This window comes from Crassostrea angulata, chromosome 2 (genome assembly GCF_025612915.1).
Source record: "Crassostrea angulata isolate pt1a10 chromosome 2, ASM2561291v2, whole genome shotgun sequence".
NCBI lineage: Eukaryota > Metazoa > Mollusca > Bivalvia > Ostreida > Ostreidae > Magallana > Magallana angulata.
In genome coordinates this window covers 64666502-64738590 of record NC_069112.1, presented here as the reverse complement: position 1 = coordinate 64738590, position 72089 = coordinate 64666502, and the positions used below count along the sequence as shown (strand labels likewise).

General features: G+C 34.0%; 4 protein-coding genes and 1 pseudogene across 4 annotated transcripts; 3 read left to right on the top strand and 2 right to left on the bottom strand.

Moving 5' to 3' along the window:
* Positions 1-34161: 34161 nt before the first annotated feature.
* LOC128172674 (uncharacterized) lies at positions 34162-36048 on the top strand. The gene is made up of 7 exons (XM_052838447.1): positions 34162-34321; positions 34432-34668; positions 34768-34844; positions 34949-35053; positions 35144-35358; positions 35482-35646; positions 35759-36048. The coding sequence occupies exons 2-7, from the start codon at positions 34443-34445 to the stop codon at positions 36015-36017; spliced, it is 1047 nt and encodes a 348-aa protein (XP_052694407.1). The 5' UTR covers positions 34162-34321; positions 34432-34442; the 3' UTR covers positions 36018-36048.
* A 66-nt stretch (positions 36049-36114) lies between these two features.
* LOC128174701 (uncharacterized) lies at positions 36115-37700 on the bottom strand. Its single transcript, XM_052840190.1, has 5 exons — positions 37642-37700; positions 37208-37310; positions 36785-36916; positions 36447-36686; positions 36115-36339 (listed from the first exon to the last, which is right to left on the bottom strand). The coding sequence occupies exons 1-5, from the start codon at positions 37698-37700 to the stop codon at positions 36115-36117; spliced, it is 759 nt and encodes a 252-aa protein (XP_052696150.1).
* A 2074-nt stretch (positions 37701-39774) lies between these two features.
* Positions 39775-42603, top strand: LOC128172720 (uncharacterized; annotated as a pseudogene).
* A 14126-nt stretch (positions 42604-56729) lies between these two features.
* LOC128174700 (fucolectin-5-like) lies at positions 56730-59321 on the top strand. Its single transcript, XM_052840189.1, has 4 exons — positions 56730-56805; positions 57931-58164; positions 58420-58565; positions 59316-59321. The coding sequence occupies exons 1-4, from the start codon at positions 56730-56732 to the stop codon at positions 59319-59321; spliced, it is 462 nt and encodes a 153-aa protein (XP_052696149.1).
* Positions 58603-66708, bottom strand: LOC128172668 (GTPase IMAP family member 4-like). The gene is made up of 2 exons (XM_052838440.1): positions 66601-66708; positions 58603-61035 (listed from the first exon to the last, which is right to left on the bottom strand). Exons 1-2 carry the CDS (start codon positions 66617-66619, stop codon positions 59975-59977), a joined length of 1080 nt encoding a protein of 359 aa, XP_052694400.1. The 5' UTR covers positions 66620-66708; the 3' UTR covers positions 58603-59974.
* Positions 66709-72089: the final 5381 nt, after the last annotated feature.

Here is a 72089-nt window from a genome sequence, read left to right as displayed (position 1 = left end):
ACAGTTCAATATCAGTAAATATCAGAAATTATCAGTAAAAAATGGCACTTTCAGTACTTTTCAGAGCCAGTAGTGTTAATAGTCATGAATGATAGAGACCAACCAACCCTACTTTTTTTCAGCATGAAAGCGGAAACAAACCATTTTTTGTGTTAGGTCTTATTTGCTGATTTCTATTGTAAAAATACTTTGTAAAATAACCAAAGTGACCAAATTTTCTTCCATAAAAATCTTCAATATTTCACCTTAACACTATCAATGGGAATTCTAATTATTTCATCCAAATCAAATAAAAGTTTTATCATCAAGAAAGAACTAATAATCATATTAAGATAATATCATTAATTAATTCCATACTTTACAGACTGTAGAGGAAGATGCTCCAGTGCCATTTGAGGGAGAAATTACATCCGTATGCTTCGAAAGGTACAGTACAGCTCACGAGTATCCCGACAAAAACACCGACCACCGTGTTCAAAAGTCCACGCTCAGCGTGGAAGTGTCGGTGCCTTTGATCTATTGTTATCTATTACGGCCTCGAAACGAGAAAAAACACGGTGCGACACGCTGCAACGCAATGCAACACGGACAGTTACACGGTGTAACACGCGGTATTTACCTGTGAAAAAAGGAGGATTTAGGAATAAAACTTATAAAGAATAAAATATTCATTGATGTACGTAAGAGAATTAAAGAAAAAGAAATAGAAAATTGAATTTAAAATTTTTTTAAGGCACGCAATTTTTAGACCTATGCGATTGTTACGGTTGATTTTTGTTGATATTAAGAACAAAAAAAAAATCAGTATCGCCAACAAAAATGTTTGATCAATTAAAACACTAACACTTTCTTTTCCTTTTTAAAACTAAAATATAAGTTTAATAAGTTTTTGTTTCAGTCCGTTTTTAAACGCAGTAGAAATCGTAGTAGTTCCACAGTTTCAATTTTGTATAGAATCGTAACGGTGATCTTTTTAAACTTGTACTCTATTCAATGATAACAAATCTATTGGGTTGTTGAGAACAACTGTACTTTCTCTAAATAATATAATTATACAGCTTTATATTTAGTATCATTTCAAATTTTCTTTCTTTTATACATATGTGTGATGTACTTGTCCATGTAGTACCGCACGGTACATATTCATTGCACGTGAATAAGTATTAAATTGAGTAAATAAATAACCAATCTGTATATACATTTAAGTAATTGCAGAACTGATGAGTAAAATAAATCATAAGTAATTGTATTAGTGGTATTTACTAGTTACGATTCCAATTACTAAACGAGATTGCCTTTTACTTGCTATTCTGACTAATTGTATTACTTAATATTTATAGTTTTTCTTAATTCAAATTCTTATTTTAAAAATGTATAGTAAAACTTTTTAAGAGTGAATCCAATGGTATAAAATCCAGATTTGTGTTCATATATTGAAACTTGCACTAAATATGTGTACCTCATAGTCTCTAAATTGAGCTAATTCCAATCTTATACTTGTTTTTTTTTTTATTTCACAGCAACCTGGTCGAAATGCAGGACAACTTGTATTCTGTTTCCCGCCACCATCTGGAAACATTGTTTCCAGGCAACCAGTTCAGGGAGGGGGTTAAAGTGATTGGAAGAAGGAGACTGTCCTTCGTGGAAGAAATGTAAGCAGCCGCTGCAAAGTTAGAAAAAATAATCTTACCGAGACCAGGCTACGCTCAGGTCACAGAATTCATCCCATATACTTGCAATTTATCTGGTTCGCGTCGTTTTAAAGTCTGTAAAAAATAATCTTCAGGGGAATAACACATTTTTATAAATTACAAACCTTTTTGAACATGCATATGTAGTTAAGTCTACGAAATATTTTTTAAATAAGTCGTAACAAGGCATTTTGTTAACATTTGAATTTGCCAAATTGCATTCGGAATGTCTCGTATTTTATCATTAACATGATCACCCCCGTAAACACCAAATTTTCAAACATAATTTAACAGTTAATGTGGTAAAATGGGATTATAAAAGAGCAATATTGTAGATATTTGAGACTATTCATACGAAATTTTAAGCGAGATAGAGCGCAATATATTCTTTTTATTTGCTACGAAGCGAGTATATGGGACGGATTCTATCGTTAAACCGGGCTCGAAGGACATCATTTTGACGATGGAATATCTACTGAAAACTTACCGCTTAATGCATGAAGGTCCTTTAAATGCTTTCAAATATTTGCCTCTTCTTGTTATTTTTAGATCCCAAGTTTAAAACAAAATGTCCTTTCATTGCCACTTCTTGTTTCCAGATCCCAGGTTTCATGAAGACAACTGCAACTTCGACGCGCAATATGAAGACGCGCCACAGCCAATCCACGTGACCCCATCCGACCAACCAACGGCGGGGTCGGTGTAAAATATGTCCCTCATGTCCTATTTCGCCTTTACCTTATTTTGCGGCTATTTTTTTTTTTTAAAGATACCAAAAGGCATCTTTTTTTAGTCATTTGTATTTCTATGCTTCATAAAAAATGGCCAATTTTCCTTCCCCGGTGTAAATGAAACGTTAGTCCCGAGAAATCGACTATGTTTTCGATTTCCGGTTTTTGTTTTGCCAACCCTAGTTTCACATTAAATAAACATATTTCTTTTAAGTATATATACTTTATTTGAATATCAAACATTGTTCTATTATATAAACATAATAATTAAGTCATTCTCAGTCACTAATATAATTGTTTACACACTTCTTTGCGGGACATCGCAATTTAATTATTGAATCATTGAATTAGTTTTATTATTATCATGCGCGGATCTAGAAAATGTTTCCGGGGGGGGGGGGGGGGGTCCAAAGGATAATTGCGTTTTCCGGGAGGGGGGGGGGGGGTCCGAGGCATATTTGCTCTAATTTTACTATGTAAATTTAATAAATTTTCATTTTCCAGGGGGTCGTGACCACTCTGATCCGCGCACGATTGTTATTATTATTACATGTATTATTATTAGGCCTATTATTATTATTATTATAAATGGTTTGAATACTCAATGTTTTGTTATTGGGTTTTTTTACCCCCCCCCCCCCCTTGTTTATTTTTAAAGGACATCTTTGAAAGAAGTCCGTAATGTCACAATATCTTATTTTTATCCGGTTTTCGGGGCATACATCAGTAAATTTTCAATGTTAACTCATTTTATAAGTGCATTGTGTAATATCAGTTTGAGAAAAAGCCTCTGTAAAGCTTTAAATAGCAAATATTACATAGAAAATGAATGTATGTATATCGGTTTAAAGAAACTTAAAAGGCAGATCTGTCGTGTCAATAAGGTGTTTTACTTCCTATGCTATTTAAATTAAAAGTAATGCAGATAAACTGAAAAAAAATCACTTACAGCATTATAAGTAAATGTCTTTATTACATGCAACGTTGTACATGTACATAAAGCATAAAGAAAGTGGGCGCTTAAGATGTACATTCGGCAGGAATCCGGGCGCACAAGGAGAGTGAAAATTTCATCAATTAATTTTAAACATTTTTCGAATTATAACCGTTATTTGGTTTCTGTTGGATGTGGAATTAGTGGAAAAATATTTGTAATGCAAAAGGTTTTATCCTAATATGGGTCTAAATATAGCAACACGATGCAATTTATGCAAAATCCTACTTATTTACAACTGTGTTTAAATGATTTTGTTGTCTCTGGGTCTTCTCTCCACAAATTTGAAACGTGTAAAGATAACACATTTCAACATTGAAAAAGTCGCTTTTAAAAAAAAGATGGAGATATGACCCAGAGATGACTAATTATGTACTTTTTAAAATTATTTTTTGAAGGATAAAAAACAAAGTCCATTGATATGACAGTGTTGTTCGTAACAGGACTTTACATCCATTGTACTGGCCAGTGAAATGAGGAAACTTTGGTCACTTTTGTGAATGCGTCTTTATTTTATTTTGGAGGGTGACAATACATGCAAGATGTATGACGATAGATGAATCAAAAGACGTATGACGTATGACGAATGACGAATGACGATTTACTACAAAAAATAGAGAAAAAATATTGTAAATAAACTAATTCAAAAACACACACATACAAATTCATCCTAGCAAATATATGATGACAATGACCAAACGTATGACTATCTGATGTATCAGTATAACCTAATTCAATTAGTCACAATAAGATATGCATCTAGATATATAAATCTGAAATGCTTTAGCAAAGTTTGGCGACAGAAAAATGTAAACAAAGAGGCATAACTCTAGGCAACTAAATGAGATAATATACATGTTGCAAATGGAGTTACCTTCCGTAATATATCAATTATAAACCTAACATAATCCAGCGAAGTTGCACACATGCCTCATAATTACATATTAGTACCTTCATATAGCATGGCTCAGTGGTTTCGTACTGGATTATTAGTGAATACAAACATGCAGTGTTTTGAGTTCAAATCCAACTGGTGGTCTTTTTATTAAATAAAAGCTTTTTTGTTTTAAATGTTTGTTATTATAACATTATGTTGAATTATAATATACCGGTATATATTAATTTGTCGTTTTTGATTTCTAGATATTCTGTATGAACACTATTTTATTTTCTTATTACTAGTTTTTTAGGATATACATAATATAACTTCATTAAGATATGTTTGAATTAACATTTCCAATATAACTAGTTATCGGTTTACCTCTCATTGTTATTTTTGAAAGCTTGTGGGTTTTTTAATGACCGGAATAGCCATGTACTTCGACTCTCAACATAATATATTATGACATAGCCTTTCGAGGTTATAGACATTAAATCACAATTGATTCGTGTCGAGAATTCCTGCAAATTTACAATCTTGTGCGCTCACTTTCTTTTATCTGAAAAGTATGTACATGTGCCAACTTTGAAAATACCATGAAATAGATTTGACAATAGTTACACAGACAAATGGGGCATATTTCACGCAATTTTAAAAGGAGAAAAAAACTAAACCATCTCCAAGAAATAAAACTACTAGTAATTTGTCGAAAGTTTACTCAGAGCATTTCTGTAAAACTGCCATTTCCGATTTTTGCGTTGTGGTTTTCTCAATTTCTATTACAAAAAATAACATATATAATAAGGTTTTTTTTGGGTTTTTTTTTATTTCACACATTCTACAAACATACAATGCATAATTATGATGCTTCAAATGTAATAATTCAAAAGTTTCGGATTCCAGATGCTCCACTGAGTATCAACAATCTCATTTTCACCATTTCTATAAAGAATAAATTTATGTGTTTATATAATAAGTTTTTTCTATATCTCATTGAGCAATCTAGGAAGTAATCAAAAAATATTAAGGTGGAAAGACCTCTAATTGTTCTGTGAACAATTAGTCTACTAGTTATGCATTTAATTCTTATTTGTGTGCAAATTGTATTTGAAAAAAATGCAGGGACCATTTCTTTTGATGTGAGTACTCTCCTGGTTTGAAAAAGGGCATAAAGCTTGATAGTTGACCGAGTAACACGGCGAAGCAAGATATACGTCCACACAGGTGAGACCTCTGTAAAGATATACTTTGAACTGTTAAGTTGTATGTGGCTTATATAGTGGTGTAGGGAGAGCGCTACAGATAGAGCAATATGGCGGATAGTGCCTATTTAAGTGGGGTCATACCCCTAGCCTCAATATCATCTTTACCTTTTGTATGCAGCAAAGACATAAAATAAAGCTATTCTACAAACAAATTAGTTGCAAGTTACTCTACATAAAAAGGTGTATTTAATGCGACACACGGTAAAGAACTAAAGAAAGTTTAAATGCTTCTATAAAACAATACCTCTTTGGGACGGGTTTCGTGCTTTCCTCCTGGCGGCGAGGGGGTGTCTACATCTTAAATATTCACACCTCACCCCCACCCCCCCCCACCCCAGGAGGAGAAGGAGGAACAAATTCATGGTCGTAAATTATATTTGTTTCTTCTAGTTTAACTCAATTCTAGACAGCCTGCATTGAAATAGTATATCAATACAATTTTTGAAATATTGAGTGACTCAATTACTTACATGCACAAGACATTCAGCAACAGGAATTAGTATATCATGCACTAAAAAGAAAAAAAAATATGGAAGATATCATATTATATCAAAATGTAATGAATTGAAACAAACAATAGCATGCAAATCGAATTCTTGTTCTGGTAAAAAATTAAATCCAAGTTCATTTGTTTTCATGCCGTTTATGCCTCATATTGATTATTTTCTCTCAAAAATTATAGCATTGGTATCATTTAGTATTTCGTTTTAATTGTCTCTAATTACATTCATTGGAAAAACATTTGGAAGAGGTAAGTGATGTGGGTTTTTTTTAAATTTTTGGCAGTAGATAAAGCAAGTAGATGGAAATGCTTCTTGCTCTATCAGCAGGGACCAGTACATACTGATCGGTCCATAACAAAATTACTGTTGTTTGGAATTGCCGTCCGCCTCATCTAGATAACTCCCGCTGAAAAAATTTTATTGGCAAAATATAAAGAACAGTTTTTTTTATTGTTTTGTATCGTTGAACCAACAGGTTAATAAATAGTTCGTTCGTCAAATGTTTTTTTTTTTTATCGGGTTCAATCTCCTCATAATATTTATAAACACACTAAATCAATAAAACGTTTCCTTTGAAGTATTTATAATATTGCGATCCGAAGGTTCTCGCAAACGCGCCAAAATGTCAAACATGAAGGCTGGTGCCAGTGGTGGAAAACGTACGAGTCCTGAAGACTCATCAACCATTCCGGTGTGCGTATCCATACAGTTGAATGGTGAACTTAAAATAAGCAACAGAATTGCAGTTTTGATAGCGATGACACGTGGAAGCAAATACTGACAGAGGTTGCATTGGAGATGGAAAAGACGGACATGTCGAGATTGAAAACGGCCACGCGGGGGGAGATATCAGTCCAGTTGTCATCAAAACTACATGGGTCAGAGATTTTTTATCCTGATATAGAAGAAGAAATAAACGTGGTCCGTCAGTTCGATAAGTCCTTAAATACGTCACATATAAAATCAATTTATTTAATATTGCAATTTTTAGGAAATTGATGCAATAAAATTAATATTTGCTGCATGTGATTCAATGAAGTATTGTTTCTTTGTTCTAGGTGATGTTCTTCATGGAAAAGTGTTTGAAATGCACAGGGAGTTTGCATATTAATTATGCAGAAGCAGCCAAAGGCACAAGAAAAGATCTTTGCTGCTATTGTGCTTCAGCTGATGTTCAAAAGGACCAAAATCGTTTAAAGAAAATCCGCGTGGTTCTTCCAGTTTGTGTGAATTGTCTCAAAAAAAGGGCTAGAAGTTCCAAGAAGAAACCCTATGAAATAGACTGTTAAAACAAGATCTTAAAGCTGCTTGGTCCGATTTTTTTTGTAATTACAGTATCAAATTTTTTTTTCATACAAATCATTTATCTTAGAAAGTTATGGACTTTCTTCTATTTACACCAGCAGAATCAGTCTCCTTTCAAAGTTAGAAATATTCAAAGTAAATAAAATAATTTCTCTTTGGGCAAACGAAATAACAAACCAAAATGAATCACGGGAATGTTAAGAAAAGGAAACCGCTTGGTTTCGTCCCCCGAATGATTGGGGTTATTCAACCCGCATGCTATGCATCGATTGTAAAAAAGGCAAACTTTAGAAATATTAGCGAACAAAACGTACACATGTTTATTTGTAATTTGTCTGATCATTTCGACCTTTATTTAAAGCGGTGTCAAATTCGTTATACAGCCATACCCGTCTCGTCGTCAGGGGTGAAATTTAACATGAGGCGAAATAACGCGGTACCTGTTACATATGTAATGTCGTTTGTTTTGTTAGCAAATTTTGTACGTATTTGTCTTCATTGAAATTTGGCATAATTGACGGGTAAAGCTACTGCAATGTCTATTATTATACGTATACTAAGCATAGCCATCGTTTAAAAGCGTGCATAAAATTTGTTATAAGATCGGACCAAGCAGCTTTAAAGTTTGGCTATCAGTTTTGGTTCACTGAGTGTTATTTTTTATCACTCTTTTGTGTGTGTTTTTTCCTGTTCGACATGAACAAAGAAAAGTAATAAACATTTCACTGCTTTAATTCTTCAACAAATAGAAAATAAATTTCCTATTTTTACCTCCCTCCCTCCTGGGTCTGAAAACCCCCAGGCGGCAATTTCAAACAAAGGATGGCATCGTGCTATATATTAAATTCCTTTTTTACTTCTGCTTTATTAAAAACATAAGGATAGTTAGTTTTCATTTGGCTTCTCAGTCGTTTAATACGAAATTTTAGATACATCTTTTGCTTTAACTCACTCTGACAAGCTATCAAGGACTTCATTTTTGAGATTTTCAAATTCATTTACTTATAGTTTTTGTAGGCTTTTGCAACATATGAAACTTCATATTAACAGTGCCGCCAACCATTACGTTTACACTGAATAGGAAAGAATAGGACGCAGGATACAGGATAGCGAATTCATGATACAATATATAAAAACGTATCATCAAATCAAAAGTCAATACTGCTATTTATCTGATATCCCTAAACAAATTTATGTATTTAAAAAAAAATCAAGCATTGCAACTTTTAAATTTCACATAATACCTGGGGACCTCATTTAGCCCATTTAAACCGTACGATAAGTCTCGAGCATATCTGTTTGTGGATTCCTACCCAGTTGTTTTAGGCAACCATCGACTCCAGAGAGAGGTTCCCTGGACAAGACAGGACAAGAAGTACCAGGAAGTTGATCCTTTGCCCTGTAGTGACAGTCAGGAAGTCCAATTTCACCGATTTTGAGATGTCACCCACTGACATCTAGTTGGTTTTGCTACCAGTACTGCAAGTGACTATCCACTGTGTACTTTGTATTTGTTTCAAGTTCATTGTTAACACAAAGCCCGATGCAATCATTGGTATTAACCTTCATAAACTTAAAAAAACTCAGAATAACATTTTCTTTGCTATTCATAAAACAACTTTTAAGCCAAACCATGCATGGCTGACCTCCATCTTAAATAATCCATGTTATAAAGACGCTTACACTTAATTTTAAAAGCTTACTTTGTCAAACGTTTTGCGGATTTTAAATCCAAGATCGGACAAACTTGAAAATTCTGGGGAAAAAATTCCAAAGATACGATTTTTTCTTTTTACAAAATCGGAAAAAATTGGGTCGACGGATCCGTACAACTAAAACTTACTCTCGCCTCACTTTAGTATATGTATTTGGTTTATTATCACTGATTTTATTTACTTAATAAAAAATCAGAGTACACATATTTTGTTTATCCTGCAACGTCATTGTTACACAAAAATGCTTCAAAGAACTCAGAACGCTAACGCCCGTTTCCTGTCTACATTTTACATCCAAATATTTCGGAATTTCTGTCAGATATTCAAAAACTAAGTTTTCTATTAAAAAGTATAGTAAAATCCTAATCAATTTATATCAAAACAAAATTTGTAATAAAATTATTTATTTAAAAAAAAAAGTTTTGCTAACGCGGAGACTAAAAAACAATTCATTGAAATCGGTCTCTATGAGTGAGGAAAATTTTATTCAGCGGCCAATATGTGCATAAAAACTTATTAATAACATATTTACGATATGTATTAAAGTAAAACTTCAATTTAATTCATATCTGTGAATTAGTTTTCGAAAGTTTACAATTCTTTTTCTTTTTGGAATGTATTTCGGTCTGTAGACATATGTTCCCCCCCCCCCCCCCCCCCCCCCATGAAACAACAAACCCTTTGGTAAAAATATCCTAAATAACCAAAATTAAAACCCCTCAAAAGGAATTTTTGTTTCACCGGGGGGGGGGGGGGGGGGGGGGGGACATCTTCGCTAGCCAAGGGTTTTCGGTCCACTTTGCTCCCCATAAACCCTTGGCAGATTTTGTTACGAAAACTCGGTGACAAGCTCCGTTTTATGATTGGCTGCAGCTGCGAGTAGCTGATCCAATCGCAGTGATTGTAAATATAAACACATGTGTGATCTTTGGTAAAACATTCGGTGCTTTTAACAAGTTGAGACACAAGTTCTTGAGTACAGTGCCTCCCCAACGATGGTAAAACCAGATCGCTTTAATAATCTAAATATTTTACTTGGATTGACTATAGTTCTACAAACTTGTCAAGGCTCGCGTGATAGCATGGGAATTAAACATGGCAAATGTTGCCTATCCCGTTAGTATATACGTTCCTGCTTATGGTTATTGCTTTTAAAGGTTCAGTGAGCTCTGCTTTATTTAATTTCTTTGGTCCGCAATATTCACGACAACGATACCTGATTTTATGGCATGAAAGCTATCGGTGACTTTTTCACTCCCGGTACAGATCCTTACAAAACACTATGAATAAAACATTCCTGCTTTCCCTAGGTTATAAATTAATTCGTATTTAATAGCATCGTTAATTATGTCATGTTCCAATATTCGGTAGTCAACATGTTTTCAAGTTGTATTAATGCCGTAGTGTGTATATAACCTGCTGTTTAATTCGATTAAAATGTAAATATGCAAGGGGCGCAACTCAAGTTGCTCGCTAGATAGCGCCACCACATCACCGAGTTTTTCTTAATGACATCCGCCAAGGGTTTATGGGGAGCAAAGTGGACCGAAAACCCTTGGCTAGCGAGGATGGGGGGGATGTTTTTAAAATCATTTCCGTTTTCCGTTATTTTCTATTATAAAATGAGCTATTTTAACCCAAAACACAAAGTTATCTCGCTTTGTTTGACCAAATCATTTATATTTAATGAAAATATACATAAATGTTTACATTATTATAAAAAAATAACTTTAATTAGACAACTTTCAAAAAACGACTTTTAGTTACCGTTTTGTAGGCCGTTAGACAATGCTATCGTTCGCAGTCCTTTAGTTTGAAAAATCAGAACAGCCTAAGGACGGCAAAACACGCTGTGTCGAAGGTTACATGTACCTCCTGACATTTTTGATCAGTAAAACGTCAAGCTAGAATAACTTTCGTTAATGGCTTATGTCCAAGACGTTATATAGCAGCAAATTAAAATACTTAACACATGATGCAGTATATATTACTACATTTACACGTACAGATTTACGTTCCTGTTTAAAATCAAGATTGATAATGACATTAATTAACTGCAATCTTTTATAACTGTTTTTTTTTTTATTACAGAAGATGGAAAAAAGAAATCTTAAAGCCCAACACAGGATGAATGACCATCTTTAAGTTCTCCTTAAAGATAGCTTAAATGTGTTTAAAGGTAGCTTAAAGACGATCTTTAAGCCACCTTTAAGCTATATATGTTGCTTAAAGGTGGCTTAAAGAAAGCGTAAAGATGGCTTAAAGGCAGCTTAAAGACTATCTTTAAGCCACCTTTAAGGATAACTTATAGGTCCTTAATGTCCAAACTTTTTTATGCCACCTTTAAGCTACCTTTAAGCCACCTTTAAGCCATCAAAAAAATTTAATTCAATATTGTGCTTAATTTACCAACAAAATGTATTAACTTTATGAAAGGAAAGGTATTAAAAACGGTTTTTGTTCTAGAGAGAAAAAACAAAACAAAAGAAAGCCGCCCACGGTGAGAATTGAACCCGGTACCCTTTGTTTACTAGCATCACCACCCTTCCTCTGCGCCACGGTAACTTATATATTTAAAAGTGTTTTTATATCCTATATATATATATCAGTGGGTATTGAATCAATGTATTGAATGTGTTTACTTGAAAAGATTTTGACAAACCGTTCAGTTTGTAACAATCATTTTATCTAATTTATAAATTACATGCATGTACGTATTTAGAATGAAATACGGAACTTGTCTTCAGTGACCAAAAATATATTATACCTAAATGGAAACCGTTAGGCTCAGTAGTAGGCTTTCTTAGTTAATAAATTTAAACCGAGTAGAAATACGTTCATCTAATTTATAGCTATAAAAATGTTAGAAAGAAAATGAAATCATTTCTTTTATTAAATGCATTGAAACTATTAGGGTATTTGTTCAATTTCCTGTAATTTCCCGGTTTTCATGATCGCGGCGCCGTTCCAGTATGTTTAAATATTTAATTGTATACATCATTTTTAAACTATCAATTCTATAACAAACAATATTACCAACTACCGGTGACGTATTTACTGCATGTGGCAATTGCAAATGATGTATACATATACTTTTACATATAATTGTATGATGTACCAGGCCGGGTATGTGACATATTTACCCTTATACATATATTTAAATAATTAACCCCTATTTATGATCACCAGTACATTAATTAATTCACCTCAAGATTTTACTTTTACATACATGTATCGTTAATTTGTAGACGTAACATTTTTAAAACACAGAGCTAGGAAATAATACTTTGAAAATGAATTACAAATGTAAATTAACTTTTATTCACTAGACTTATCGTATACTCGTATATACTAAGATTCATCGCCTTTAGAAACCCTGACGTGCACCTGGGCACACGACACACCTGTTGTGTATATCTTGTATATTCTGTGTAAGTTCCAGGGGTTTTCTTAAGTTGGACAATCAACAGACTTTAATTAGATATACATAAACGTGCACCTGGGCACACGAGACAACTGTTGTGTATATCTTGTATATTCTGTGTTAGTTCCAGTAAAAGTAAGGTGTGATGAAACACTGGTATATGAAATTTTTTTAGTGAGCACAATGTAGCTAAAGCAAATTTAGTATATAACAACAATCTTGACTGATTTTTTTTACCATATACTTGTGGAATGAATATTTCGTATGTTTGAACTATACAAATATGCAGTTTTATATGAATCTACAGTGCAAGAAGAAATGCTGACAGAAACTGGATCAACAAAAGATGCAGAAATATCTGGGCATGGTGTTAGTGATGAGAGAACTGAAAACCCACATTGCAGTGAACACAGTGGAATTTTGTTGGGCGATTCAGGATACACTTGAAAGCGATTCTTAATGACGCCAAATTTAAATCCACATACAAACGCTCATCAACGATTTAACGCAACCCCATGTAGAACGATCGAGGGTGCTCATTGAGCAAAGTTTTGGCATCCTATAACGGAGGTTTTCCCCTCTTCAAGGAATTCTGAGGCAACATTGGCCCAAGTTTTGAATTTAAAGGAAAAACTGACAAGACATACTGGCAACTTTCCAAGGACGTGATATCCGAATTCACAAAGAATTTTACCGCGATGCTCTTGAATTGGCAAACGTTCTAAGACTTTTTCTCTGTATAGTAACAACAACGGACCACTCTCGAAATTTGAGGGATTAGATTTTCATTAAATAGAATTTGACAAAGGTGTTACTTCATTATTTATGTAAACAGAATAATGCCGAGTGATTTTCTTAGAAATCAAGAGAAATTATTTAAAATTTATTGTAAATATGTCCTCACTTCAAAAGAGGGGTGGAACCTTCATTTTTTCGGCAACTTTCATTTGGTATAAATTTGAATACATCATTGTTTAGGTATGTCATATGGTGTATATCTGTTTGAAACAAATGTCAACTTCCTGTCAAATGACAGATTTGGTTATTTTTGACGGAAGTTTGTGAACTAGTATTTGTCCCAGTTTTTTTCATAACAGATACTTAAAATTAACTCACAAATTTTGATTAGGCATGTTACATATAAAGTTGAATTCATCATTTTACAAATATAATGCCAAATTCCTGTTAAATGATAACTTCGTTTTTTGTATTGTTGTAACATTAGGGATATCTAGTGAGCATTACTTCCATACGTACATCTAACAAATTATATCAGTGTTTACAACAAAGAAAAACAAAGACGATTGTACAGGGGTTTTATTGGTTGTTTTTTTAATTACTTGTGTACTGAACTGTAGTTATTCTATCTTTAATGTGTTACAACCTTTAGCTACAGAACCATGAAACCATGAAAGACCGCATAGGTATATCTAAAGCTGGCAGGACTTGTCTGTGTTTTAAAAAGATAAACGTAATCCTACACAGGGACAGAGCCAGCGGCGACCAGTAGTTCATGAAAAAAAATATATACAATTTGGTAAACTGACATAGTTTGAATGAACTTTATGTTTGATTTACTGTTAACCTAATCTTTCAAAATCTTTGATGATAAGAAAGTTTCTTTCTTCACTAGTATATTTCCAATAATGTGTGTTACCCCTTTAGCTTTACACACACACGCTGTCACCATGTTATTGTTCTGATCTTCGTCTTTACTTATTTTGTTCTTCAAATTTCCTTAAAACCACTTCAGGGATGTGGACATTTCCGTTGATAAAAGTGAAAAATATCTGGGGTCATCTGGGACTTCATCTAATGGTATAAGACCAGTCAACTCTTCTTTACCTTCATCGACATCTGATTAAATTATAAAGAAATTCAATCAGTGGAAGACAAATGAGAAAGGAACTTTATACTGATTTTGAAATAGGTCATTCCGCGTAAATATGATTGTAAAATTATTATACAAATGTATGCGTGTTTACTATACACACGGATGATAAAATGTGCAAAACGCTGTCAACAAATATATAACGATTTCATTAACATGAATTACATGTATTTTTCTAAGGATTTTTTGTCATGACTCATGTACATTTAATTCTGCGTTTTAAACATAGAATTTTTACATAAACTTATCATTTAATACTACAGAGTGTGTATTTATTTTAATCCGATAAATACCTAAATACTTTCCCCTGACTTGAAATTTAAAGTTTTTCCTTTTATTTCCAACTGAAGAGGCAAAGCTACACCCGAAATATCTCTCACATTCGCGTGTAGGGGGTTTTCCGCCATTTTACGACCCTACTAATGAAAGAAATTCCCGTGCTACCAATCTTACCGTGTGAATGTGGTCGGCCTGCAAAAAGTTTACAAATGGTAACTAAATTTGCCCCCCATAAATTCCTTTAACAGTGAGGGTCTAACTCGAAGTCGATCATCTTCACATTAAAGGTGCGAGATCGTAATCTAAGAAGACACATTGCAGTAGTTTTCCCAATCAATTAAGCCAAATTTCATTGAAAAAAATTATGTACATTATTAACAAAACATACGAAATAAAAGGGTATGACGTTATTTCAACACATCTTAAAATTCACCCCTGACGTCGAGACCGGTATGGTTGTATTACGACTTTGACTTCGCTATAAATAAAGGTTGTAATGTTCAAGTAAATTAAAATTAACCTGTGTATGTTTTGTTAGCTAATATTTCTGAATTTGCTTTGTTTACAATCGATGCATACATGTGGGTTGAATAAACCCAGTCATTTGGGGGACGAAACCAAACGGTTCCCTTTTCTAAACATTCCCATGATGATTTTGATTTGTTTTTTGTTTGCCAAAAAAGAAATTATTTTATTTACTTCGAATATTTCTAACTTTTAAAGGAGATGGATTCTGCTGAAGTAATTAGGAGAAAAGCTATAACTTTCAAAGATAATTGGTTTGTATGGAAAAATTTTTGATGGTGTAATAACCAAAAAAATCGAACCAAGCAGCTTTAACTGTGTTAGCCCCTTGGGCTAGTAAATCATAACCAGAGTTGGCAAAATATGTTGGTAATATCCTAGTAGGAAAAGTGTATGTCACTGTTATCAGAAAGGCATACAATCTGCTCCTTTTGTGTCATGATAGCTGAAAAATTTCTTGCACATCTTTTTCCGGTGCTACATTTTTCTGAGTAGCTTCTATACAAACACTGCTGTAAGTTTCACACTTTGAAGTTTTACCAACAGTGTTGGCCATATGAGATAGTCACGCCTCACTGCACATGGCTTCCATTAAAAGTTCCCTGTGCAACTATTTCCAGTGACATTGTGACTCACTGTGGAATGATTCCTTTTGTGTTGAATTGGCATTTCTTTAACCTGTATTTAGTGGCCTTTAAAATATTTATTACAGAGAGAGAGAGAGAGAGAGAGAGAGAGAGAGAGAGAGCGAGAGATGCAGTACAGAGATATAATTAAACTTTCGCAGTTACTTTTCTCATAAATGCATTTTAAAGTGAATTGCTTAGTGGATTAAAAAATATTGAATTTCATCTTTTGCATTATTGTTTCTGCATTTTCCATTATTTTTAATCAAATTTACCATTATTACATAATTATATGCAAAGTTGCATTTTGTATATGGAAATTCAACAGGATAAAATCAATGCACACATAGATAGTTGCATTAATTTTATAGAGTCTGTTTACATTCACAATGTTATAGTTGGGATTCCTTACATAAACACCCAGACCAATTTTGTTACTAAAGTGTGTAGCACGGAGATAGCAATGAAGTTGAATATTTTTTAACTATACTGCAGAAAACATAAAGTAACTAGAAAACTGACCAGTCAGGAAGGGCCCCGCTATGACAATTAATATAGAGAAGTGAAAAAAACTTTGAATTCCATCCTCTTTATACATGTATTAACAATGATGAAAAATAAATGCCCGGCAGAAGATGTAAAGAACTGGAATATATAGGATCTCGTGATTTGTAGTTGGATATGATTTTCATCCAACAATTAAAGTGTTTTTTTCTTGAGCCTTAGTGAGGGGATAAAACATACAAGTTGGATAAAAATCATATTATACTACAAATCATGAGATTCTATTTATCCCATGTTTTATACACCGCAATCAATGTTTACACTGTTTATAAAACTCTACATTATTTTACTTCATTATGCCTAGGCAAATCCCATTGTAAAGTCACAACTGTGGGATATCCAAAAAATATCCAATGAGTCATATCCATGGGATAAAGTGGGTTAACATGGGATGAAATAAAATTTGTTAAAAAAACAAAGAATTGATACCAATGCAATGATACCTAGGCTTTGCCTCTATTCAATAAAATTATTATAAGTCATTGTGTACGGTATTTTAACCAAAATAAAATATGAATATTATATTTTAAATCCATATTTCAAAGAATGTACACAATACTACACATCATTCAAAATTGACCTTAACTTCAAAACAAAGTTCATTTGCAGACACAGGCAGTGCAGTAATTATTCTCAATGTGACAGATAAAGATAAAGCTTAGGATGTTCTTCCTGTGGAAGGTTAATTAATCCCAAAGGACAAATATTGCACAGCCTTCCATACATTCTCTGCAGTTATCTCTCTTTGCCCATTCATTCTCAGCAGTTATCTCTCTTTGCCCATTCTTCTTATGCATAGTTAGGAATCTACCCCACCATCCCAGCTCCAAACCAGAAGACATAGAGAAACAAACTTAGCATCAAAATATGTATTTCTGCCTACTGAACTACCATACCAAATTTGAACTTGATTGGGCAACCATAAAAAAAGTTATTAGAAAAAAACAGGAAATTTGTGGACGGAAGAGTGACAGACGGACGGACAGAAGGACGGACGGACAGAGTGATTACTATAGGGCACCCGCAAATCCTTGCGGGGCCCTAATAATAAATATTTTTTATATTAATAATTATATACTAGTATCATATAGGAGAAAACATTATGTACCTAAAATTTAGGTCTTTTATAAAATGAAATGTCGACATGTCCGACAATCGTCTAGCTAGTAACTTCGAATTTTGGGCTAGTAACTTTGTTACTCCCTTGCTATTGGCCAAATTTTGTAATTGCACACCCCTGTTATAATTTCAGAGTAGGCTGAACTTCTGTAACTTTTTACAATTATATACAATACATGCTATAGAGGAGAACTTCTTAGCATGTTTAATCTATTTGGCTAACAAAGCGGGATTTAAAAAAAAAAAAACAAACGAACATAAAAACAATTAATTTCACTTCCATAAGTTAACAATAATTGGAAATGGAGATACCTCTTTTACAACTTGATAACAGGAGGGGGGGGGCGGTGTCAGGTGTTAGGACTAGGCCAACATGATGGTCACCTTCAGGTTGCACACCACTATTAATTTTTACTATATATTCTTACCAGAATTACGCAACTTTAGTTACGGGTAGCAAGTTTAAAACAAACTTCTGGGAAAATCCCTCTTTACAACTTTTAAAACAACTGTTCCTAACCAATTTAGTAGCAAAAAACACACAGCCATCCACAAAGGCACAAGGGGTTTGTTTACATCAAAGTTACACATGTGCTTGAAAATCATGTCCTAGCCTGTTCACACCCGTGTCGAAACAACTGGCATCAATACTTGCCAACTGGCCCGATTTTTCAACCCTCCACCCGATTATTTTTTATGACCCGGCGGGTCAAGTTTTCACCCGATTTTTGTCAAACAAACCGAAAAACTCCCGATTTCCGGATTTGTTTCGGAAAAAATGTAGCGCATTGGACATCCAGTTATGAACTCAAGCTGAGCTTGGATTTACGTAAACAATGCCGATGGCTATTACAGCTAAGTAATTGTTAGGCTTAATTATTATCGTGAGTTGTTTTAACAAACCGAGGGTTTAAATTATTAAGTGCGATGGCTTCCAAAAGGAAGAGATCTTTATCGGGGCCAGCGGAATCAAAACCAAAAACGACTTTATTTTCCATACATAAAATAATCCGAAGCTTTTTAAAAAATAACATTTAGAAGAAGTGTGATCTTAGAAACTCATATACTTTTAGAGACAATAATAAATGATAAAAAAAAACTTGCACTCAGAAGCAAAATTTGACATACCTGCCTTAGTAAAGACTAGTGATGAAACGATTGTCGCCGATTATCGATTATCTATCGTTCTGAGGCCCACGATGCTACTAATCGATTTCAAAATACAAGTCGCCGACATCGCTAACAGAAAAAAAATTCCGGATTTTGGTTAGTTAAAGTTCAGATTTTATTTTCTGCAGGTCAAACCCGATCTATAAACAAGAAAAACAAAATGGCGGTAGTTGATTGCCTGTATGGAAACAGTAACAATTCTCTGACAAATAAAGGAGATCGATTTGTTTATCCATCCTCAGGAATTACAATGTCAAGTATCTTGGAGTTTACAATGTTTAACAGATTAAAAAGAAACTTTCCTAACAAAATTAAGTTAGATAGCATGTCACAGTGTAAAAATGGCAAGCGTCTGGAAAAATACTCTTGCATTTCAATATTCAAATACATGCACAGATTTTTATATTTATCAAGCTTAGTGTGATTTCAATTAAATCTCTACAGAAAACAGCAGAAGATTATAGGATATTGAATTAGTTCCCATAATGACTCTAGTTTTAGTAACCACTTATGTATAGAGAGAGTGTTTCAATAGTGATATGTAAAGTATTTTCAATAGGTTTTAAAGCATTTCTTTTTTGGAGACAATATAAACTAAATTCCATGACTTGAAATTCGGATGTAATTAACTTAAACTGTGATCAAAGGAAGTTTATAAATAATAATTTAAACTGCTGTATTTATTAATAAATAATCAGTAAGTCATGCACTTTTAACAATATAGATGAATACCGATTATAATCGATTATTAATCAATTATATGTGTCCGATTATTTCCAATGATCGATTATGATTTTTGGTCCGATTGCCCATCACTAGTAAAGACTCTTGTGCTGCCAAACAGTAATACTGATTCAGAAAGAGCTTTTAGCATTGTTAAAAATTCACACTTTTTTGCTTGGAACTTAATAATGAAAATTAAGTACCCTACTGTCTTGTAAATTTACCCGGTCTGTTGATTGCTTTGAGTACATACCAACATTGAGGGTATTAAACAATTCAAAATCAGCAACTGTTAGTTACAATGCTTCTTTGCAATAAAATATTTCACACATATTTTAACACATTTTTGTTGTATACACCTTTGAAATGCATAGTAAATATGTCGTGAATGTCGTTATGCGCTATGACCAGATTTTTTACTTTCCAAATCTGGTCATGACCAGGTTTTTACATGTTGGAGGTTGGCAAGTATGCTGGCATAAACAATTCAAGTGACCTCGAATTTTTACAAAAGTGGGAAAATCAGGCATTTTACACGTTGTTTTTTATCTCATAAAAAACTACAGTTCCTGTCGCTGGCGGAAAACCCCTAAAAACGAAGGGAAATTCGGGAATTATTTTGCCTCAGCCATGTTTTGACGTGAACCTTTGGAAAAATAGTGTTGTGAGACCATAAATGTATGTCGCTTAAAGGCTAAGGATGTTAAAAATGTGTGAATTACCTTTACTTTTTCAGGATAGAAATGTTTCTATGGGCTAAGATAAGAGGGGTGCCCAATCAAATGAGATGGCCTGTAAAAGCTCTATCTGAGGATAATGAGGATGATGTTAGAATTCAAGTGTATTGCTTGTCCGATGATGCTATGTGAGTATTCATAAATAATAGTTCTAGTAGAATCTATTCTAAGTAATTGACAATGATTATTGATTTAATAATGGTAAATGGATATTTTAGTTTGTAATAAATCCATTTCTATATTGCATTAACATACATATAGCTCTATTCTCCAATATGATTCTGTGTGTCTTCATTTGTAAAATGTGCAATATATTACATGTATTTTGACTTCATTTGGGCAAAACCAGCAGGCATTTCATGTTTGCTTTATTTGTAATGATGTCCACCTCTCTGAATATTTTTATATTCCGGTTTCTTAAGAGGAGGTTCTCCTATATAATGATATATAAAAAAATAATTATTTTTTTTATTTTGGCTAAATTAAGGTGATTATTGCAATTCATATGACTTGTCACTGTAGATTTTTTCTCAAGAGAGGTGATGTAGAACCATTTGAAAATATCCCGAAATGGGAAGAAAAGGCAAAAAGTATATAATAAATACAATTCAAGGGTTGAATTTTTATTATCATTTAAAGAGGAAGGAAAGTCAAACATATATTTTATTTATATTAATAAAGTAGTTTAAATTATCACATGTAGTAAAGCTGTTTTGAAAATAAACTAAATAGTTAAGCTTTAATGCATGTTTGAAGTTAGAGAAATCGTAATTAATGGAAGCTGACATGATGTAGAACTCTTTTGTATTAAAAACCAAAAAATTGATTATTTTGACGTCACACCACCTATTCTGGTTTGGTTTACATATACAATGTACAAAGTGCTCTGAATAAAATGCTTACTTGTGCCTTTCTGTTATTCAAGTAATGGACTGAAGAAAATTGATGATGTTTAGGTTCACACGTCAATCTAAAGAATACGTACAAGTATGCATAAATATATGCATTTTTATGAAATAAATGACAGCTGTCAATCTCCTATCATTCAAGGTTGAAACCAGCCTTGAGTAAATTTTTATTCCAAGTCAAATTCTTCGCTATAAGTATGTTATAATTGTAATTGGGCTGTTTAAATATTTTCTCTAAAGTCGGAATTACCATTCGAAATAACGACGGCAGACATTTTCTACAATACTTGGCATCTACGTGGAGATTTCCTCTGTCTCCAACACTTAACTTATTCAACGAACATGCTGTTTGAGGTTGGTTTGTAATTTAGTGGAAAGTCAAAGGTAAAAGAGTGGTATCAAGTCGATATTGTTTCAGAGTTTCCAGAACTTGTCATTTAGAGTGAATATCATGATTTACTAATACTGCTGCTATGTTGATAAAACAAACCTGAATAGATGGTGGGACGTCATAGATTAAAGTTCAATGGCAGCTCCCATAGTTGCGGGAAATTTAAATAGAGCGATCGATTTTCTTGATTTTTTTCTTTGTTCCGAGGGTTTTAATAAAAATAAATACAATTTACAATTATAGTAGATGATAATTAATTGATTTATTATACAACATATTTTGAGTTTCCTTCCCCTTTGACAACAAAATGCTGTCCAGAGTTTATGCTTGTAGTCAGAATTAAATGTAGGGGGTATATATTTTTGATTATGAGAAAATACACTGCACCTGTGCATGGACCTCATGTTTCCAACTTTCATGATATGATAAATACAAGTTTTGTTAATTTTTACAGAAATTGTGAAAACTATCTTGCCTATTACCTAAAAGATAAAAGCAAGTCAATTTTGGGGTTATTTTTTTGTAACAAGATTATTTCAAACTTGCATGAACTCTATCTCAGCTGTTTACATGCATGATAAAAAGTTCAACTATTAATAGTCAAGTTTGGTTTTACTAATTGCCACAAACTGTGTGGATCCAATTTATCTTGTGTATGTACAGTAATTTCTTCATGAGCCAAGCATACTAACTGAATCATTTTTGTTTCAATTGTTGAATTAGAACACAAAAAGACAATACAGCAAAACTTGAATATAACGAACACAGATATAGATCTATATCAAATATATACATCTATAACAAATTCATATTTTGACATGTCCCTGCAAAAGTTCTTATATAAACCTATAGAAAATTACTTAGTCTAGATAAAACGAACACAAATCTATCGAATATGCAGCTATAAGAAATTAATTTAAAGATGCCCGCTGGCAAAATTGTTATTTTTTATTCAGGATAGATTGTCTGCACATAAAAGCTGAATATACAAATTTTGAAGTTTGTCTAGGAAAGTTAGATATGAGAAAACCAGTGCAGTCCGAGTCTGAAATGATTAAAGCCAATACTAGTAAAGAATTCGGTTCTAAGTTTTGAATAAGGTGAACAATGTAATAAAAAATGAAATTCGTCTTCTATTGCTTCTACAGAACGTATAATACATAGCCTATCGTTTACTTCCCCCCCCCCCCCTAAATCGCCCTGTTTGTATTCTGATAGGAAGAACACCACACACACCTAAATTGTGCTAATATAGATCTGTGAGGTTTGTGTATGTCCATTGTAACATATTTTTCTAAATTAAAATCACTTTTAAAAGACCTGTAAGTACTGAGTTTTGAAACACTTTGTAGTTCCTTGTGCCAATCATTCACAAATTTTGGTTGAAGATTGATCTTGGCTAAGTTCAAGTTATTTACCTCCCGATTTATAAAACATGTTGACATATCGCTAGATTGGAGTAAAAGATTAACATGGTGTCCTACATGAAAACTAATTTCGTATCTCTGTCATCATTCATAGTAACAAGATGATTCCACAGTCGAAGCATGTTACTATGAATGACGATAGAATGAAGGAAACCAGCCACTATCTGAAAAGGCTTAGCTAAAATCGGAGTTAACCAGTGCACCCCCAGAAAGTATCGCAGCCCGTAGCTGTTCGGATTCGATGTAATGTTTTGTGTGCCCCCACACTCCACTGCAGTTGTCAAGAATTGGCACAACTCTGCATCTTTTAGTATGTGTAAAATCCTATCAACTTGTTTGAATGTACTTTTGAAATAAGGCACGTCTGCCAGATTTAACGAAATTTTCTGTATCATTTTTAAATGTAGCAAATTTGTCGAATAGAACACAGAGATATTTATAGGATGTTGTATAGTCAAGACAGTCCCATCCGATGCAAAACACATGATCACTTCTCTTTCGCTGATGCTTACGAAAATGTACTACTTTAGATTTGAGAGAGTTAATCCGTAGCCATCATTTCCTACACCAGCCAGACACAACAACGAGCATTGGATCCATGTCACCCTCGTTTTCGGCAATTAATGCAATATTGTCTGCATACAGAAGGACATTAAGTTTATTGGGGCCAATTTGAATCCCACTATTGAGATGTTTCAGTTACATGGCGAGGTCGTTAATAAGTGTAAGTGGGTTAAAGGGTTGGACTCATGAATACCCCAAATACACAGATCGAATTATAAAGACTGATTTTATAAATATTGTCATTAGGCTGACACAATTAAGAAACTTTTATCTGTAAAAGGTATAAATACAAAAATACATTAGTATTTACATGAATACAAATGAAATAACTTTTTTTTTAAATTCTAAAAAAATTGTTTGATTTTTTTCTTTGCCACTTGACATGTAGAAATTGAACAAAAACTTTTAGGGAAATTTCAAATCTTACACTAAAAAACTTGTATCACACACTGTGAATATATTTTTTTCCTTTTCATTATTGCACACATGTTCTTAGTTTAAAAATAATTTTTTTAACTTACTTTTTAAACAATCCTTTCAATCTACCCTACTGGTAGTTTTTTGCTCTGGGTACAGTACATAAAACAAGGAAAAACTTTCCCAATTTCTATCAAAATGTCACATTTTTCCCAATTAATTAGCCCCGGCCCCAGTACCAAAAATGGGTGTGAGAGGCCTGACAAATTACGGTTATTGAAGTTTTTCTACATGGTCCCTTGAAATTAGTGAGTCTTGCTGTATCGTTCTTACATTGATTTTATGTCAGAAGTTTATTTGATTCTGTATGTATTATGATTTAGATGTTATATTTTCAAACATTACTGTTCCACCAAAATCATAGTCTTAACTAGGTTTCAAATTCAGTAAGCTATTTCCATGTCATGTTTTACAGTTGTAAGAAAACTTAAGTATTTCATATATTGTCTAATGTACTTGTACTTATATGTAATTTTATGTTTTGAATACTCAGAAACTGACAAGACTTGCTAGACAAATTTTTACAAGATTGTGAATTAAAATTTTGATTCTGAGTCCTTCTTACATGCCCATGCAAAGCTGAGGCATGGTCAGATTTTGGTCAAAATTTATTTTTCTATTTTAATTGTTTTCAGTGCTTTTAAAGTAAGAAATGCATTTCTAATGATCAACCAAACTTTGGGTGTCAGTCGTCGTGTAATAAATGAGAGATTATGCAAATTTAAGCTTAGGTCATGTTTTTACTGTTACATTGCACCATTCTAAGCAAAATCATGCCATGAGCCTTGTTTATATAAAAAGAATTGTAAGCTATGTATCTTGCTTATAGTTATAACCCCACAACTGACACTCAAATTTGGTTGATCATCAGTTACTATTGTAACTAAAACTAAACCATTGCAAGCAATAAAAATAGAAAAATAAGATTTGGCCAAGATGGTGACCATGCCCTTTAAAGTAAAACCCTCCAAGATGAATAACACACATAGCCTTTTTTGTTATATGTACTATTCAACAAAATTATAAACTTCAGGTTGTCTGTCAAGAAAGAAAAACACATTACAGTGCTTTTTGGAGGACTTAAAGTGGGCTAAAGGTAATCATGTACTATTAAGACTTGCAAATTGGTTCTAAATATAAAACCTGAATGCATATTCATATGGCATAGAAAGTGAAAAAAGCACACGCAAGATGAAATTATACATATGGATCAGTTTTCAGATTTACAAAGTACATACATGCAATTAAGTATGGTTGTAACAAGCCTGACACAAACTATTGAATTTATTGTTTTGTTGATTTAGCATGAAATGATTTGCTCTTAATCCATTGATAGATAAATTGTATTAATGATCTCTGAACCTCAGCAATGTTCGATTATTCTAAATTAACCTGATTTCCTTTATCCGTACCATAAATTGACTTTTATAAAGACAGTGTTCTATTGTTAGTATTACCACCATTTACACAACTAGGGTGTCCAAGTAGCGTAGTTAACAATGCACTCACTTATCACCGCTGTGTCCTGAGTTCGATCCCCGTGATTGACAGTGGTTGTATGTAAAAGTGTATGGTGGTCGCCCGCTTGGACATGTGGGTTTTCTCCGAGTACTCCGGCTTCCTCCCACAACAATGACCCCCTCGCACTAACATCCGTGCCAACGAAAGATATTAATATAAGTTGTAGAACTTGTTTATCAATCGTTGTAAAATAAATCAAGTTCAGTTTTTGTTTGATTTTCCGATTTTAAATTGGGACTTAAGTCTGTCGATCCCAAAACATTTATGCAGCACATCTGGATGATTTATAAAAATAAACATATCTGGAAAGGATGCCATTGAAATAGATGAAACGGGAAATATCCTTCATTGGCATATCATTTTTTAATAGGAGAATTTCACAGGATCGAAAACAGATTTTTTTTACGGAGATTTATAATGGAAAATGTTGACATCTTTTCTTTATTTGCAAGCCACTCGGAAGACCTTGCACAATTTTTCAACGTTATCACCCGGGTCTGTTTAATTATTTTTAGCCGTGTATTAAAACCAGCTGATGAGGTAATGAGGACGTTTATAAGAAAGAATAATGAGAATTGTTAATGCTTCTGAAAGAGAATCGCTTGAACCCTGAGGTATATATAAATATCGAGTTATTAAGCAAAATTTGAATCGAGGATATTTTGGGACAGAATATTGTGGTCAATGCATGTACTGTTAATTTTGAGGAAATAATTATTCTTGAATAAAAAATCTAATATTGCTAATCTTTCAAACAAATTTAAAAATTGTTTCATGTATATAATTTTTAGCATAATTAACAAATCTATGAGGTAAATTTATAACATTAAATAAGATTTTTCGTTTTCCGTTCTGCTTTCCGTTCCGTTTTCCGTTCCGCGTTTTAGCAACACCCCATTATTATATGTACCAGAGGTGTTTTGGTCATCTTTTAATAATCATTACATTGATTGATTTTATCATGTCTACTAAACATTAGTGCTGATAATGTTAAGTATTATGAATGGCTGACAAGAAATGTTGATGTGGAAAGAACGGAAGTGGTAATTTTTTTATAATCATTACATTTGATAAATTTTTGTCATGTCTACCGAACATTGCCTTTTTTTTTTGGTGCTGATAATGTTAAGCATTATGAATGTTTTTTTTCTTGACAAGAAATGTTGATATGGAAAGAACATCAGTAATCATCTTTTTATATTCATTACATTGATATTTTTTGTGATGTCTACTCATGTAGAGTAAATGTCCCTACCTTTGTCTCCTATCCCGATCAACACGTTGTTGCATTTCTGGGCTTCCGATGCTTTTATAAGGGGGCCTGCAAACCAAAACTGGCAATGCTGTTTAAATGACTTCCACTGTGTAACTAGGTCGGGTTAGTTCCTGCTATTCCTTCCATTTTTGTCTTCAAAAAGTGGCGGCAGTATGATTACAATTTTTGAGATTGTATTTTTCTTCCGATGGCCTTATGATGGGCGAATTTTGTAGATTTATTCTAACACAATGTTAAATACAATGGAGACCGCCATGTTAGTTTCTAATTTATTGACATACACATAAAAGACAAAACCAAAGACGGATAACTTCTTGATTTCAAATAGAAGACAACTGAGTACGTAAAAGATGGCCTAATGGACATCATCACCATGCATTTAGTTGTTAACAAATATATATGGGAGTAGAGAAGATTTTCTAAGATTTAATACATTTTTACTATTTGGCCATATTAGCCCCACCCTAGAGCCTGAACCCCTGACCAAGGGGTCCTGAATTTCACAATTAAGGTATAGGGCCTCATGGACATCATAATCAGGCATTTAGTTTTTGACAAATATATATGGGTGTAGAGAAGAACATTTTCAATGACTTAATACGTTTTTACCATATGGCCATATTGGCCCCACCCTACAGCCTGAACCCCTGACCAAGGGGTCATGAATTTACGAATTAGGTTGAGGGCTGCATGGACATCATTATCATGCATTTAGTTTTTAACAAATATATATTGGAGTAGAGAAGATTTTTTTTAAGATTTAATACATTTTTACTTTATGGCCATATTGGCCCCACCCTAGAGCCTGAACCCCTGACCAAGGGGTCATGAATTTAACAACTTAGGTTGAGGACTTCATGGACATCATTATCATGCATTTAGTTTTTAACAAATATACTTGAAAGAAGAGAAGAAGATTTCAGATTAAATACATTTTTACTATTTGGCCCCACCCTAAAGCCTGAACCCCTGACCCAGTGGTCATGAATTTCACAATTTGGGCAGAGGGCTTCATGGACATCATAATCATACATTTAATTTTTAAATATATATGGTAGTAGAAAACAAGATTTTCTAATGTTTAATACTATATGGCCATATTGGCCCCACCCTAGAGCCAGAACCCCTGACCCAGGGGCCAAACATTTCAGAATATTGGTAGAGGGCTTCAATGACATCATAATGTTTCCTCACATGCGTGGGAGTAGAGAAGAAGATTTTGGAAAATGTGGTTTTTTTGCCTATCTGGCCTCGCCCATGGCACCCCAGCGGTAGTAGAGCCATGTATTTTACAATTTAGATTCTTCTAACCATAGAGATGCTTCACACCTAAAACGGTAACGATTGACCTGGTAGTTTTCAAGAAGTTAAAAATGTAAAACTGTTAACGCACGACGACGGACGAAGACCAACTGCAATAGGTCACCTGAGTGACTCAGGTGACCTAAAAAAGTTAACTTTATAAAAAAACACATGCGAATTCAATAACTCTTAATTTAGTTGCATGGTTTTTAAAGGGGCATGGTCACGATTTTGGTCAAAAATCATTTTTCCGATTTTAATATTTACAATGCTTCAGAAAGGCATTTTTAAAAGGCAACCGAACATTTAGTGTCATTTGTTGAGTTATAAGCGAGTTCCAGAGCTTGAAATTCTTCGCTATGTAAACAAAGCGTTTGCTTACATTTTGAACGTTGAAGCAAAAATTTCACTTTTTAACTTAAAACGAATATGTTAAAGGTTATGAACTGTTTATCTATGCAAAAGAAAAATAAAAAGATAGACAAATAAGCTGGAAAAAGATTTTTAATGGTATATTGAACCCATGTAAACAAAAACAGGGCACGAGCCTTGTTTACATGAAAAAGAATTGTGAGCCCTCTATCTTGTTTATAACTCGTCAAATCACTCTCAAATTTTATTTTATTTTTTAGAAATTCTGTACTAAAGCATTGTAAAGAATAGAAATCGAAAAGTAAAATTTGACCAAATTCGTGACCATGCCCCTTTAAAGCATTATATCAATCTAATTTCCCTCCTCTTTCAGGCAAAACGCATTTCCTTGTATCAACAATGAAGAAGGGGTTCAACCCAGTACATAATACAACCAAGGACTTATAAAGGACGCAGCAGATGCCATAAGAAATATTTATAACTTCAAATTGCTTTTGATGTATGTATAAAAATTTAGTCTATAATGTAAATATAGGTATAGATATACCAAAAAAAGAAGTGAAAATCAGAACGGAAGAGCCCGTCAACATACAGAAGTACATGTATATGCTGGAGAAAATGGTCATGGATTGACTAGAGGGTCCAAGTATAGCTCACAATCTGAGGCAGGAAACTGTTGAGGCACTTAACAAAGCTACTATGGGTCAGCTACTATGGGTCAGCATGCAAACAGTACATGGCATAATATAAGGAAAGGTAGAATCACATCATCAAATCTGTTCAGTGTAAAATTGAATATAATAGAAGTGACACAGTAGTTAAACCAGTACTTTGTAATATAATTGGATACACATCTGTCAACCCTAACTTTAAGCCTCTAAAACATGGCCGTGAGATGCTAGGTCTAAATATGTTTCTTTTACGAAAAAAAAAAAATCACAGAAATGTTATTGTATTAGAATGCAGTATTTTTATTGATCAGTACGGCCCTATTTAGCTGTTACTCCTGACTTGTTTGTTTCTTGTTCTTGTTTTGGAAATGGGGAAGCAGAATTTAAGAGTCCCATGATATAAAAATGCACCGATTGTACATATTTTTGTACTATTCAATTAACAGCATGATTGACTTCTCAAAATTGTAAACTCTCTTTGAATAACAATCATCCATATTTTCCTCAAGTACAAGGACAAATGGGAAATACTGGTCGTCCATGGTGTGGCTTGTTTGTGTATACTTGCAATGGAATATTTTGTGAGCGAATTACGTTTGACGAGAAGTACTACAAAGAGTTGTTGTTTGATCTTGATAAATTTTTTCAGAGATACATTGTTCCTGAAATTTGAACAAGAAAAGTGAAATATTGTTTAAGTGTTGAAAGAGAGGAGGAACCAATGAAAACTGATAGTGGTGAGAGTATGGTAGATGGAAGTGTTTATTTTTGTCCCATATGTAACAATGTTGTGCAAGAAACTGTCTATTCTTACAAAGCTCAGAGTATTCAATGTGACAACTGCAAATTATGGTTCCACTTTTCAAGTTGAAAATAACAAAAGCAAACTTAAAAAATGTTCAGAACTAGATTTGTCCTAAATGTTAATCTTGATTGTCAAACAGTATTGATTTGTGTTTTAAAATGTTTATCTGATAAATATTGATACAATACCTTGACATGTAAATATGTGTTTGACTTGTAAAACTTTATTACTTAATTATCTGATTATTAATCTTGTTGCTTGCTTATAGGCAGCAGTTATCATAACATGTTTCTGTGAGATGTTGATTCTTTTGTTCAATTCTCTAACGTATATATGTTATATATCTTTATGTGGGGTTAACTTATTCAGCATGTTCAAAATGATATTTTTAAGTCTAGACATAACTGTTACCAGGCTATAATGGGTTTAACTGTGTGTATAAAATAAATGGAAATGTATTGACTAGAAACCACAAACTGTATGTATGTTAGATTATGTTTGTAAGTTATTAACAATGAACAATATTAATAAACATTGCCATTGGGTTGTCACTTAACAAAATGTTCACTTTTTTGTGTAGGAAGGTTAAGGAGGATAAAGGTTGCAAACTCGAGCAATAGATCTAATGAGATCATCCAGATGATGCATGAGAGATATCGGGACATCTTATTTCAGAATTCTGAAAAATTTCATGCGCCTGCTTGTTCAATGTAAATTCTTTTGTTTGCAATTTGCTTGGTAAGAATTACATCTGACTTGGTCATTTGGTTGACACCATTTCTACCAGGTGGAATAAGCAACCTTGCTGTTTTATATGTCAGCTACTCTCTGATGGGGAAATCACGGTCTGCTAAGACAGTATCATATGGCTCAACAACATCTAAAAAGCCACTTTGATTGGTAATAACTTTGTCGCTAACTCTACCTCCCAACATTTAGAAATGGAGTTAATCATGCCAGATGGGTTAATGCTGACTAAGAATTTGCCTGTGTGGTTGTGTTTACAATCACTCCAAGTTTTGGCTGCCACATGCAGATCAGAAGGCCTTTCAAGAAAAATTTCGGAGCAATCATTTATATGCCTAACCTCATTAAATTTCGGATTATGAAAAGTCGGAGGTAAGTTTGACTGTACCACCTCTTTAGGAGGATTGAAAACAAGGGCACCAAGAGTTTGGGATAATACCTTAACCCAGGCGGTGAAGATATTACATTCATTTCATACATAGCTCGTGCAATTCAATGTTATGGTATAAGATTTGTATGCTATGCTATGAGAAATTGAAATGAAGGGCTTAATGCTATGGTATGGTAAGTTATGATATTTGAAAAAAACGCATCCATACCCAGAAGAGTTCCACACATATGAAAGTAAAATGATATGTAGCGAAAGCTAATCATTTATCCGCAATGTGAGCATTTATTCCTCTAAACAAAACATTAAAAACTGAGTTAAAATCATGTATGCTATGCTGTGACGAATGAGATTATATGCTATGCTATGAGATTTCAATGCTATGCTATGCTGTGGTGTATGTTGTAAAAGATATGCTTGAACTGACTGTAGAAGCTAAAGAGGAAGAAATTCCAAAACGATCTGCAAGATCCTCCAACAGCAAACTTAATCTTAGTTTCATCGTGGTCAAAATAAATTCTTCCTTCAGTGTCAACTTTACTGACAATTCTTTTATAGCTAAGGGGGTTGCACAAACTTTTTGACCCTTTCCAGTGCTTCATATTTCTAATTTTGTTTTGCAGGACTGTGAAAATATTATTAAAGGACTGAACTGAGTCTTCGCCCAACTTTTTATGCACTCGTTGCAAACAAAAATAAATAACAGAAAACACTCAATGACATTGTCAACTCATACCCGTCAACAAGATACATAATGTTGAAATAAATTGATAAAGAATAAGATAATTATTAATGCAGTGAGCAATACACGTATAATTCATTTAGATATTTCAGTTTTCCATATTATTTAATACTTAGCAGGAATTTACATTTGTTATCCTGTAGTAATTTGTTTTTGGGTTTTTTTTTCTATACAAGCAATATGTAAAAGTAAGGCCAAAAGGAATGTCAAATCATAAAGAACCTTGGGAATTAATTTTAAAAAAAACATCGGAAACTGTGATTTTGTGTTTAAACATATAAGCAGCTGATAAGCAGTTGTAATCAACTTGAATATAGATATCAAGGACAACATATCTAGACATACCGTTATAAAATGCATATTGATAATTTTTGGAACGATGTGTGGTTGATAAAATATGAAAAATTTCTACGATGTTTAATTATAATAAATACAGGTGCATGGTTTCGTTAAAAACGGGGAACTCTTTCGAAATATCTTCGTCTTGAATTTATGTTTCTGCAATAGCGTAAGCGACTTTTCCCGAATGACCTTTGACATACCATGTAGCCGCTTGTGTATCGTAAGTGTGGATTGGACTTTTGTTCAACTAAAAAAATTATGTTGTTATGATTGAGACTTTTAAATTTTAAAATTACATTTATATGTCTTGGTGTGAATGAAAATAGTACGTTTTATCACCTCTGGTTCTCATAATGTGCATACTAAGTACTGGTCTATGCCTAGTTACATTATATATATATATCAATGTTTAATAAAAAAAAAAAAAAAGGTTGAACAAATTAAAACTTTAAAGATATTTGGTGAGTAATGTCCCTGTATCATACCAGTTAGTACGAAAACGTTTCTTTGACTGCATGTTGTATCTTTTCTTCGTGTTTACATGTACCATTCAATAAATGAAATATATAACGGCAGATAAATATACATAGTTCAAGTCGGACTTGGTCTTCGGTGAATTTATTCACCTTTGTGCAAGCTGACAGTGCATGGCTCCTGTGGGTGTCCGGCGTAACGTCCTCTCTGACAAGATATATGAGGCGGAAAAGAAATTCCCTTGATAGACGATACAGCGCGATCACCTCCGTGTCGCTCAGAAAGTCTTAGGGGTTTGTCCTATCTCGAAATACCCGTTCTCTTATTAGTTTTCTCTGCTCGTCGTCTGCTATTAAAAACACGGCGGCCATTTGTATTTGTTTACGTGCACGTAAATCGTTTTAAGAGTGTCTCTGACTGCTCGTAGACTTAATAGCAACTTCCATTGTAAATTGCAACTCTTAGTGAAATGCACTCACGCGCTATGTTCACGTTTACGATCTATGATACGTTAGTGAAACGGTCGCCAGTCCGTCTGTCGTTTGTACATGTATGTCTGGCCACCAACAGTTGTTACAACGCAGTTTGAGAAATCAGGCACTTTGAAAAAAAAATCACAGTGCGTTAATGTTTGGACCAAGTCAACTTTTTCCAAAGTGCGTTGATATCGTGGATATATATTAATGCCCTTTAGTCAGGTGGTCACAGCTTTATTGATTTTGAATCTACATTATTTAAGGATGCTTGCATTATAATCTCACAAAAAGAAGCATTGTAGTTCTTGATAAGAATATTTTTAAACATTTTTCCTACGTATTTCTAGATAAAACTTTGTACCCCACCTGATACTTAAGTTTTTGTCGGAGGGTCACGATTTTTACAATTTAGAATCTTCACTATATAAACAAGCCTTTATGTAAATATTGGCATTTCAAGTAAGTGGGTATTGAGAAAATGATTTTTAAAGACACACACCCAATACTAACTGCTTCGCGATTTTCTCCTTTTAATTTTTTTTTCTATAGTGCCATTTTTTTTCAACTGGCAAGTGCGTTGCCACAATACTTACTGACGCAATAAAATCATTTATCAATGTTTCTTGCGGGATAAAGAGATTATCTTGATGCTATTTCTATATCGACCATAGCATCAAACCAAGTGGTTTGTGATATTTCATTTTCCTATTGAAGGGTCATATAGGTTATATTTTAAGACAGTATCCATGTATTTTATATATGTCGACATATGGTTTCATACTTTTGTTTACGAAGATGCCTTGCTCTTTTATCCTGCAATATCGTCCTCTTCTGTGGATCTTCTGTTTCCACAAGCTTTATTTTAATCAGCGTGCAAGTGTTGCACTTCGAATAACGGCATTTTTGAATTTAACTTTTAATTCAAACACCAATTGAATGTAGGAATACATGTATAACTGAATTATAAAGGATCATACTGGTGGAAGATTTAATGTTAAAGTGAAAGACCGGTTTGACTTTTGGTATGGAACTTAAACTGCATAGTGGATAAATGAATTTGCAAGGTAGCTTAAAAACGACGTTATTCTACCTTAGGTATGGCTATATGATTGGCTTCTGGAAACAACTTTCAAAAGCTTGCATTGTTTGCAAGTTTTTTGAAATTGCCTTTCCTTTCATCATCTTCATTTTGGAAAATTCAGCGAACTTATGTAGTGCCCAGCATTGTTGAAATATGGGAAAGTCATCAAAGTGAGGTTTTGGATGAATTTCGAGGAAAGGATCTTGTTCTTTTAGGTGATTAAAATTTTACAGTAGTTTAAATCAGAATTTATAGCTTTAACCTGTAAGTAAATTATATACATGTATTTTAAAATAATGTTAAATGTTCATAATATTTATCCTAGGGGATGGGCGTATGGACAGCCCTGGACATTGTGCACAGTACTGCACCTATACTTTTATGGAGCACGATACCCATAAAATACTGTGCATCATAACATTGGACAAACGGATGACTGGAGGAAAAAGCGCAGTGCTTGAGAAGGCATGTTTTCAGAAAGCGCTCCAGTTCCTCCTTCATCATAACATGAAAATTGTGGAAATTGTCACAGATGCTCATGTGCAAATAAAAGCTCTGATGAGTAAGTTTACATTAGTACTGAATTAAGTGAATACTATTCATATTCCAAAAATTGGGTCTGTTTTTTTTTTTAAAAGAAACAATGCATTCATTTTTTCAGGAAAGGACTATCCCCAAATCAAACACTCGTTTGATATATGGCATGGTTCAAAGAATCTTGGGAAAAAAATAATTCAGGTAGGATAAACTTTTGAATCGATATTGCAATATTATACTGACAATTCTTGTTTAGTAAGGAATTAGGATGAGTGAATTTGAAACATTTTCATTTTTTAACAAAGGCAGGACAGGAGAAAACGAAGAAACCATTGCTGTCCTGGGCTCGAGAGGTCGTCAACCACTTTTGGTTCTGCTCTGCTACAGCTAACACAGAGGAGGATTTTATTGTAAGTCATAAGATCATATTACAAAACGTTTTGCTTCCAAAATTCTAATAGATCTATTTAATCTCCTTTTGCTTTTCTTAACTTATCCAGGGTATGTGGTTTGGCGTTATTCATCATGTTGTCAACGAGCATGAATGGATCCTCCCTTACAGAGTAGGAGCTAGAAGTTCTTGCTTGCATGGGCCTCTCACGGAGGAGCGTGACAAGGGCTGGTTAGAGCCAGGATCACCTGCTCATGTTGCGTTAAGAGATATAGTTCGGGACAAAAGACTGGTGAAGAAAATTCCATATTACTTGAACTGCAGGTTTGTACTGGCTTCAAAATATACATGTTTGCATACATGTAATCATTTTATCTTTTGAAATGAATGTATACATCTTATTCACTTAATCATTACTTATGGTTAACTTCTTTTTCTTTTTAACAGGAGCACAGCTGCCTTAGAAAATTTCCAGAACTTGATCCTGAAATATACATCAAAGCAGCACTCGTACACTCCACCTGTATACCATGCTAGGAACCTTATTGCTGCTTTAGACCACAACTCAAACTGTGATAGAGATATTTCAAGAAAAAAGGATGGCTCTCAGAGGTAATCCGGTTTCCTTTGTTAAAATGATTTAATTTCAAATTAATCCAAGAGCAAAAATTAAAATTAATCCAAAGAGCAAAAAACTACAGAACATTTTTTTCAACTTGTTTAGACATCAACGATTTTTTAGCAAAAAGAGTGGGCGGTGGTCAACCTATGGGGTTAAGGAAAAGAAGAAGTATCCGTACTCCGAGAAGCTGATGAAGGCCTGTTTGGAGAACAGATTACTGGATGGAATAGGGATGAACCAGCCATCAGTGTTAAGTGTAGAGGATCCTAGAAGAGTGTCCTCTGTTCTTGCACCAGTTCCTCCACCACCTACAGCAGAACTAGTGGCTGAGAAAAAGTCTCGCTTCTCAGAGAGTCGTTAACTCACTATGTTGACATGAAATGAAAAGTAAAAAGAAGTGTTCAGATTTATTTGATTTGTTGTTTTTATTTGAAGCTAGTTGCTAATCAATGACCCCCTCAAGGCTCAGGAAACTTTTCCCTTATTTTCCAAACACAGCAGCTTGGAATCACCTTTCTATTGCCTGCACCAAGTCTACCATGAATCCACATAATATATTGCCTATAAGCTGTATGTCTTCGTGATCGATTAAAGTTTTCGTCTCTTGGCTCTGCAAGAACATCATTGTGGTATCGCATCGCCACCTCCAACACAAGCTCATCAAGGACAACAGTTTGAAAATCCTTAAAAGAAAAGAGTAATTTTATGAGAAATAAACTGCAAATTTTTAATGATTCTCATTTTGCTAAATAAAATCTAATAGCCATAGCTTAGAAGCAGAAATGCTTACAGGTAATCTTGAGATGCAACTTTGACTGGGTTTGTTGCAGCATACTTTTTCTCTCTCTGATGGCATTTCTCTACAATTAGAGCAAATGCACCAACTTGGGGCTGTAACTGTACTGTCATGGGGTTCTGGATTTTCACCATGGATTGTCTGGAGGATGTCTAACATAAATGAAGGTTGCTTGGAGCACACTAATCTTAAGGCATCCCTGAGACCATTGGTGTCTAGTGACGAAATGCAATTCTGAAATTGAATACATATTCATCTAAAAAAAATACAAAATTGAAATAAAAAAAAAATTAGTTCCATTATTTACTAATTTTGTTTATTGCTGCCAGTACCTCCATATGAGCGTCTCTTTCCTCTCTTGTTCTTGCTGCCAATTCCACACGGTTCGGTCCTTGGTCACCTCTTCCTCTTCTACCCCTCCCTCTCCCGGCGCCACGGCGACCTCTACTCCTAGCTGCGGGAGTCTGCTAAGAAAAAGAAACATATTTTCCATAGGGCTATGGAAATTGATTTCAAATTGAAATTGATAAAATTTTTGCATCATTATGTAAATTTTATAGTTCCACACATAGAGGGAGTGAGCTGTTAAATACAAACTTCCTAAATTTAGTAAAGCCACCAAAATTAGACCATACCATCATCCAACATCCTCCTCCCCCACCCCCCGAACAATTTTTTTTTGCAGCTGTATCCCTCTTAAACTGGACAACATTTACCCTTTTGTATTGAAACATTATTATAAAATATAATTACACTTGGTAGAATTCGTCTTCCACGACCCCTTCCTCTTCTTCTTGCAACATCTGGTAAATATTCTTCTGATTCATCTGATAAATTGCTCCTTGATCTATCTGAGTTCTGTAATAAGTGCAAAAAATAGAAGGAGAATATGAATGAAAATAGCTACATTTGTTTTTAATTTTTATTATTAGGGGTATTTTGATTATTGGTTAAACAACGAACTAGAGTTATATAGCCCGTTTGCAATAAAAACAAATTACCCCATGAGGGGCCTCAATGTATTCAAATGAAGCAACAATTCATATTCTGCACAAGAATCATCTGTAATTGTGCTCTATAGGCCTAGTGGCATAATTCATTAGATATTACTTTCTAGCACTTTTTTGAGGTATGTTTCATTCATGATATTAATTTTTTTGTAAAACAGAGAAAATACACAGATACTCACATCCGACTCCATCTCCGTACAACTTCGTAATCAGCATCTCGTTCGGGTTCGGTAATCATCGTTGGTGTGTCCGAGAGATAATTAGGTAATGGCCGTTTCAAAGGAAAGTGCACAGCATGAATGCAATTAAGGCCATTTCTTTTGTTTATCATGCTGAATTTCTTATCAGAACTTCGGCTTTATCTAAGATTTATCGGTAGGTGTTAATTGGTGCAAAGTTAGCACATCGAAAAATTACCGTCAGTTACAGCTTGTATTGCTTTAAGGCTTCCCGGTGGATTTTACAGCGATGAGTAGAAAGTCACTTGTCTGTACTTCATACGATATGACGTCATAATTAACTTTGACGTCACGTTCTGCATTCCTGTCGATAGTTCTCAGGGAATGTATCTTAACGTTGAAAGTGAATTATATCAAACCAGTATAAAACCGCAAGTGTCCTATACATAGATGCTGTCGTTAATGCTAGACGTACATAATTCATTCATATTAAAAACCAGTATCAAATAATCGGCAGTTTTAAAGCTTCGTTTTAAGTAAAAGACTATTTATAAACTAGTGTTTTGGAGACTCTCCCTGTTACGCGTAAACAAGTGAATGAAGAAATTTTAATGAATAAAAAAACCAGCTTGGCGCAGGTGAAAGATCAACACCATTCAACATTAAAAAAAAAAGCTATGTAGGTAATTAAAGCTACTTAGCAATATCTAGTGATTGTGCTGGATTTGTTATTATAAGCATTTATTGGAATTTTATTATGCCCCCTTTTATATACAATTTATTATATATTATTTTTAGAATCATGTTTTGCATTCAATGTGGGGCGGATTTAGGCCCCACAAACAAGTTTTGTGGTGCATGTGGCGCCCCTGTCTGTGTCACAAGGAAAGGTAATTATGATAGTGTAGTATTACAATCAAGTTAATAATATTATTACTTATAAGGTTAGTTACTGACTCACTACGGAAATATATTGGGTTGATCAATCTCATAGATGGCGAGGCGAAGCCGAGCCGTCTATGAGATTGATCAACCCAATATATTTCCGTAGTGAGTCAGTAACTAACCTAATAAGTGTTTTGTTTTCCCGAGGACTATTAAGTGACATATTTATTCACAAAAAGCGATGATCATGGCACAGCCATGTACAAGATGCCTAACATCTCGTCCAATTTAACTCATTTAAACTCTTCAAAATTTTCAATCTCACCTTTCAATACTCTTTAAAAATCTTTGCTTCACCCATGCTTACCTACAATGTTTTGTTGCTATTCAATTTTAAATGTTTTCTCCCTTTTCTCTGCAGAGATCTGAGCAAATTTCGACGCTGCCATTTTGTTCTGCTCCAGACAAAACAATGTGACGTCAATATTCTAAGGGCAACTACTCTAATTTTAAAGAATTTCAAAGGGCGACTACTCCTAATACTTTAAGAACTTACGTCATGCGGTTTATGGGTATTAAATACTATGAAATGTCGAAATGAGTAAGCGAAGCGTTGACCAATGACGGCCATATTGCCTAATATTAATTCTCACAGAACAAATATAGAGATATATGAGGCAATCACGTGCTATGTTTAAACCAATGAAAATGTGACATTTCAGTCCAAGGGAAAACAAGTTGCATTATACTGTAAGTTAATGAGAAATAAAGTACATAGTAGATAATATACTAGTCTTGTACATAACCCACTTTGTAATTTATTGTTATGTATATTGCAGAAACAACAGAACCTGACACAGCCCAACCAGGACCATCAGAATGTAAGTTTTATATTAAACATTACTAAAACTATATATCAGTTTTAATATATATTGTCAAAGAAATACTGCAAATGTACACGAAATACAAAAATACAATGTGCTAAAATACTAATTCTAAATACATATTTGCATATCGTTGTAAATATTTTAAAATTGGTGACCCTATAATAATTTTCAAAGTACGTGTATGAATGGCTTACCTATAGATATTTTGATATGGTACAGATGATATCGGTGTATGATTTAAAATTTAGATAGTCTTTTCTTGGAAGAATAATTATTTAGAAATTGTATTTGTTTTATGACAGCACATTTTACATAAATATATGTCACAGTTCATATTAATTTATTTATTTAATGTTCATCAGCGCGCATTGCTGATAGAACGCATTGCTGTATGTATGAATGAGTGCATGTGTGAATGTTGTATAAGTCACGTGGTTTTTCCATTTTTAGGATTTAGTGACCAGGTACATGTATACATGTCTCATTGACCAATGACAGACGACTTTTAAGTCATTAATATGCATGTTTTACTTACTTCGCTCACTATATAAGCGCAAGTCCCGCCAAATCCAGAACCCACAGATTCTACCCTTTACGGCGCTAGTATCATTTACTGTTATATTCCATTCCTGATCTTCAAAGATCCAGTTATTTATTTATTATTTAAAGTCCTGGATACCTGGTAAGATCACTGTTAAACATATTATTGTAACATCATATTCAGTGATATTGTCGGTAAATCACCGGTATTATAATTGGGAAAACTATTGTGTTTGTAACTTATTTAATATGTAGTACATGTAATTGTCTTTCGTCAACGTGTGTGTGTTGTGTTGTGAATGTGTTTTCTGTGTTTTCTAGGTTTCTTTGCATATATAAATATAAAAGCAAAGTACGAATCCAAGTCTTTGATCGTTATTTATTTAACGACCCTGTGACAATGGCGCCCACGTTGGTTATGCTTTGAAGGAAACCAGGGTCCAGATTCCAGCTCCAGGGACAAGGTTCCAACACCAGGGCCAGACATGTTCGAGGCGGCTGTGTGAAAGTGCCAATATCCTTGTGAAAAGTAGGCCTACAACTTCAGTTTATAAGTGAGCGAGCTCCGTCGACCACTACTACTATTCATCTGTTCATACCATGGCTAGCTATTGTTCATACTCGGAGATGAGTTCAATTCAGGACACCGTCCAGTGATCCGATCATTTGTTGAGATCTCTTGATCTAGTGCGGGAACAGGTGTATTCGCGTCGAAAACTGCGCGCAGTGATAGCATCGATTACAGAATTTCCATCTGTGAAAAATTCCAATTAAATGTGAAAAAGTGCTATCCATTCATTTATATGTTCTATGTTTTGTAAATGTCTCAATTGTTTGTAATGTCAATTGTCTTTGTTGTTTACATGTCGTATATGTTATGTTGAATGAGAGTAAAGCCGGCTGTGTGCAAGGTGCGTGCTATTCAAGCGTGAAAGTGATCGGGCTCGAGATTTTTTTTTCATGTGTTTTGATTTTGTACTTCCGGAAGTGTAAAAACGTGTTTTCCCAAGGTATAATTTCAGTCTGAATCGCGATTATGAACGATATTTACACTGAAAATATGTACACGTTTACTCAATGATTTGTTTAGCACATGTTGATGTTGTCATATGTGTTTTGTGAACTGTCAATGTGTCTGTCTTAGATTTTTTTTGTGTTTTCGTGAACAATTTTCCCCACCCCTGCCCACCCCAGCCTATGATCCAAATATTACTGGTCAACTGCGCGCGTTGCATTTCACGATATTTATTTGCAGCCTTGACTAACCCAGAATATAGGACACAAGGACGTTTGGACAAAAAAGATTGACAATCGGGTATTTATTATTGGTATAATGACATAGTGAATACAGTAACTGTTGTCATCAGATATACTTCAAGTCGTGTGTGCATTTGATTTAGTGTGTATGCTTCATGTCTGTATGGTAGAACAAATGCGCATTGCGATAATTATTTTCAATTTGCTTTTGTGTCTGTCTCAGTGTCTAAGGGAAGTAAGAGTCACTATGGCGAGTAATGATGAAACGTCATTGGAAGATCTTATCAGTCAGATAAATTCAGAAAATCATTACAGGGTTATTCCAAAGGAAGAATATCAAATGTTACTGAAGTGTAAAGCTGATAGTGTCAAACAAACTCCTTCTTGTAATCCCAGGTTACCATTTGCTTCTGCAGATGAGGGTGCTAGGCCAAAGTTTAGTCCAAGGGTGAGTTTGCCCTCCCCCAGGTTATTTAACTCTACTATGACTAGTGCTCTGTGTCAGAACTCCAACCCAAATCCAGTCAAACTTCCATCTTTTAGTGGTAGTGAAACATTACAAAAAGGGGATGTCAGTTTTGAAGTTTGGTCTTATGAGGTTAGATGCCTTAAGAGCCAATTATCAGAAAATGCTTTATTGCAGCTTGTTCGTAGTTCTTTGAAGGGCCAAGCGCGTGAAATCTTAATCCCTCTTGGTGAAGATGCCACGATTGACAACATTCTCGGAAAATTGGAAGACTTTTATGGGAATGTCTGCACACCTGAAAATATCATGCAGAATTTCTATGCAGATCATCAGAAAGAAGGTGAGACAATTGTTACCTATGGTTCTAGATTGGAACAATGTATATCAAAAGCTGTAAGATTAGGTCACATTGACTCTAGTGCTAAAGACGCAATGTTAAGGTCAAAGTTCTGGTCTGGATTGAGAAGCGCTCAATTAAGAAATGCTACCAGACATAAGTATGAATCAGTTAAAGAGTTTTATTCACTGCTGAGAGAAGTGAGACAGATAGAACAAGAGGAAAATAATTTAAAATCTGTCAATGCAGTTACAAAGCCTAGTGTTTCCATGTTGACAAATATTGATTCTCTCACTATTCAGAATTCAGAATTTGAACAAATGCAGAAACAACTCTCAGATCTACTTGGTCACATGAAAAAGCTTGATGATCGCATGGGTAAATTAGAGCAAAATGTTTCATCAAACAATTATAATCCACAAAATGCTTACAGATCAGACTCCTTTCAGGGTAGACAACGATATTACCCAAGAGGCAGTGGAAACTACTCGCAGCAACATAGGCGGCAATTCCAGCAGCAGAATCAATCGCGCAACCAGCAGACTAAAAGTGGTAACTCTGGTCAGGTTGTAGGTAACAATTTAAACTAATATCATCTTCTGTTGTGGGGCAAACAGAGGATGCAATTAAGGAAAGCCGTATCAGAACAACAAATCAACAAAATACTGACATTTTATTTTCTAGATTAGTTGGTGAATCCAATGATACTGAAATATTTATCAATAGTGTCAAGACCAAAGCACTGATTGATTCAGGCTCTATGGTAACATGCATTTCAGAAGAATTTTTCAAATGTTTGAATCCTATGCCAACTTTGCATGATATGTCAGAACTTGGACTGAATGTTCAAAGTGCCAATGGCAGTTTGCTACCTTACAGTGGTTACGTAGAGTTAGAAATTTGTGTACCCTGTTTTGGTAACTCATCTTATGCTATACCTGCTCTTGTAGTTCCTCAGACTAATTATTCAAAAATTGTGCCTGTTATTGTGGGAACTAATTTCATTCGTATTTGCAGGAAAACTTATGAACAGACATTAGATGAAGATGTCCCAGATGAGTGGAGAGTAGCATTTAACAGCTTGAAAGATGAAAGGCCAGTTAAGACAACGAACAAGTATACCATCCAGATAGCACCAAATGAAACCAAAGTCATAAGAGGTATAGTAAGAAATGTCAGAAACATTGAATCAGCTGTGACTGAACAAGTCAATACCTCTCTCTCAGGTGGTCTTGTTATTTGTCCAAGAGTTGTTTCCCTTACCAAGTGTAAGAATACTATTACCATACCTGTTAGAGTGTGTAATATATCTGCTTCCATTGTACATGTTCCTCCTAGATCACTTTTATGTGCATTACATGAGGTTAAAGTCATTGATACTTGGAACCCAGACTCTTCTGAATTGGGTATTAGCAGTAAATCTAAGAAATCTCTACAGGACTTGGATATTAAGATTTCAGAGGACAACCTTACTGCTGCACAAGCAAGTCAGGTAAGACAGTTTCTGTCAAGTTGGACACATCTTTTCTCTGAAGGTCCAACAGATATTGGGAAGACGGATTTACTCAGGCACCAAATTAAATTGACAGATGACACACCTTTTAAGGAACCATATCGGCGTATTCCCCCAGGTATGTATGACGAAGTTAGACAACACGTTAAGGAGATGTTAGACGTGGGAGCCATACAACCTTCCAAGAGTCCCTACTCCTCCAATATTGTGCTAGTGAGGAAAAAGGATGGAACCTTGAGGTTCTGCATTGATTACAGAAAACTGAACTCCAGAACTGTAAAGGATGCTTACAACCTCCCACGTATTGACGATACCATTGACAGGTTGGTTGGTTCCAGGTACTTTACCAAATTAGATCTCACAAGCTCCTACTGTCAAGTGGAAATAGATGAAAAAGACAGAGAAAAAACAGCTTTCTCGGTAAGTGGTGTAGGTCTCTTTGAATGCAATAGAATGGGTTTTGGACTGACAAATGCCCCAGCCACATTCCAAAGGATTATGGAAAGTTGTATGGGTGAGTTGAACTTAACGAAATGTTTAGTTTTTCTTGACGACATTTTGATTTACTCACAGACATTCGACGAACATATGGACCGACTAACAGCTGTGTTTCAGAGACTTGAAAAGCATAACTTAAAACTCAAAGCTAAGAAGTGTGAATTTTTTAAGGACAGAGTGACATATTTAGGACATGTAGTTAGTGAGAAGGGCATAGAGACAGATCCAGAAAAGACTAAGGCAATTTCAACTTGGCCAGTTCCCAGTAATATCAAGACTCTTAGAACATTTTTAGGTTTTTCTGGATATTACAGAAGGTATGTTCGGGACTATTCAAAAATTGTAAAGCCTCTTAATGATTTATTGAAGGGTCATTCCACAAAGAAAGGTAAGTCTGGTAAGCAAAAACCAACAGCATGGAAGTGGGGCGACGAGGAATCCAAGGCATTTGAGTGCATCAAAGAGAAATTGATGTCACCACCTATCCTTGCCTATGCTGACTTTGACCAGCCTTTTATCCTCCACACAGATGCATCTAGTAATGGTTTGGGTGCTGTGTTGTACCAGAGACAGAATGGTGAGAAGAGAGTAATTGCTTATGCAAGTCGTGGGTTGCGGAACAGTGAAAGACATTATCCAGCTCATAAGCTAGAATTCCTTGCTCTAAAATGGGCTGTCACCGATAAATTTCACGACTATCTCTATGGCAATAAGTTTGATGTGGTAACTGACAACAACCCACTCACCTATGTCTTAACCACCGCGAAGCTTGATGCTACAGGCCACCGTTGGTTAGCAGCCCTCAGTAACTTCCAGTTTTTAATCTACTACAGGAAGGGTACAAACAACGCTGATGCAGACGGCCTGTCTAGACGACCAACAGAGGAAGTAGAAGTCAGTCCCAAGGTCATCCAGTCCATTTGCAGTGCTTATATGGCAGACCGTGAAAGTTGCCCTTATTTTGAGAATGTATTCCTTTCAGAGGAGGAGGAACCATCATCATGTATGAGTGCAAGTACTAACATGCTTATAGGGGTAGATGTTTCAAGTAAATCAGATTCTTTTTCTGTTGAACCAAATGAATCTCATTCTGAAAACTCGTGTGTCTTCTCCAATATTGACTGGGTAAAAGAACAGTCCTCTGATAGGGAAATAAAGAGAGTTATTGAGCTTGTTCAGTACGGGTTTGCAAAGTCAGATCTGAAAGCAGAGTCAGATGGTGTCTGTAGATATTTGAGAGAGATAGAGAAATTGTTTTTAGATAAGGGTGTACTGTACAGAAGAGCTATTTTACAGAATGAAAAGATTAATCAGTTGGTTTTACCAAGTCATTTCAGAGATACAGCATTTAAACTCCTGCATACCAACCTTGGTCATCATGGACGAGACAGAACCATCCAACTCATGAAAGAAAGGTTTTTCTGGCCAGGAATGTTTTTAGAAATCACAGAAAGAGTAAAAAATTGTGAACGTTGTATTAAGTTCAAAACTCCTGAAAAAAATTCTGCAGAACTTGTTTCTATAGAGAGTTATCAACCATTAGATCTTGTTTGTATGGATTATTTATCACTGGAAAAAAGTAAGGGTGGTTTTGAAAACATCCTGGTCATAACAGATCATTTTACTCGTTACTCACAAGCTTTTCCTTCCAGAAACCAAACAGCGAAAACCACTGCAAAGATTTTGTTTGAAAATTTTATAGTTCATTATGGCTTTCCAAACAGGTTGCATAGTGACCAAGGTAGAAATTTTACTAGCAATGTTATTAAGGAGCTGTGCAGACTAGCAGGAGTGCAGCAATCACGAACGACGCCCTATCACCCGATGGGTAACGGGATGGTTGAAAGATTCAACCAAACTTTAATAAAAATGCTAGGTACTCTAGAAGATAAGCAAAAAGAAGATTGGAAAGCATATGTAAGTACTCTTGTGCATGCATACAATGCTACAAGACATGATAGTACAGGTTATACGCCATTTTTTCTCATGTTTGGCAGGCATCCGCGTCTTGCAATCGATGCCTACCTCGGGTTAGACTCTAACGCGGAAAAAATTCGTAGTCATGACAACTATGCGAAAAAACTCCAAAAGCGGTTAGATTTCTCATACAAGATAGCTTCCCGTGAAGCAGATAAAAGTGCTCACCGCTATAAATCGCACTACGACTCGAAGGTAAGAGAGGCTACTGTTCATGTCGGAGACCGTGTTCTCATCAGAAATGTTGGCTTAAAGGGCAAAAACAAACTGGCAGATAAGTGGGCCAGAGATACATATATAGTTATAAATCAGCCCAATTCCGACATCCCAGTGTTTCAGGTTAGGAAAGAGTTTGGGAATGAAAAAACTAAGACATTGCATAGAAATATGCTACTCCCCATTTCCTATATTCCCAAATTATCTGACCAGAGCAAACCTAGCCCAACTTTGCCCAAACACAGTAATCAATCTAAAGCTTGTCAACAACCAGAGAACCTCACAAGCAAATCTTCTAGGGTTGATGATGTTGTTTCTCTTCAGTCTAGTTCTGAGTCTGGGTCGGAGGATTCAGATTCTGGATCATCTGATGGTGGTAATGTTCATGTTATACCCCAGAGAAGGGTAAATGCTGCACCAGGTGTTGATAGGTATTCACCCCTTAGTTCTATTTATTCTCAAAATCAGAACTATTCCAGTACTCCTAGATCCATATTAGATGCAGGTAATTCTTACAGTCCTTCTACGATGAATCGTAATGTGTCTGTTCACTCTCCTTCTGTAAGAGAATCACCAATTCTCCGAAGGTCCACCAGACAGATTAGGCCACCAACTAGGTATGGTGAGTGGGTGAGTCATCAAATAACTCCTGTGTATTTTGTGTAGTGTATTCAGGGGAGATTGTCACATACAGTTTGATTTCAGTTTTATGAAGTCTGATTTCAGGTGTAACTTTGATCATATTGCGTGTAGTTTGTTGTTGTTGTAAATTGTGATTCAATGATTTATTGTATAAAATGTCAGGAGCCATTTTCCTTAGCAGGGGAGATTGTCACAGTTCATATTAATTTATTTATTTAATGTTCATCAGCGCGCATTGCTGATAGAACGCATTGCTGTATGTATTAGCTGCAATAATGTAGCCCTCTCCGATTTTTTATATCTGATGTTTACTGGAGAGGGCTACAATTCCACAGGATCTCCGTAATGGTGCAAAATTAATTTTTTAATGCGGCTGACTTCGGTCTAAAAAGATCGATTTTATATTTGACTTCCTTTAGAAAAAATGATTTTTTAATTCAGGTTGAACAAATTAACCGTATATAAACCAAAACCAGATAAAACACATCAGCATGTTTACCAGTCGTCTTTTTCAGCAGCCATGACAGTTCTCGCGTGATTTTATGGGATGTACGCTTGGAGTTTTGATGGGCTTGTTAACGTGAATGTCAGTGTAAATAATCGATCTTACCTCGTTATATCACTAAAACATCATTTAAGGAAATGATATATAATGGAAAATTCATATTTACCGCGTTAATTAGGTTTAAAATAGGGGAATTCCTATATTCAGTTCAAGATCCGCTCCTGAATTCTCATTGGCTGTCCCAAAATAAAACCGGTCAAGGTCAGTAAACATGGCGGACAAATTCAACTTTCGTTGTTGACATACACGAAAAATAACCGATATATAGACTATACTTGATATTTTTGGATTAATTTATGCCATAGACATCTACAATGTTTGAGTTCAGGTAAGAAATGCAAATGTTTTTGTCATTTATGTACGATTTGAGACGAAATCGTTGCGGGAGTGAATCACTCCCGCACTTGCACCATTACGGAGATCCTATGGAGTTGTAGCCCTCTCCCAAAAAAAAAAAAAAAAAAAAAAAATCGGGAGAGGGCTACATTATTGCAGCTACTGTATGTATGAATGAGTGCATGTGTGAATGTTGTATAAGTCACGTGGTTTTTCCATTTTTAGGATTTAGTGACCAGGTACATGTATACATGTCTCATTGACCAATGACAGACGACTTTTAAGTCATTAATATGCATGTTTTACTTACTTCGCTCACTATATAAGCGCAAGTCCCGCCAAATCCAGAACCCACAGATTCTACCCTTTACGGCGCTAGTATCATTTACTGTTATATTCCATTCCTGATCTTCAAAGATCCAGTTATTTATTTATTATTTAAAGTCCTGGATACCTGGTAAGATCACTGTTAAACATATTATTGTAACATCATATTCAGTGATATTGTCGGTAAATCACCGGTATTATAATTGGGAAAACTATTGTGTTTGTAACTTATTTAATATGTAGTACATGTAATTGTCTTTCGTCAACGTGTGTGTGTTGTGTTGTGAATGTGTTTTCTGTGTTTTCTAGGTTTCTTTGCATATATAAATATAAAAGCAAAGTACGAATCCAAGTCTTTGATCGTTATTTATTTAACGACCCTGTGACATATATTTTACTTGAAGAAAGAGAAGAAATAAATTTATTTAAATTATATATTTTGTAAGCAGGTATAATCTATCATGAATATCCTTTTTCTTTAGGAAATCCATCGTTGCGTTAGAAGAGGGAAGGTACAGAAAATTAAATGGTTATTGGTGAATTAGGAGATAGAAGACACATTATGATGCCAGTGCTGAATGTTCATAAACCATGCAAATTTTTATTAGAGAAAATCTGAAGACATAAAGAGTACATTTTGAATAATTTAAAGATTTTTAATAGAACTATGTAGATGCTAATATTAGATTCTTGCCTTCAGTTTACATTTTAAGCTCACCTGAACCGAAGGTTTAAGTCAGCTTTTCTGTTCACCTGTTGTCCACCAGTTATTTATTCGTCAGTATGTAAACTTTCCTTATTATTTTAACATCTTTTCATGTTGTCCTCAACCTAATTCATTCTATGGTTAATCAAAGATGCATTAAAGGGTAATGTTCTATTTTTTTTTCTTCAGAGGTTCAGTCCAAACTTGACTTTTTTGAAGTCCAAGTTTTTAGAATAAGATGTCCAGCCGAAGATTGGGCAAAGTAAATAAATCTTCAGAGTTGGAGGTAAGAATTTGAATGCAACTTAAATGTGTGTAATTATTTATGAACTATTTCGTCTTTGTGTGATCAGATATTTAATAGGCTATCAGTACTGTATGTAGGAAACGAAATATGTTTAAAGGATATATTTATCTTCAGGTCAATTTTGATACGCACCGGTACTTGATCAGAGCTGAATCCCAATTTTAGGAAATCTAGTGTTACCGAAGCTTGGAATGACATCAATCAATGGTTCATTGTGGATGACTCCATGTAACAGTTGTATTGGCCGAGCTCTCACCATGCACCCACACCGATGTAAAAAAGCACGATCTGGAAGGCATAGTTTATTTTGTAACAATTAACGGCTGCACCTGGAAAACGCTTTGAATGTTAGACGGATTCCATATTATTCATAACCGGACCAACCCTCAAACCTTAGCCGTATTTTCAGCATCTAGCCGTTTTCTGTTAAAGTTAACCATCATTAAATATTCCGTCTTAACTTAGCTAATTGGCAATTCTTTGCAAGTTATAATATAAAATTTACGGCTCAAACTTGGCTACATCATGTTAAAAGCGCACAACAGTTCATGTTCTGTTCTATAAATAGCTCATTCGTATAAACTGTCTGTTGCTTTCACTCAATAAACTTTAATTCTTTCTTAAAATTGTTTAATTTTGTAACTTTAAATTCAAATTGATAATCCGATTACACTATCAAACAGGTAATATATGTATGTTCTACACACAGGCTAGTTATTTTAATCATAACCTTAATACACAGGCTGCCATTTGTAAACAGACAAGAGCCGCAGCCTCTCCCTGTATTGCAAAGGGGCGTCAACAGGGAATTTTTTTTTCAATCATAATTTTAAACATGTACATACTATTTTTGCCGCAATGTTTAATCAATATAAAGACAGGAATGAGTTATGAACACGCTAGCATATTTATTGTACTGCTACTAAAAGTTGTTTTACTGTGGCCATCAAGCACTTATAAACATTAAATCAGCGTTACCCCTTATCATATTTCTGGCCCCAGAGGCTCGCGCTTTGTGAGTTTTGAATTTGGCAACAACGGTCATGCCTAACTTTCCTGGTCATCTTTGTGTTACAAAATTTAGACATGTGTAAACCGTTATTAGGACTATTTTGGGGGGAAATACAGTGAAACTTATTTACAGCTATTTGATATAAACCAAGTCATATGGAGTTAAGCAAAGTGTGCGAGTTATGTGGACTAAGGGCATGAACACGGGAACCTTAATGTTAATATAGAAAGTAAGTCAATATAAATTTTGATTATGATCATGACTTTATCAATAATAGTACTAAAGTACAGTTAAAATTGTGCTAATTGTATGTGAAGAAAAAATAGGTTTAAACTATTCTTCGTTTGAAAGATATTAGACAGTGCATGAAGGTCACACAATGTATAAGCTATAGAAATCCCTTTAGATTTGAAAGCTGTTGAAAACAACTGACATTGTACTTAACAATTAAAAAACAAGGAAAACAACAATACCAACAAGGCATTGGGTATGGTGGCAAAGATCTGCCACCACTTGTCAGATAATTATGTCGACTTGTCAGATCTTGATGTCGACTTGTCAGATAATTATGTCGACTTGTCACTTATCCACGTGTTTAAAAATTTAACACTATAACCTTTCCACGCCCGATTTGTGTCATCAAGTTGAAATAATATTTTCTGACAAGTCGACATAAGGATCTGACAAGTCGACATTAGCATCTTTTAAGTCGACATTATTATTTGACAAGACGACATAATTATTTGACAAGACGACATAACATCTGACTTAAGTCGACTTATTATATAATTTTCTTTAAATTAGTGGCCATAGTATTTTTTCTGTCAGATAATTATGTTAACTTGTCAGATCTTTATGTCGACTTGTCAGATACTATGATGACAACTTAATGGCAGTTAGTGGCACTAACACGCTTTAACGATAAAATATTGAGTTTCTAGTCAATATGGTTATTTTCTGACAAGTCAACATAAAGATCTGACAAGTTGACATAAATATCTGACAAGTCGACATAATCATCTGACAAGTCGACATAACTATCTGACAAGTGGTGGCAGATCTATGCCACCATAATTGGGAGGGTGGCAAGCTGCCTTCTTATATGTAAGCTGTCCTAGAATGAACATTGAGAAACAACCTGATAAAGATAAAAACTAGCTCAAAAGCAGAAGGACAATGGACATGGGAGACTAAAAAATAGAATGTCAGTCATACCATTTACATGAACCCTACCAAAATCAAAGTTTTGAAAGGTAAGGATGTGATCTCTTTTTATTTGTTCACATTGTTTAAAGGTATTCTTTATAATCATGATAATAACAAAAAAGGTATATATGTATATTGATATATTTATATTTGATCGAGTGTTTGGTTATAAGTAATACTTTATCAAATTACATGTATTTTTTCAGAATATGTGAGAGAAGTATTTTAGTGATGCAATTACCGAAAAGCTTCGAGGAAGATCTGAGCTACTCTAGAAACTTTTCAAGGAACTACCTGTACAAAAGAGTGAAAACGTGGACTGTAAATCAAAAAGTTCAACTTATTATATTAAGTGGAAGACAAACATTAGGAAAATATAAAGATATTCTGAATGTGATACCTGTATTATGATATGTTAAAAAAAGGAAATACACAGGAATTATAGATGGTTTTATATTTTAAGTATGGCCACTGATTTATAAAAGAAATGGAAGGCAATCATTCCACCCCATCCAGTGCTAATTAAAGGATGTAGTCACCGGATTCAAAAGCATAAATCAAATGAAGTTTTTCTGTCCATTTTAAAAAGTGTTCATCTTTACCCTAAGTCGGATTAGGACGCAACCTTTTATTAAGGCGGATTCCGCCTTATACTAAGGCGGATTCCCCCTTATATTTAGGTGGATTCTACCTAATTTTAGGGCGAAATCTTGCGTATTCCACCTTATACTACGGCCGATTCCAATTTATCATAAGATGGATTCCACCTAAGATGAAGGCGGATTCCTGTTTGCTTTAAGGCGGATTTTTATTACCCGGAATACGCTTAATCTCAATTAAATATTTCGAGCCATATACCGCCAGGACTCCACCCGGACTCCACCCTGAATCTGTGATATTAGTTATACATTCAGAGGAATGACAGACGGAATCCGCCTTTCAAATTTCGCCTACATTCCGCCTTAAGTCAGGGTGGAATTTTTTGTACGGGTTTATATAAAATTAATTCAATTTGGTTTCCGTTAAAAAAATGATCATAAATATCAAATGTTAATAAGGAGAACTATTTAAAATATATCTAACTCTTCTACATTGTTTTACGCCAAATTGAATTTTTTTTATTTATCGTGAAGGAAAACAAATTTATTGGTATAAAAAATAGAAAAAAAAGGGATGGTTATTTGTCAAGGTCAAAATTGAATTGATTGTGAATAGGTTATTATTTAAATTATAAGAGAAATGAAAAATCGACAATTTAATAATAATCATCTGGAATCTTCTTTTTGCATGAATTTAAATTTTGACCTTCTATTTAGTTCTGGGCGTCTGAAATGTGTGTATACACATCACTTATCACCGAAATATTTATGAAAACAAGATTTATTTTTCATGATGAATAAATAATAATTATTCTTCACATTTATTTTTAATTGTTTTGTCAACGAGACAATTTTTGACCATATACAATAGTAGAGAAAACAAAGGCTAAATATTCACCATGACAACAACACGATAACAAAAACATGAACATTAAATGGTCTTTTTCAAATATATTTTTATAAACAGACTAAGGAGAAAACAATTCAAATCTCTGTGACGACATAACGTTTTTTACGCATAAATACACATATCCAGTAATATTTCTACGTATAACTTTCTGTTAACATAGTAAAAAAAAATCAATCATTTTGCAATTAGTTTTTTAACAGTGAGGACACTCAATTTGAGGGAAAGTTTAAAGATGTTTAAGTGTGTATATTGTCATTTAATTTTTGAAGATTTAATAGCATGGAAAATCACGAAAAAACGAGTTGGAATATAAATTAATCCACGATAGTTAAGATAAAAAAATATTTGAGTGAAAAAAAAAAAACCAAAAAAAAATTAATAATTCTATCGTTATTTTTTTTTTAAATCTAATTTTTTTTATGAATTCCTTAGTTATATTAAAATCTTCTTCATGTTAATAATTATGAAAAAAACCAAGTTTCATATTGAATATGTATCGTGATCTTTATATATTTTTTAAACGACGTGATTGGCAAATGGAGGTAATACAAATCAATAAAAGGTTTTTATATAACCAAGCATTACAGAGTTTTACTCTTGTTTTTTTTTAATCGCGTAAAACAAACATAACGTAGTTATCGTAGAACAAACAACACTTGTTTAAATTTGTGAGTGTCTGTAAGGGGGTTAAGCGATTATTCTTTAAGTGCCTTTTAGAACTCGTAAAACAAAGAAAACTTTTTTATATAAATTTTAAAACGAGCATTATAGAATTTACATTTTATAAATATCCATCGTCGGTGAAAAAAAAAAACAATAAAACAAGAGGCCCATGGGCCACATCGCTCACCTGAGGAACACTATGTATGAGAAAATCAGCTTAACGGAGTCATAATACAAACTATCTGGACAATGTACAATAATACATGTAGATCCTGTATTAATAAAATCCATTTCCCCCTGGATATTCTTATGTTTATAATCATTAGTCCCTTTACTAACAGGATGATTTTATAGTCATATCACATGTTGAGTATTGCAGTTCTCAAAAAGATCCTTAACAATTGTTTATATATGGGATATAAACTACATCAAACTCTGAACCTTCTTGTGAGGCCAAAGAATTGTTCGGGGCCAAAGTCTTAACAATTATAAAGAATCGTCTGGCTGATTAGTTTCTGAGAAGAAGATTTTTAAAGTTTTACTCTATATATTCCTTTGTTAAACTTTGACCCCCCATTGTGGCCCAAACCTACGCCCGGGGGTCATAATTTTCACAACTTTGTATCTACAATACCTGAGGATGCTTCCAGACAAGTGTCTGCTTTGCTGGCTTATTACATGTAGTTTCTGAGAAGAAGATTTTTGAAGATTTACTTTATATATTCATATGTTAAACACTGACCCCCTATTGTGGCTCCAACCTACCCCCGGGGGTCATGATTTTCACAACTTCTTGGAGGATTCCACCAAAAAATGCAAGATAGCATTGTGGAGGAATCTAGCTGATCAGACCAGGTGACTACGTGAAGGTCTTTGACTGCATTACAAACACCTTCAGAAATAAGGTATCCTTATCTACCACGTCCAGGACAACAATCACTGTAAGTTTGCCTTTCCTTCTATACATTTCTATTATTTTTCATTATATAAATGTTGCCTGATGTCCTACAAATCTTAAAATCTGTAGTAAATAATAAAGTTCAATAAATTTTATTTCATTTTTTAAACAGAAAACAGTGCCCAGAAAAAAATGTTAAATGGGAGATATAATCTGTATGCATTGAGGACAAGAACACTGCCACCCTGTTGCTGAAAGATGACAGAGTTGTGACTGTTCAAAATTCAACCGTAACGTCAAGCGGATTAGTATATTTTTGACGTTGGTGCATTGTGAGGTGCAAACCAAGTTATACAAACTTAACTAAAATTGTCTATCCAATCAAATGCTGCGTTACAACCAGAATAAAGTTATAAATATTTATTAAACTAATTGTCAGTTGAAGAAAATATCACAATAAACTAAAAACATTGGCAAGTTTGTCATACCTTTTTGTAAAATTAAAACGTAGCCTCTTGTCACAATTTAGTATATATGTTCAATTAAAGTTGTATAAGTCTATTAATTTTTGTGAGTAACGGCGCTCCATAGAGTGACACGGTCAGTTAGTCATTGTTTGTTAGACCGGTTTCGTGCATGAGTTAGTTCCGGTGTAATGAAGAATAATGACCCCCGTAGAATAATGACCGGGGGTCATTGAGGCTTTGCAGGCTCAAACTTTGTCACAAATATATCACCAAACAGGGCCTCCATTGTAGATTTCTTTCTGACAGGACTGCCATCAGGACTACCTAAATAGCAATTAACATAACTGTAAATAAATTCATTAAATTATCCAACTTACACATGTAATCAATTTATACTGTGTACTTATTTTGAATTGATATTTATGGATAATATGCATGAAAATAAATTATCTACTCTGGGTTTCAGCTTCATTTTCCATTGAAATATCCTGCAAGTCAGAATCACCCTGTAGAGTTGGCAGTTGTGGAGTTGGGTTATCATTGTTGTCAGCGTCAGTACCAGGCTCCTTCTTTACTCTAACCTTGAAGGATCAATATATGGCAAACTGTTAATGTCTATGAAATCTGAATTTTGTTTAAAATAAAAAAATCCAGTAGACAGTAGTTACATGTATTGATAAATGATAATTGTCAATTGATTTACTTTCATTCTAGCAAATGTAAAACAACTTGATATCATGATATGTTATTATAACATCATTTTTTCATAACTTACTGACCATTTAACCTAGCAACTAAGTAACACCTAGTAGTAACAGGACAGTGATCATACAAATCAGTTCTAGATAAAACTAAACTGAAATTGAAAATAGTCAACTACAAATAATGATAAATAACAGGTTAGTACCAGTACATTAGATAGAGGCAAAATTCAAACACTTGAACATTATAAAGTAAAAATAAAACATAATAAAACTGTTAAAACATTCAAACTTCAAAGAAAAACTAAGAAAATACCTGATTTTCTGTCAGCAACAGAATTATCTCGTCATATATCTGAGATCTTAGATCATTCCCATAATATGGGAGTGATCTAAAACGAGGATCCAAGGCACAGCTGATTTCAAGGGCTTTTTTCACTAGTGGATCTGTGTATCTGGACTGCAGGTCCTTTCTGATAGCATCCTTCACCTGCAGAACTTGCAATGACAATACGAACTAAATTTTAAACATTTTTGCAGGCATGTTTTTAAAAATAGTAAATCAATGGTTTATTGACATCACCATGTTGGCATACATGGTACGTAATCATGCGCGGATCTAGAGGGGGGGTCGGGGGGGTCCCGACCCCCCCTGAAAAATGAAAATTTATTAAATTTACATAGTAAAATTATCGCGAAAATATGCCTCGGACCCCCCCTGGCAAACACAATTATCCTTCGGACCCCCCCTGGAAAAAATTTCTGGATCCGCGCATGGTAATAGAACATATTTTTCTCTAATACAAGTAAAAAACTTGCCTGCATAACCATCTGTGATGTAGAGGATTTCCTAGCCATTTCACGTAGCAACATTTCCCTCATGGGATGTACAAGGGATACTGTTGGGGAATGCTCACTGCGAGTATAGTTGTAATTTTCTTCAGCGGACCAAGAATGTTGACCAGTTCTTCAGCTTCTGATACCCCAGTTTCTGAGAGGGTCACAACGTCTTTTATGTTTTTCTTAACATCTTTATGGTCAAAAGTTGCAAAAATTGCAGGCTGCTGTTCCAAATATCTGCTCATTATAACAAAACTTGAATTCCACCTGGTTCTTACGTCTTGAATTAGTTTGTGCTCAGGAAGCTCAAGTGCACTTTGTTTTTCTTTCAAAATGTGGGTAGCTGTGGAACTTGAATGGAAAAATGTAACAACCCGTCTCATTCGCCCCAGCAATCGAGAGACTGAAGGTATATCCATGCCCTTCTGTGCTGCCAAATTCAAACAGTGCGCAAAACAGCGCACGTGAGGAGAAAATCCACCAATTTCAACAGCCTTCACAATGTTTGCAGCATTGTCAGTTGTTATGGCAATTGGTTTCTCTACCAGATTACCGGTCGAAGATTTGTAATATCTTACAATCTTCCAGTCGTCAACAGCTTTCTTTAAGACATTAAACAAATTCTCAGCTGTGTGTGATTCAAACAATGGTCTAGTTTGCAGAACAAAGTTCCTCAAGTGCCATGAACTGTCAATAAAGTGGGCTGTGATAGTAATATAACTTTCAGTGGCTCTTGAAGTCCACCCATCAGTGGTAAGAGATACCATCTCAGCTGACTTAAGCTCTCCCATGACATCAGTATGAGTTTGTTTATAGAGTTTTGGAATAATATTGTCACTAAAATATGTCCTTAATGGAAGATGGTACCTCGGTTTTAATGTTGATAGTAGTAGTTTAAAACCGGCACTCTCAATTATCGAAAATGGTCTCAGGTCCGTTGCAATAAATTGTCCTATTGCACGCGATATATTCAGTGCCTAAGGCGAATTAAAAGACATTTTTACTCTGACTGCATCATGTAGTCGCAGTTGTGAATGTGGGATGTTTTTTTTTGCATACAGACAGATCGATACATGGGTGATGCCTTTTCATATGTGTGGCCATGTTGGTCGTGTTTCCCGATTTATAAGAGACACCCGCAAAACAATGCTTACACGTAGGAACACTGGATACGGGAATCTTCTTACCGTTATCTTCTGTTGTGCGGAAACCAAAATGCTCCCATATCGGAGATTTATGGGTCGCGGGAGGCGAGATTAAATCTACACCGACTACAGCACCACGTTTTGTATTGCCGGAAGCCATTTTGAAACACAGATTTTAAGCTAACACGGACGGTTCAAATATTTCCGGATCGACAAAACCGAACCGCAGTTTTTTAGAAAAGTATCGTGAATCGAATCGTCGAATATAATTACCGTGATATACCGTCTCACGGTTAATCGTTGCACCCTTAGTAGACATCCATTATACCAGTGACATAACGGCCTGTTATGACATATACCAGTATTAACACAAAAAACTTGCTAATCAGTTACAGTACTATTGGAACTTGCATTTGGTAAACCTGCTGAACAATCGTCAACGTATTTAACAAATGGGGCCGAGTATGCAGTAGATGGTAACACAGGTACAGACCTTATTCAAGACAAATGTGCACACACGGGTGATGGCGACAAAAATCCGTGGTGGAGGGTGGATCTACAGGCTGTGTATTCCATCACATCTGTCAGAATACTCAACAGAGGAATGGATGAGTACAAAACGGGTAAGCGTACAGAGGGTGACATTGCAAAATTGAAATATCTTAGGTGTAGACAGTTCTTTTGTTTTAATGTTATCTTCATTTGATATGCTGTTGTGATCTCAAATAAAACTTATTAAGAAATGATCGCAATTGTTTTCGTTTTGGAGAAGTTCATATTCTACATGTATATAAGTAATGTAATAATATGTAATTTTTATTTCAAAATAATGCAGTTTTCTAAATTAGTTTTCTTTTTTAATTTTTGACTAATTTTAGATGTGTCATTCCGGCTGCGAGATGTTAACGTCACTGTAGGGCTGACAGAATCTGATGTCAACACTCCTTGCGCTTTTTTTGCTGGTCCCGGTAATCTGTCACAACTGGTCGTCATCGACTGTTCGACGTCACCACAGGGGAAATTCGTAACGATCTTTTTTAAATTTTTAAAGTGGGTGTCACGTCTTATGTCTCATATTAATCAAAATCTCAAAACCAAAAATCTTTAAATTCTTTGTTTTTTTTATCAATAACTTTCCGAAAAATAATACTTCCCAAGAAAAGTTGTTATCCAGAGATAATATGATTATAGAACTTCCTTATAATTTTTTTTCATATTTATTCCGTCCCTATTCCGGCGATTACGGCATGCCTTTACCTGCAGCTAACCTTTTTCTATCGTTGACGTAACTGTTTCCATATATGGTCATGTCGAAATTCGACAAACTTGTAGACTTTACATTTGTTGATTTGCAACATGTCAGCCGCGATTTTTCAGAAAACGGAAATACTAATGCAGAGACTACAGGTGAAAAGTTTGTATTAGAGTGGCAGGTTACATGTAAAAAAAAAAAACAAACAGCATTATACAGCTGTTATTAGCTTATGTAGGAAAAATTAGATTGAAGGCCTGCGGGGTCAACTCTAAAGTGTTTATCGAGTTTTATAGGTTACACGATCAGAATTACACATATTCATACTCAGACTCACGCACCAACACGATTACATATTCGGATTCACAAGTTTATATGTCTGGATGTTTGAACACGATTACCCTCCATATCTTACACCTGCAATATTGCCTTTTCGATTTTTGTAATCGTTGTAGATTCATAAGTTTGATTTTATCATGATAAGAATATCTTAACGGTTTTTGGTAAATGTTCTCAATACAGGCATAAATACGCCAGAATTGTGCAAGTCTAGTTTTGCCCGGCAACATGTCGGATGTGTTTTGAGCTACCATTTTGAATTCATCACGATAGAAAGAGAGAGATTCTGTGCATTTCACATTGATATCTTAGTATCGATAACTCAGTCTGTGTGCGGGGTGTTGGTGTTGGGGTGTTATCAGGTGAGTCTGTATCACCCCCTCCTCACAAGAAAATCGATACTACGTGTCTGTATTGTGTAAATTATTTAATGTACGTGATAACCTAAACAGTGGTACAAGCAAAAATGAACAAATGTTTTTAATGAATTCGTTGATTTGCAACGAGCTCGTTTCTAGTTTTTTCTTTAATTTGATTGATCAATTTTGTATTGTCTGCTTATGCTTTAAACACTGAATAGCCAAGCCTTTCGAAAACAGACACGCTTGGTTCTTAAAAATAACCCAGATTGATATATTTTTGAAATAAATACATATAACAACAGTCGGTCAACTAGAAAACACTTTATTTCTTTTAAAAAGCATATTATAACTGAGCAATAAACATAGATAAAACAAAGAATAAAGCATGGTGTTATTTCTATTTCTGAAGTAAGGAATTGTTTGACATCCTTCTCTTTGTATCCAAAAAAGCCTCAAAACTACTGTAGTAGAGACCAATATCTAGAGTAAACTGGGGAAAAAAAACGAACATAATCTTGCGACAGAAGAAATAAGAAACACTGCAAATTTGGTTACATTATTTTCGATTTCACCCCTTGCTACATTACGAGGACTAGGTAGTTCATCATACTTGCGATTCAGCTCTGAAGTTTTTTGCTTCATTATCTCTCGATATCTTTTATTTTCCTCTTTTTCTTTTTCGCGGTCATGTTGCATTTCCTCCATTTTCTCTGTTGCTTCTTTTATTTCACGCTCTGTTTCTTTGATTTTCTTGCCCATTTCTTTTTTTTGTTCCTCCCATTCGTTGTTCATTTGTTTTTTTACTTTGCGTGCTATTTCTTCCTTTTCTCTTTCTTTCGCTTTTCTCCTTTCTTCTTCAATCTCTGCTTCACGTCTTTTCATAGCTTGTTCAGCCTTTTCGTAAAAGTCGTTAGTGTAATATTTCTCTTTAGATTTACTAACCATGTCGTCGATCATCCCGATAAGATCTTTAACTTGATTTTCTAGCTCGGGACGTTTCGCTCGATTGTTAAAGGCAATGCAACGATTGTTGCACTTTCTTATAATTGTTTTAAGATTGTCTGGAAGGTGTTCAAGAAAATCCTCAAAAGAGATATAATCGAATTCAAGATCTTCTTTTCTTGTAAAGAGAACAATAAAATAACGAAAAACATCATTTCCGAAGAGCTCTACAAATTTGTAAACACTCTGTTCCTCTTCCTGTGTAAATCGGTCTGGTGTAAGTACAAGCAAAAAACAATGAGGACCAGGAGATGTTATTCCAACACATTTGACAATTTCTTTCTGCACGATTTCATTTGGGGTGCTAGTGTCAAAAATCCCCGGCGTATCAACTACTTGAATATTCCTTCCAAATACCTTTGCATACCTACCGCAACATTGAACTGTCACGGAAGAGCCTCCTGTTGTTGATTTAAAGAATTTGCCGTTTAGTATGGTATTCCCCGTGGCACTTTTTCCACTTCCTGTTTTTCCCAAAAGTACAATTCGAATCTCGTCATTTATTGCGTCTTTACCTTTATAACTCGGCAAAAAATAATCTGAAAATAAACACTAATGTAAAACAACGGGATTTTGAAAAGAAATGTCAAATGTTGTCGGTGATATATGAAATTAAAAACAAAACTTGCTCGTCTTCTTTTACTTGGAATAGTAGATAAAATAAATTGTATTGATTCTTTGTGATAAATGGTGTCAAACCATAGGCTAAAACATTTGAATTTTAGTAAAGATTTCACATTGTTTTTCTTGCATTATGCTAAATGAAATTTTAGTTTAATGTTGCTCTTTTATTATCATGCCGTTTAATTTTATATTTCTTTGTTTCGGGGTAGAATGATAAACATTATTTAAAGATTTGTTGTCGATTCTATTATCTAAAACATTCTTGCACCGTGTGGATGTTAATATACATTTTTCTCTTGTTGAGAACGTTTCTATAAATAAACATGCGTTACGTGCATACAAAATACGTGTTATATCATACCTATTAATAATTCATCTTCCCATTTAATAGAGTTATATAAGGAAATATATTTCCCCTTTTATGCATCACTTCCGGTTAATCGAAGATAAGATTTTAGTGCGAAAGTTTACAAATACTTATACTTACAAATACTTATTTCATACAACCTACACGTTTGATGATTTTGAAATAACAAATCAGAACATTTCTATAAAAATTTATAATTTTTCAAAAAACAATCAATGATATCAGGACTTGTCACCCCCAGTTTAACCGAAGAAAACTCACCCCCGACATACAGACAAATCGCCTTTAGTATCTTTGTTTGTATCACTACAAAATTTGTAACCAAAATTAATTTACCCCTTAAATATCTTGGAGCCTTTTCCAATTTTCAGGTTTGATTACAATTGTTGATAGGTTTTAATTGAAAATTTAAAAAAAATTAATGTTTTAACGAAACATTTTTATTTAAACTCATCTATATTCGGTTTGTCATTTGATTAAACATTTTTTTCAATATTCTAATATATTTCACACAAAAAAGGTACTTTAAAAACGTTCGATTGTAAAAACCGGAGCAATTTAAATAATACACTTAGTTTTCATTTTTAAAATACCTTAACGTAATTATAAAATCAACAATCAGATATCGTGTTATGATACCCATGTGATAATGATAATTATTATAAGATAAAATAAAAGCAAAGCTGAACGTAATGAGAATGATATCTTTACGTATAATATTGATTCTTCAAATTGATGACTATTCAATGTATGCAAGCTCTGAAACTTTAAAAAAAATTGATTATTTGGCGTCCCGAATTGCAGAAGCCCCATTGATTCACAGCGGACAGTAAGAAAAAGAAGATAAACTAGACTCGATCTCGTTGCGAGCAACGAGTGGGTCTTCCGTCCGATTTTTGAATAGATTAGATTAAACTTATCACTTCAAAGATAAAATCGTAGATCTAAGCGAAAAGTAGTTAAAAAAAATTGCGTAAATCGGGGCTTGAACCCGGGTCACCTGGGCCATGTCCACGACTCTATCGACTGAGCTACTCAGACTCTCGCTTCAGAACTTTGACGCTGAATTTCTCTAGAATGCCTGAATTACCTGAAAGCACCTTGTTGCGAGCAACAAGTGGGTCTTTCGTTTGATTTTGAATTGATAGGGTTCAATTAAACTGTTGGCATTTGGTACGATTTACTATCATATTAACTTCCTTTTATACTAATTTTTCAACCTACACTGCGAAATGCAGATTTCCGGAAAACGTCATTTTAAAATTTCAATATCTCTGCAATGCGTTGTCCGATTTTAAAACGGTTTTTAGTTTTGTATTAAGTACAAAAATGTCAACAAAACGCATGTGCTTTAAAATTTCAAAAATCGAAATATTAGAATCACTTCCGGTGACGACCGGATGTGACGGACGACCTGCTCATATTAAAATTTGATAAGTTTAAAACATTTTCTGATGGAAAAAAAATTGTAGAATATTTGATTTAAAAAATTTTAAAACACAATTTTCCAAAAATGCTGTTTGAGCGGACCGGAAGTGACGGACGATCGTAGTTTTACCTGATCGGCCCTAGAAATTCAAAAATCTATCATTCCTGAAACTATCAATTTTCTATTTTTAATCGTTTTTACGAAAAAGGGAGGACAAGATCACTTTTTATAAAAAGAAAAACTAATATAACGGCCGACCGGAAATGACGTCATCAACAAAAATGAACATGATAAAAGACCTTGATATTTAGTATTATTCGTGAAATTTTCATAAAAATCCATTGTAGCATATTTGATATATTTGAGTTTTAAGAAAAATGTTAAGAAAAAAAAAGAATATTAATAGTGAAAAATAGAGAAAAAGAAACCTAACAAAAACAAAAGGGTCTTCCATTGGAAACGGAAGACCCTAATTAAAGAGTAAATAAGAGATTATTCAGTGAAAAAATATTAATAAAAATTCTTCCACGAACCTATTATTGCAAAAAAGGTCGTGAGTGTTTATTTCAACAATTTATTTTTTACAAGTGCTTATGTGATCAATGTTTGTTTGAAGGTATGTTTAACCAATTTATTTAAGAATATTTAGAAACCATTTTTATTGAATACAAGTTTTAAAAAAGAAAGAACAGATACAAATGATATAAGACACATTGATGAAACAAATTTAATCAATACTTTTCTCTAATATAATATCATTATACAGATCTACATGTATATACTAAAGCGTACCTCATCAGCATTATAATTTTTCATTGGCATGAAAGTTGATATTTTGGGGGGTATGTAATGGGGGCGAGGGGGTGAGGGGGGTATAAATTGGGTGAGTTGGTCATAGTTTTAAAAAACAGATTCACTGACTTATAATTAATTAATCTTGCTCTTATATTCTTGTACAAACTTATACATACATGTAGAACATGTACATTTACATAAACACAAACTTTATACACATACATTATAAAGTGTGTTTTCTTAAATCAGGATATACCAGCATTTGATTTTTGATTCAATTCATCCATAGGGAGGAGGGAAAAAATAGGAAAAAAAATAAAGCAGGGGGTAGAGAGAAGGTAAAAAAAAAAAAAAAAAGTTGATGTAAACAATTATCTATGATTCTAGCTTTTGGAAGACGTTTGACCGATTATTATTGTACTTATTTTTTCCACATAGTCTGTTAATGATATGTCTCAGTGCCTCTATGTTTAATTGTTTAGATTAACTAAATTTACAAGCTTATATTTAGTGTTTTACTATCAAGATAAATATATTTTTAAAGCGACGTAAATCAATGTTTTAATGTTTACCAAACAGAATAGATTTATTATTAAAATTCACAATTAACTGTATATCATCAAGCCAGTGTTTAATTTTGACCCAACGTTCTTTTATAAGGTAGCGTATAAAATAAAAATAAAAAGTTGATGGTTTCTGTTAACTGTCCACAAAAAGAGCATGAAGAAGATATGAATAATTGCAATTACATAAGTATATTTCTGTTGCAGACATTCTGTGAAATTGCTGGGTTTGAAGCCATTTTAACCTAGTTTCTTGAGTACATTTAAACGGCACTTAAAAATAAGGTTCCATTCTTTTTTTTGGAAAGTAGTATCCCTTGTCTTCCCATTTTTTTTTTGAAGTGGGCAACCATGTTTACAATTCATTTAAGAATATTAAGAAACTTAATACTTGACTTCTTCTTTGGAGTATTAGAAATTATTTAAAAAGTAACAATATATTTCATGAAATTGTAAACAATAAAACTTTTTCATTGGGGGTGATCGAACGAGTGGACAGTTTTCTTAGGGGCGAGATATCTTTGTGTGATTTGTCTGTGGGGCGAGATATTTTGGGCAAATTGTCTAGCATTCCCGCTCAATAACATAGTTACACATAATGTTGGTAAAACGGTAACATCGCGAATAAAAGGCATTCGAATTCATAATTTTTTTGACAAAATGGCTGTTTACAATTGTAGATTTTGAAATTTTGTTTTTCAATAAAAATATATTTTGTTTCCTTTATTTTCTATTCATTTGATATCAATTGCACTTTTCAAATGTCATTGTTTTCAATTATTTATAAAATTATAGACAAATATGAGGTTCAGTGTAACTTTAAAAGACATTTTGAAGAAGTAGTTATCTTTATATAATGAAAACAATTACACTGACTTCATGGTAGTGATTCTCTTATAAGCAAGATTATTTTATACTGATCGAGGTAGGGACACACTTCATAACGATATTAAATACCTAGGTGGGTTAAAGCATAAGGGAGGAGGGGGGCCTGGTTCCACACCTTTTCTCGCAGTTAATATTTTTCTTAGATTAACCCTCAACTGTTTTGAGAGTATGTAAAGAAATTGATTTTTTAAACAAGTTTTCCAGACACTTAAATTCATCTGAAGTTGTATTGGAAAGACATTCAGAAAACCAGCTCCCATCCCAGACCTTAAGATTCGTGCATGTGGTTATCTGTTATGTTGCACTGAGGAATTCAACACTCCATTGTGTTTAAATTGAGCAAAAAAATGAATGGGCAAAACTCCTGTGTAGTTTACGAAATGAAAGGTACAAAGGTTAATAAAAAATTGAAGACAGGGAATAACCAACGATTAACCATGTAAATCTTTAACTTTTCCACGTTTCATAACGCAAGAGTACCTGCCTTTGATCCTGATCATCAGTGCGTTCGAAAATGGGCTCATTTGCATAAAACCATATATACCTGTCTCAAATTGCTAAAGTTCAACGATATTCCCACAATTTGAAGGAATAATTTGAACGTTTCTATTTTCATTAAATACCAGTGATTGTAAAAAGTGCTGGGAGCAAGTTGTGGCTTGAGGGAATTATTTTTAAATGTGAATTGACTCAGCAATCGGCAAAATTTCTAATTTGTTCATTTGAGCAAAACATATTAAAGTATTTCATATCTCTTTAGGGGCAGGCGGTCCTGAAGGATATTTAGGCCAAAATTATGCAGAAATGTTATATCTCGCTGAGAAAAAGTGAACTGCCAACTGTGAAGATTATTAATAAAATTGCAAGAGCAATTTGGATAGATAAAAATGCTAAATTCGAAAAATTTATAAATATGTCCGATAAAACATAGCAAAAAATCTTTGATTTTAAAAACTTATTTTTTTCTAAAAAATCCATTTTCCCTATAGGTTAATTGTCATTCGCAATAGATCCTTTGGTAGACGTTTACAAAGTAGTATTTAATCGTCTCCTATTTTTCTTCGTAAAACTGTTCTACTTTCGTACACCAAATACTTTTGTTTTTTCTTCCATTAATCTTTTTTGAAATCAAATAGATTTAACATTGTTTTAATTTTACAAATCATATTTCCTTATGTTTTTAATTTGTTTTTCAACATTCACTTGTGGGATCTCTGCTATCAAGATACCTATATTGTGCTTTGAGAGAATGCTGCAATAGCTTCAGAACATAATTGAACGTTAAAGAAAACACTTCACATTTTTAAATCCTTTTTACTATTGAATTTAATTTACTTATTGTTTCAGGTACAGGTTCAACCTAACAATGCGGAATAGATGTGCTCAAATGCAGTGTTAAATTTGATAAGAAGAAAAATCTAAAATAATTATCACTTACTAGGTTTCTCGGTGTCCATCTGTGCTTTTTCAAGTCTTTGTTAATTATTGCTTATGTCTCTCTCACTATATTGCTAAACGTGTCTGTTGTATTTAAATACCCTGTACAGAATAACATTGATTAGGAACTATTATTGTTAAAGAACTCGTACTTTAGCTCTGGAAATTTCCAGAGTTTTAAATAGATCGAGTGGATTCACATTAAATATTTGCATAGAACATATTACAATCAATACAATTGTTAGGTTTTACTATGACGGCCTTTAAGAAGTATTTTGCCGAACTCGTCTATCGAAATGACGAACTTGTTCAAGGTCATACATGTACATGTAAAACAGTTAATTTTAAACATGCCATAACAAATATTTGTGCATAAAAAATACGTTCTGGTTTTTCCTGTTATTATAAAATGTTTTCCAAAATGGAATACTAAATAACTTCCGATTCAGTGCTGTGGGAATGCATACTTCTGGCAAAAATATACAGTATACATTATGTGAAGAATAAAAATGACCCCTTGAACAGGGTCATCTACCAGACTTATGTGGTTTATTTGTTGGAGACAATTTTCGTGGATTTTGTGGTTTTCGCCTAATCGTGGGGATGTTATTTCGTGGAGTCTATATGCGTCAATTTTTAGTTTAAGTACGTGAACTTCCTCTTCGAAAATATGTTTTCGAAGAGGTAAATCCATGGGAGAGGGTTATCTACGAATACCATGAAAATTGAGCTACCACAAATTCTAATGATTCCACGGTATAGGAGATGCATCAACATATCAAGTATGATGTGTGTATAACTTAATTGTTATAGAATAATAGGTTGCCCAAACATTAATAGACATATAGACTATTAGACAGGTTTGACTGTACTTCTTAATTAGATATCATTATCAATAACAATATTTAACCAACCTGATTTTTTTATTGTGATCTTTATTTCATGTAATCAGACCTCTGTAGTTGCAAAGTGACATAGTAGTGGTCTGAGTAATATGTTGGATGTGCATAGCAGGCATGGTACGTTTTAAGTAAGTCTAATGATAGATATACATGATCTAAACATGAGCCCTGGATATGCGTCTTCATAGAAATTACACTGGTAAAGTTATATCTTCCTATTATTTCTGATAGATGAGCATTGTTAGGTCCTATGGCATCCACATTAAAATCTCAAAGAATTATTGTTCTTTGATACACTTGCAGAGAACTCAGTAGGTTGTTGAGATCACCAATGAAGAGACTAAGAGACAGTGATGGTGACATGTACAGAAGAATTAGTATGAGCCCCTCAAATGCCATCTGTAATGTCTTAATATGTTGTCCTTCAAACATAAATTTTCTTTCACAATTGATTGGATTACGCCAGTAGCATGCTAGCCCATGTTGATGTTTTTTTCTGTGTTCTTTTGAAAAATTACATGCTCATAACCCAAGATTTTAACCATATCAGCTTGACTGTTGAAAATATGAGTCTCGGTGTACACCACGAAATCTGAAGATTTGGTAATAGGGTCCTTGAGCGCATCATTGAAATGTAAACGCAATGACCTTGCATTCAATAAGCTAATTGTCCATACTCTGCATGTTAACGGGTTACGCTTAAAGATATATGGGCTTGGCAACCTAACATCATTTTTCAGTCTAATCATCTCATGTTTAACTGAAGAATTTTGTAGGATTTTTTTCGGGTCGAAATCTCGAACTTGAAGGCCTTGAATCAATCTACATCTACTTAATGCAACATATGCTTGACCGCCAGAGAACTTTTTTTTAAAGGACACTACCAATCTGTCCACAGATAACCCTTGCACTTTATTGATTGTACAGGCAAATGCTAGCTTTAAAGGGAATTGTGTCCATGTGATTGAGAATCCAATTCTTTTAAAAGAGGAAGATAATTGAACATATATTCTTGAAATGGGGACTACATCCTTAGATAAGTGTTTAAGTTGAGACTTGATGCATTTCTTGCAGTCTGACCAATATAAGGTTTGTCAAACTTGACCAATTTTGCCAAACCTTATATTGGTCAGACTCGCAGTTAATATTTTTCTTAGATTAACCCTCAACTGTTTTGAGAGTATGTAAAGAAATTGATTTTTTAAACAAGTTTTCCAGACACTTAAATTCATCTGAAGTTGTATTGGAAAGACATTCAGAAAACCAGCTCCCATCCCAGACCTTAAGATTCGTGCATGTGGTTATCTGTTATGTTGCACTGAGGAATTCAACACTCCATTGTGTTTAAATTGAGCAAAAAAATGAATGGGCAAAACTCCTGTGTAGTTTACGAAATGAAAGGTACAAAGGTTAATAAAAAATTGAAGACAGGGAATAACCAACGATTAACCATGTAAATCTTTAACTTTTCCACGTTTCATAACGCAAGAGTACCTGCCTTTGATCCTGATCATCAGTGCGTTCGAAAATGGGCTCATTTGCATAAAACCATATATACCTGTCTCAAATTGCTAAAGTTCAACGATATTCCCACAATTTGAAGGAATAATTTGAACGTTTCTATTTTCATTAAATACCAGTGATTGTAAAAAGTGCTGGGAGCAAGTTGTGGCTTGAGGGAATTATTTTTAAATGTGAATTGACTCAGCAATCGGCAAAATTTCTAATTTGTTCATTTGAGCAAAACATATTAAAGTATTTCATATCTCTTTAGGGGCAGGCGGTCCTGAAGGATATTTAGGCCAAAATTATGCAGAAATGTTATATCTCGCTGAGAAAAAGTGAACTGCCAACTGTGAAGATTATTAATAAAATTGCAAGAGCAATTTGGATAGATAAAAATGCTAAATTCGAAAAATTTATAAATATGTCCGATAAAACATAGCAAAAAATCTTTGATTTTAAAAACTTATTTTTTTCTAAAAAATCCATTTTCCCTATAGGTTAATTGTCATTCGCAATAGATCCTTTGGTAGACGTTTACAAGGTAGTATTTAATCGTCTCCTATTTTTCTTCGTAAAACTGTTCTACTTTCGTACACCAAATACTTTTGTTTTTTCTTCCATTAATCTTTTTTGAAATCAAATAGATTTAACATTGTTTTAATTTTACAAATCATATTTCCTTATGTTTTTAATTTGTTTTTCATCATTCACTTGTGGGATCTCTGCTATCAAGATACCTATATTGTGCTTTGAGAGAATGCTGCAATAGCTTCAGAACATAATTGAACGTTAAAGAAAACACTTCTCATTTTTAAATCCTTTTTATTATTGAATTTAATTTACTTATTGTTTCAGGTACAGGTTCAACCTAACAATGCGGAATAGATGTGCTCAAATGCAGTGTTAAATTTGATAAGAAGAAAAATCTAAAATAATTATCACTTACTAGGTTTCTCGGTGTCCATCTGTGCTTTTTCAAGTCTTTGTTAATTATTGCTTATGTCTCTCTCACTATATTGCTAAACGTGTCTGTTGTATTTAAACACCCTGTACAGAATAACATTGATTAGGAACTATTATTGTTAAAGAACTCGCACTTTAGCTCTGGAAATTTCCAGAGTTTTAAATAGATCGAGTGGATTCACATTAAATATTTGCATAGAACATATTACAATCAATACAATTGTTAGGTTTTACTATGACGGCCTTTAAGAAGTATTTTGCCGAACTCGTCTATCGAAATGACGAACTTGTTCAAGGTCATACATGTACATGTAAAACAGTTAATTTTAAACATGCCATAACAAATATTTGTGCATAAAAAATACGTTCTGGTTTTTCCTGTTATTATAAAATGTTTTCCAAAATGGAATACTAAATAACTTCCGATTCAGTGCTGTGGGAATGCATACTTCTGGCAAAAATATACAGTATACATTATGTGAAGAATAAAAATGACCCCTTGAACAGGGTCATCTACCAGACTTATGTGGTTTATTTGTTGGAGACAATTTTCGTGGATTTTGTGGTTTTCGCCTAATCGTGGGGATGTTATTTCGTGGAGTCTATATGCGTCAATTTTTAGTTTAAGTACGTGAACTTCCTCTTCGAAAATATGTTTTCGAAGAGGTAAATCCATGGGAGAGGGTTATCTACGAATACCATGAAAATTGAGCTACCACAAATTCTAATGATTCCACGGTATAGGAGATGCATCAACATATCAAGTATGATGTGTGTATAACTTAATTGTTTTAGAATAATAGGTTGCACAAACCTTAATAGACATATAGACTATTAGACAGGTTTGACTGTACTTCTTAATTAGATATCATTATCAATAACAATATTTAACCAACCTGATTTTTTTATTGTGATCTTTATTTCATGTAATCAGACCTCTGTAGTTGCAAAGTGACATAGTAGTGGTCTGAGTAATATGTTGGATGTGCATAGCAGGCATGGTACGTTTTAAGTAAGTCTAATGATAGATATACATGATCTAAACATGAGCCCTGGATATGCGTCTTCATAGAAATTACACTGGTAAAGTTATATCTTCCTATTATTTCTGATAGCTGAGCATTGTTAGGTCCTATGGCATCCACATTAAAATCTCAAAGAATTATTGTTCTTTGATACACTTGCAGAGAACTCAGTAGGTTGTTGAGATCACCAATGAAGAGACTAAGAGACAGTGATGGTGACATGTACAGAAGAATTAGTATGAGCCCCTCAAATGCCATCTGTAATGTCTTAATATGTTGTCCTTCAAACATAAATTTTCTTTCACAATTGATTGGATTACGCCAGTAGCATGCTAGCCCATGTTGATGTTTTTTTCTGTGTTCTTTTGAAAAATTACATGCTCATAACCCAAGATTTTAACCATATCAGCTTGACTGTTGAAAATATGAGTCTCGGTGTACACCACGAAATCTGAAGATTTGGTAATAGGGTCCTTGAGCGCATCATTGAAATGTAAACGCAATGACCTTGCATTCAATAAGCTAATTGTCCATACTCTGCATGTTAACGGGTTACGCTTAAAGATATATGGGCTTGGCAACCTAACATCATTTTTCAGTCTAATCATCTCATGTTTAACTGAAGAATTTTGTAGGATTTTTTTCGGGTCGAAATCTCGAACTTGAAGGCCTTGAATCAATCTACATCTACTTAATGCAACATATGCTTGACCGCCAGAGAACTTTTTTTTAAAGGACACTACCAATCTGTCCACAGATAACCCTTGCACTTTATTGATTGTACAGGCAAATGCTAGCTTTAAAGGGAATTGTGTCCATGTGATTGAGAATCCAATTCTTTTAAAAGAGGAAGATAATTGAACATATATTCTTGAAATGGGGACTACATCCTTAGATAAGTGTTTAAGTTGAGACTTGATGCATTTCTTGCAGTCTGACCAATATAAGGTTTGTCAAACTTGACCAATTTTGCCAAACCTTATATTGGTCAGACTCGCAGTTAATATTTTTCTTAGATTAACCCTCAACTGTTTTGAGAGTATGTAAAGAAATTGATTTTTTAAACAAGTTTTCCAGACACTTAAATTCATCTG

Excerpts from the sequence above, each read along its gene's own strand:
- LOC128172674 (XM_052838447.1), top strand. The coding sequence starts at position 34,443 with ATGGACAGCCCTGGACATTGTGCACAGTACTGCACCTATACTTTTATG. Across the intron at positions 35,359-35,481 it reads CCATATTACTTGAACTGCAG|GAGCACAGCTGCCTTAGAAA; the intron begins GTTTGTACTGGC and ends TCTTTTTAACAG. Across the intron at positions 35,647-35,758 it reads AAAAAGGATGGCTCTCAGAG|ACATCAACGATTTTTTAGCA; the intron begins GTAATCCGGTTT and ends CAACTTGTTTAG.
- LOC128174701 (XM_052840190.1), bottom strand. The coding sequence starts at position 37,700 with ATGATTACCGAACCCGAACGAGATGCTGATTACGAAGTTGTACGGAGA. Across the intron at positions 37,311-37,641 it reads GTACGGAGATGGAGTCGGAT|AACTCAGATAGATCAAGGAG; the intron begins GTGAGTATCTGT and ends CACTTATTACAG. Across the intron at positions 36,340-36,446 it reads GTTGCATCTCAAGATTACCT|GATTTTCAAACTGTTGTCCT; the intron begins GTAAGCATTTCT and ends TTTTCTTTTAAG.
- LOC128174700 (XM_052840189.1), top strand. The coding sequence starts at position 56,730 with ATGTGGGTAGCTGTGGAACTTGAATGGAAAAATGTAACAACCCGTCTC. Across the intron at positions 56,806-57,930 it reads CAGCAATCGAGAGACTGAAG|TTACAGTACTATTGGAACTT; the intron begins GTATATCCATGC and ends CTTGCTAATCAG. Across the intron at positions 58,165-58,419 it reads AATGGATGAGTACAAAACGG|ATGTGTCATTCCGGCTGCGA; the intron begins GTAAGCGTACAG and ends GACTAATTTTAG.